Source organism: Betta splendens, chromosome 7 (assembly GCF_900634795.4).
Source record: "Betta splendens chromosome 7, fBetSpl5.4, whole genome shotgun sequence".
Taxonomy (NCBI): domain Eukaryota; kingdom Metazoa; phylum Chordata; class Actinopteri; order Anabantiformes; family Osphronemidae; genus Betta; species Betta splendens.
The window spans coordinates 942,408-1,012,696 of NC_040887.2; the positions used below are offsets into that span (position 1 = coordinate 942,408).

The window sequence follows — 70,289 nt, forward strand, 5'->3', positions numbered from 1 at the left end:
CTCGGGTCCTCTACCAGAGGCCAGGGAGCTTGAGGGTTCTGCGCAGTATCCTTGCTGTTCCTAGGACTACACTTTTCTGGACTGAGATTTCGGATGTTTTTCCAGGGATCTGTCGTAGCCACTCCTCCAGTTTGGGGGTCACGGCCCCTAGTGCTCCGATCACCACAGGCACCACTGTGGCCTTCACCTTCCAAGCCTTCTCCAATTCTTCTCTGAGCCCTTGGTATTTCTCTAGTTTCTCATGTTCCTTTTTCCTGATGTTGCCATCGCTTGGTATTGCCACATCCACCACTACGGCTTTCCTCTGCTCTTTATCCACCACCACAATGTCTGGTTGGTTCGCCATTACCATTCTGTCAGTCTGGATCTGGAAGTCCCACAGGATCTTGGCTCGCTCGTTCTCTACCACCTTGGGAGGTGTTTCCCACTTTGACCTTGGGGTTTCCAGTCCATACTCTGCGCAGATGTTCCTGTATACTATGCCAGCCACTTGGTTATGGCGTTCCATGTATGCTTTGCCTGCCAGCATCTTACACCCTGCAGTTGTGTGCTGGACCGTCTCTGGGGCCTCTTTGCACAGTCTACACCTTGGGTCTTGTCTGGTGTGGTAGATCTGGGCCTCTATGGCTCTGGTGCTCAGGGCCTGCTCCTGTGCAGCCAGGATGAGTGCCTCTGTGCTGTCCTTCAGCCCAGCCCTTTCAAGCCATTGGTAGGATTTGTTGAGATCAGCCACTTCAGTTATGTTCCGGTGGTACATCCCGTGCAAGGGCTTGTCCTCCCATGATGGTCCCTCTTCCAGCATCTTATCCTCTGTTCTCCACTGCCTGAGACATTGTGGTGGAAATTTTCCATAAAGAAGCAGATGAGAGAGAGTTGTCCTTTTGTGCGATTTATTGAAATAATAAAGAAAATAAAAATAATGGGAAAAGCAAATAAAAAGCATGGATGTTGATCGTGCACATCAACAAACCAAAAACCAGCTGGGGAGATCAGTGCACACACCACGGAGGTGTGATGCAAAGAGCCCACGATCCTAAAGTTGCTTCTGCCTTTTAGCTTCTCTGTCCGACTAGGGTGGAATGTCTTTCCAACCCAATCAAATTACATGCACCATCTCCTCCCTGTCGCAGTGTGTGTGAAGATATTTACATTCTCACACCTGCATCGCTGACGTCCAACTATCTGTGAGAAAGGAGCACCAAGTCTCAACAGACAGAGACACAACTCCCCGACCTTGGGTTTGGGAGCTAGAGTTGAGAGTCTATCAGGCAGAGACAACCATTGAACAATCTAGGTGAAATTTAAAATGCATACAGTAAGACAAAACATAAGATATTAATTGCAGAACATAAGTCATAACTCGTATAATAACTGCATAGAAATAAGGAAGAGACATAGAAATAAGGAAGAGACAATTTTTGCCATAACACTCCCCCCTTTTGATTACACATTAATCAACCACTAAGAAGAAAAATTGTCAACATCACATTCTGTAATAATAAAAGATCATTGCAAATGAAACAATAAGGGTATTAACTCATCAAGATTCAAAATACACCTTCACATAAAATGCAAGTAACTTAGGGACAAAAGGTTGCGAGCTGTTTTTGGTGGGTAGTTATACAAGAATAACCTCTGTATCGGCATGTGAAGAAAATGAGCCCATTATCATATTTGTATCATATTATATTTTGTGATCAGATAGCCTAAGACCATCGTCAAAGTCATTAAGTGAATTAGAGTTGGGGTTTTTGAACATAGTGCATTGTGTCTTCTCATACGAGAGTGTTGCTGAGGTCGCACGCATGATGAGACCTCTAACCAGTGGGATAACACAAAAACCAAACAAGAGAATCACAGCCATCTCAATGATAAGGGAAACAGCTGCGGACATGAGAACAGATTTCCTTTTTCCAGACATTTCGTCTAGCCAATTCCAAGAGGAAGAACCTATACCAGAGTTAGCTGAGACTCTGAAGGCAGTGTAGCGCCTTCGCCACAATACCATTAGAATCAGTGTTATTCAGGATGTAAGTACAACATGCGTCTCCAAACATAACACAAACGCCTCTTTTCTATGCTAACAACGTGTCTATGGCCATTCAATTGTAATGAAATAAATACAATTAATGTATGATAGCCATAGGTTTCCGGTGGGGTTCTGTATCATATAATCTTAAGATAGATTTCATACTTTCGGATCTTTAATTGTACATTTGGGTCTAGAGCGAATAGGAGATTCAGGGATTTAACCAGAATGATGATGCATATTTCCGCTCGTGTTGTCTTAATAGATAGATAAAAACTAATTGTAGCAGTGAATAAAGTGATTGTGAGCAAATTAAACACCAAGTCAACTTCAGGATATTTAAACTCAGTGTCGTTGTGAATTACGTGAAATTTTCTCATTCAAAAGTATTGTGTAAAGTTACATAGAAACATCATGTGATAAAGGCAATAATCAGAGTAACAAAATAAGGTCTAACACAACATGGTCACAATTGATGTCTCGTAACAATCTGCTTCTTCCTGTTGAACAGTAGCGTTAGATTGTTTCCAACCTGTGTGTTGAAGTATTGACAGTTCGTTGAGGTTCTTCAGGTTGTGATCAGCTGATCACAGAGACACTTGGGATTCGTTATCACACCGCCAGGTTCCTCCCAATGTCCGTCTGAGTCACTGTCACTCCCGTGATGTGAAGAGTCTACACGTCGTCCAGCGTCGACAACTCAAGGCTGCTCGTGTGTGTGTTTTCTCAGGAGCGTGTGTGTAGATGTATGGTCTGATAGTGTGATTCACCGGCGCAGCTTCAGGCGGCGCTTGGCTCACACCTTTAGCTGAACGGTCAACGCAGCCTCGCCTCAGTGCGTGTGTGAGCACAGCGAGGGTCGTCCTTCTCAGTTCTTTATGTCAGTGGTGGTTTTCTCGTGTGGTGTAGATGGAGGGTCGTCTGTTGGATCCGGGACCTTCCTGGATGGAGTTGGTCCAAGTCGCTCCCTCTGCGATCTTTACAGCCGTGTGGGTCGTCAGAAGGACCTGGAAGGGGCCTCGCCACCGTTTGGAGGTCCAGTGCTTCCTCCTGAACTCCTTAACGATCGCCCAGTCCCCTGGTCCTGTCGCCTGTTTTCACCTGTTAGTAAATCTGAACTGTGCGGAAAAAGTGTTTGGGCGGCACGGCTGCCATCAGGCCCAAACTAGACTCCATGGCTACAGGTGGAACCATTCGTCAGCCAGAGTCTGCGTTCCTGTGAGGTAGAAAATGTTTAAAGCACAGGGAGATGAGGAAGGAAAGGGTAGAGAGAGTTGGAGAGGGAACAAGGATCAGGAGAGGGAGGGGTTGTTGGGCAGCGACCTTCGCAGCAGCGTCTGCAGCTGCATGTCGGCACAAACAAAGTCGTCACTGATGTTGGACAGTTACAAACAGCATTAGCTGTAGGCAGCAGGACAGCGTCCAGCAAAGCAGAACCTTATCATGATGTAAGATAGGTTTGCAATCAGACTTCAAAGCTTCCCATGCTTCTAAGGAGAACCAACGTGTGACAAGCATCTGTGGAGTCTGTAGATGGTAACAGACTCTCCTTCTGCTAGCTTACTAGCTTCAGTCAACGCGGTCAACTCTGCAGCCTGAGCAGAGTAGTGTCTCAGCAAAAAGCCAGACTTCAAGACGACGTCTTGATAGTAACGTTCAGCATGTTGAGCAAGGTGGTGTTGCATCTAAGCCGTCAGGCTGTAGAAAGATGTGATCTATTCCAAAAGAATCAAAGACAGTATGAGGACAAAAGAACAGAAGTCGTACAACCTGATTTCTCATCCACTGTTTGAGTGAAAGGTCGCGTAGGGTCAGATCAGGAAGACCCAAAGTAGGAGCCAAATGAAGAGCAAGCTTGAGGTCAGTGAACGTTGTTCAGCCTCAGACGTCCACGTGAGACAAGAAGTGGACGATGAAGACGTCTGCATCAGAACCCTGAGTGGGGCCTCAAAGACAGTAAAGTTAGGACTGAAGGTCCTACAATAAGAACAAAGACCTAGAAAAGACATCAGCTGTTTATACGTGCACGGTTTATGGCAGGTCTCAAATTGCTTTAACTCTGTTGGGTGAGATGGATTTGCCATCAGCTGTAATTACAATGACCCAGAAAAATAACCTTTTTCTGAACAAACTGTAATTTAGACAGGCTCTCTTTGTGGCCTGTAGCATCCAATGTTTCAGTAGCTTAGTGGTGTCTGCAGTAACGCCATCTATGGCTTCCTTTAACAGGGTGTTGTTGTTTACATGGTCTGTGGTCAGATTCAGGTGTGATGACCACTGGTTCACATCCTCTGATCGAACCTACATCATGTCTGTGTGTGAGCCACAGGGAAGCAGGGCTTCCTGTAAGGCTGAGTGTTGGGTCAGAGCGTCCTCTGAAATGAAAATAAAACAAAAGCGTGTAATGTGTGTCATTAGAATGTGGAGGTTCCCAGTTCACTGTTTGCTGCACATGACAGGCAGAATAAAAAAAAAGTTTTCTAAAGTATGCAAAGTAGGTGAATACGTCACATGGGGTCAGAAGTCGTTCACCAGTCTCCACCCCGTTGACATCTGTTCACGAAAGGACCCACGTCCTGCATCTGTCTCCATCATGTTTTCACAGAGGGACGTGTGGAACTGTAGAATAAACATCAAAAATCTTTTTGTTCGTTAGGAAAAGGAATCGCAAGCGCAGACCTGTGTTCATCCCAAAAGAATGAAGTTGAGGTCAGTTTGAGGGTGTGTGTGTGTGAAATCATAAACAAGCTGTGATGCAGCCTGTGTGAGGGCCTCAGTTACAGCCCCCCCTCAGCAGCCAATGATAAGAGCACAGCTGAGCTGAAGTTAACACCAACAAAAGAGGGATTATTTAGAATGTCTGTAGACGTAACCTGCACTCCGTCTGGAGTGGAAATACATCAAATACCTGAACTACACATGAGATCTCTTCCTAAAAATTAACTGGGCATAAATTTCAAAGCAACAATAAATCTCAAGGTGTCTTGCTGTCAGATGTTGCACAAGACAGTGAAAGAATAAGTTTTTAATAGTTTAATAGTCTGGTACGTACAGTAATTTTTATTACTTCTCTCTAATAGTCATCTTCCCTTCAATAGTCATTAATAGTCTGTTTTAGTCGGTTTCAGTCTGTTTCATTTTCTACAGTCTGGTTTTGTTTTTCTATAGTCTGGCCAGACAAACCTATATTGTGCACAAATCTTTTTAGAAACATGAAGGATTTTATTACTGAATTTGTTGCAAATTGAAATAGTTTAAACCCATCAGACTGTAAAGTCATGCAGCAGTTGTCATTTAGCTGTTTGTCATCATTTGAAAATCACTCTGTGGGATTTTTTGAGCAAAAAGCGATTCCTCATTGCGAGCAGATAAGCATGAACATGAATTTGAGCGTGTATCAGCTGTAAGCGTGTTTCTTCATTGCGTGTATGAATGTGTGTGTGTGTTTGCGGTACCGTCTTGTACGTCACGTGAAAAGGAACCGTCACCTTCCTCCTTCCCCAACCATCATTCTGATGTGAGCGCCAGTGGGTGAAGCCTTTCAATGGGACAGTTGTTCCTCGATGACAGACCTTTCCTGGATCCTCGCATGCAGCTCTATTGGGCCGATCACGTCTGAAGCCTCTCCTGTTGTTTCAACCAGTGTCTGTGTCAGAGCACGTCTTCTCTGCTGTTGCTCTGTCCTTGTTTTCCTTTGCTGATTGTCATAAGCAGGTGTCTGTGTCAGACACACACGCTTGTAGTAGCTGGTTCATCTGATGAGCCCAGAACGTGATGGCTGCAGACGTTGTGGGAGTCTGTGAGGCGTCCATGCTGTGGTCTGTGTCCTCCAGCTGCTGTGGTGTCAGAGCTTCCACCCTGTTCTGGTTGTTGATCAGGCGCTTCTTCTCCTTCGGTTCTTCTGCTGATAGTGGGAAAGGAGTCCAGATCCGGATTTACCCTCATCGCGTTCAGTTCTGCATTAGAATAGAGAGCAGAAAGAATGGGAGCATTTGCTCTTGGCATGACGTGTGTGTGTGGTGTGTGTGTGTGTGTGTGTGTGTGTGTGTGTGTGTGTGTGTGTGTGTGTGTGTGTGTGTGTGTGTGTGTGTGTGTGGTGTGTGTGTGTGGCAGAGTGCAAACAATTCTTCCCCAGAGTTGTTATCTCCCTTTTTTCCTCCACTCTCATCTCTCTTTTGTTTCTTTTAGGGCTTTAGTTTTGATAGTTTTGCTTTTTCAAATTTCATCTTTTTGTATCTAATTTTTCTTTTAAAGGTGCATATGTCTTTTACACTAAGTGATTCTCTTTTTGAACCCATAACCAGTTTCCCACTCATGGAAACATGAAACGCACTAATAACCATATTTACTTTTTACTTTTAATTACTTTTACTTTTGTAATGCTGCAGTCTGGTGGTGGAGACTTAGATCGCCCCGAACCCATCTTTCAGAGTCCCGGCGGTTTCCTGCCTTAGACTTTTTTGTGTGTTCCGGCCGGAAACCTTTTTTTCGAATTTCTCTTCCACGGACGTCTCCGTAGAAAGGGAACCGCTCAGATCAGCGACAGGGTTCTCGGAAGTGGTCCCTCACCGTCAGGCCCCTCTAAGACCCGGGTCCCTCGTATCTCAAAAACATTTCCCCCTGCAAACGCGCTCCGTCTTACAGAAGCCGTCTTTTATTTCCTTGTCCACTCCCTTTGGACTGCGCTCCGATCTGCACACTGGTCTGTATCCTCAGTACAGACAAAAACAAGCTCGGTCCCACGAGCCAACCCTTAGCAACCACCGTCTCGGCCACCAGGGCAGACTTTGACCTAATTCATTTTACCCGAATATTAAATTTTAAAATTATAATTTTTTCCTAATATATTTTGGATGTTTTCAGCCAAATAGTCGTTTCAGAAATATTATCATCTCTAGTCCTAAATATGTTTTCTTTTATATTTTAGTCTAGTAGGGGATGCTTTAGAATTAATTGTTATTTGCCTTACTTTCCCTAAACCAAATGATGAGAGCCAAGTGAACCCGAATACCTGAAACCAATTTCAAACCCGTTTCTTTTCTTTTTTTTTTTCTCTTCAATAAGTCGCGACAAAACGGAATCTCTCTCACCGGGCCGAGTAGAGGTTGAATTTTGTGTTCGTTGGACCTCGTCAGAGGCGATCCAGACGGGTGAGCAGTCCTCCCAGCTCTGAATGTCTGTAGAGGTTTGGAGGCTGAGCGAACCTAGTCCTCAGGACTATCGTCCCTGGTCACACCGTCCAGACGACCTGCAGCGGATCCTGTTCGTAGACGCAAATTTCTGTGGTGGAAATTTTCCATAAAGAAGCAGATGAGAGAGAGTTGTCCTTTTGTGCGATTTATTGAAATAATAAAGAAAATAAAAATAATGGGAAAAGCAAATAAAAGCATGGATGTTGATCGTGCACATCAACAAACCAAAAACCAGCTGGGGAGATCAGTGCACACACCACGGAGGTGTGATGCAAAGAGCCCACGATCCTAAAGTTGCTTCTGCCTTTTAGCTTCTCTGTCTGACTAGGGTGGAATGTCTTTCCAACCCAATCAAATTACATGCACCATCTCCTCCCTGTCGCAGTGTGTGTGAAGATATTTACATTCTCACACCTGCATCGCTGACGTCCAACTATCTGTGAGAAAGGAGCACCAAGTCTCAACAGACAGAGACACAACTCCCCGACCTTGGGTTTGGGAGCTAGAGTTGAGAGTCTATCAGGCAGAGACAACCATTGAACAATCTAGGTGAAATGTCAAATGCATACAGTAAGACAAAACATAAGATATTAATTGCAGAACATAAGTCATAACTCGTATAATAACTGCATAGAAATAAGGAAGAGACATAGAAATAAGGAAGAGACAATTTTTCCCATAACAGACATTCACTCAGCACGTCATCTGTCGGGGCCTTATCCTTGATGTACTTATGGATCTTGGATGTTTCATCCTGGATAGTGGCTCTCACGCTCACTAGTCCTCGGCCTCCTTCCTTGCGGCTAGCGTACAGTCTCAGGGTGCTGGATTTGGGGTGGAACCCTCCATGCATGGTGAGAAGCTTTCGTGTCTTAACATCTGTGGTCTGTATCTCTTCCTTTGGCCACCTTATTAATCCTGCAGGGTATCTGATCACTGGCAGAGCGTAGCTGTTTATTGCCCGGGATTTGTTCTTGCCATTGAGCTGGCTTCTTAGGACTTGCCTTACTCGTTGGAGGTATTTGGCTGTTGCCGCATTCCTTGTTGCCTGTTCAAGGTTGCCGTTTGCCTGTGGTATTCCAAGGTACTTGTAATTGTCCTCAATGTCGGCTATTGTTCCTTCTGGGAGTGAGACCCCTTCTGTGTGGATTACCTTGCCTCTCTTTGTCACCATCCTCCCACATTTCTCGAGCCCGAATGACATCCCGATGTCCGAGCTGTAGATCTTGGTGGTGTGGATCAGCGAGTCGATGTCTCGCTCACTCTTGGCGTACAGCTTGATGTCATCCATGTAGAGGAGGTGACTTATGGTGGCCCCGTTCCGGAGTCGGTATCCATAGCCAGTCTTGTTTATTATTTGGCTGAGGGGGTTCAGACCTATGCAGAACAGCAGTGGGGACAGTGCATTCTCCTTGGTATAATGCCACATTTGATGGATACTTGGGCAAGTGGCTTCCCATTGGCTTCAAGGGTGGTTCTCCACAATCTCATCGAGTTTGCAATGAAGGCCCTTAGAGTTCTGTTGATGTTGTACAGCTCCAAGCATTCAGTGATCCATGTGTGTGGCATTGAGTCATAGGCTTTCTTGTAGTCGATCCAGGCTGTGCACAGGTTGGGTGTGTCGCATTCTGCAGTCTTGGGCGACTGTCTGTCTACCAGGAGTTGGTGTTTGGCTCCTCTGGTATCCTTACCAATGCCTTCTGTGCTTCGCTCATGTATTGACCCATGTGCCAACTTATCTTAGCTGCGATGAATGCCCGACATGAGCTTCCATGTGTGGAGAGACAGGTTATTGGCCGGTAGTTGGATGGGACTGTGCCCTTTGAGGGATCCTTCATTATCAGGATCGTTCGCGCCTTCGGTTAGCCATTCAGGGTGAGTCCCATCCCTTAGCAGCTGGTTCATTTGTGCTGGCCAGGCGCATCATGGATTGCAGTGAGCTTCTTTACCAGTAGGTGTGGATCATGTCAGGGCCAGGTGCTGTCCAGTTTTTCATACCTGAGACTCTATGTTGGATGTCTGCCACTGTGATAGTCACTGGATTCTGTTCAGGGAGGTTGCTGTGGTCTTCCCTCAGATCCACCAGCCACTGTGCATCACTGTTGTGTGATGCCTCCCTTTCCCATATACCCTTCCAGTACTGTTCAGTTTCCAGCCTTGGTGGGTCTGCTCTGCTGTTATTACCCTGCCATTGAGAGTACACTTTCGCAGGTTGTGTTGCGAACAGCCGGTTTATTCATCTGGCTTCGTTATCTCTGGTGTATCTCTTTAGGCGGCTGGCCAAGGCTTGTAGCCTTTGCTTGGCAGTTTCGAGTGCTTCAGGTATGGTCATCTGGCTGTACCTCTTGGGCATTGGTCTTTTCATTGCACCTCTCTGGGCCTCTGTCATTTGGCTCACTTCCCTCCGAGCTGCCTTGATTTTTGCCTCCTGACTAAGTAACCCTAGTCAGAGGGGTTACATGCAAAGAATGTGCGGTGAATGGGAACGGAGAAACCCACATTCAAGGCTGACGGCGAAGCAACTAGTAGCTCAGTGTTCCAACATCCACAAACGGCAACTGCTATCACGACTTGAGATTGACGAGATACAACACAAATGCTACGGCAAGGGGGAGCCAGCACGCCAGGTCAGAGGGGAGGTTTCACCATCTCCCCAACCGGAAATTGGGTACGAAGCCCCAATAAGCACAGATACGCTGAGCGAGGCAGCGACTGACCTGAAAGATAAGATCATGGCGAGAGTGAACAGGCAACCCCGAACCCCACTACAACGGCTAAGTGAAGTACCATCAGAAAGTCTCATGGAAGATGTGAATGCAGCATTGAGAGCGATCCCTACCACAACAATCACAGAAACCAATGAGCTGATATACCGCTTCAGCATCAGTGATCCTAGAGGTGCTTGGCAACCATGGGAGCCATGAGAAACAATACCACCATGGAAACGAAGGTTGGAGGCAAAAATCAAGGCAGCTCGGAGGGAAGTGAGCCAAATGACAGAGGCCCAGAGAGGTGCAATGAAAACACCAATGCCTAAGAGGTACAGCCAGATGACCATACCTGGTCATAATAAACAAGACTGGCTATGGATACCGACTCCGGAACGGGGCCACCATAAGTCACCTCCTCTACATGGATGACATCAAGCTGTACGCCAAGAGTGAGCGAGACATCGACTCGCTGATCCACACCACCAAGATCTACAGCTCGGACATCGGGATGTCATTCGGGCTCGAGAAATGTGGGAGGATGGTGACAAAGAGAGGCAAGGTAATCCACACAGAAGGGGTCTCACTCCCAGAAGGAACAATAGCCGACATTGAGGACAATTACAAGTACCTTGGAATACCACAGGCAAACGGCAACCTTGAACAGGCAACAAGGAATGCGGCAACAGCCAAATACCTCCAACGAGTAAGGCAAGTCCTAAGAAGCCAGCTCAATGGTAAGAACAAATCCCGGGCAATAAACAGCTACGCTCTGCCAGTGATCAGATACCCTGCAGGAATAATAAGGTGGCCAAAGGAAGAGATACAGACCACAGATGTTAAGACACGAAAGCTTCTCACCATGCATGGAGGGTTCCAACCCCAAATCCAGCACCCTGAGACTGTACGCTAGCCGCAAGGAAGGAGGCCGAGGACTAGTGAGCGTGAGAGCCACTATCCAGGATGAAACATCCAAGATCCATAAGTACATCAAGGATAAGGCCCCGACAGATGACGTGCTGAGTGAATGTCTCAGGCATTGGAGAACAGAGGATGAGATTGCTGGAAGAGGGACCATCATGGGAGGACAAGCCCTTGCACGGGATGTACCACCGGAACATAACTGAAGTGGCTGATCTCAACAAATCCTACCAATGGCTTGAAAGGGCTGGGCTGAAGGACAGCACAGAGGCACTCATCCTGGCTGCACAGGAGCAGGCCCTGAGCACCAGAGCCATAGAGGCCCAGATCTACCACACCAGACAAGAACCCAAGGTGTAGACTGTGCAAAAGAGGCCCCAGAGACGGTCCAGCACATAACTGCAGGGTGTAGATGCTGGCAGGCAAAGCATACATGGAACGCCATAACCAAGTGGCTGGCATAGTATAACAGGAACATCTGCGCGGAGTATGGACTGGAAACCCCAAGGTCAAAGTGGGAAACACCTCCCAAGGTGGTAGAGAACGAGCGAGCCAAGATCCTGTGGGACTTCCAGATCCAGACTGACAGAATGGTAATGGCGAACCAACCAGACATTGTGGTGGTGGATAAAGAGCAGAGGAAAGCCGTAGTGGTGGATGTGGCAATACCAAGCGATGGCAACATCAGGAAAAAGGGAACATGAGAAACTAGAGAAATACCAAGGGCTCAGAGAAGAACTGGAGAAGGCTTGGAAGGTGAAGGTCACAGTGGTGCCTGTGGTGATCGGAGCACTGGGGGCAGTGACCCCCAAACTGGAGGAGTGGCTACGACAGATCCCTGTAAAAACATCCGAAATCTCAGTCCAGAAAAGTGCAGTCCTAGGAACAGCACGGATACTGCGCAGAACCCTCAAGCTCCCTGGCCTCTGGTAGAGGACCCGAGCTTGGAAGTGGATGAGACCCACCCGCGGAGGGGTGAGAATTGTGTGTGTGTGGTGTGGTGTGTGGTGTGTGTGTGTGTGGTGTGTGTGTGTGTGTGTGTGTGTGTGTATATATATTATATATATCTCTCTCTCTCTCTCTCTCTCTCTCTCTCTCTCTACTCTCTCTCTCTCTCTCTCACTCTCTCTATTCTCTTCTCTTTCTCTATTTCTCTCTATATATAAAGCATAAAGGTAAGCTGTATAAAGGTACATGATGTTTACTGACTCATGAAAAAGTTTTTTGTGGTTGAACATATTATTACATTCTCCGTAGATGGCCTAGTAGAGTAAAACAGGACAGGGAGATAGATCACAGTTCAAGGAGTGTTGACGTTAGGGTGGCCAGAGTCCAGTATGTTCAAATAGTTTTCAACATTTCTGATCTTCTTTTTTTAATCTTAATTATTTCTTAATCTTTAAGGTAATGTTTCCTGGGATGTATACATGCTTCTAGGGGTTTGGTTTGTTTTGGGTATTAAGCAGGTAAAAGCTGTCCTAAGCAATAAAACAGCAGGTAAGTAAAAATGAATCACTTATGTCTAGTATCGGGAAAGTAGTCGTCGTAAATGCTTAATTTGTAAAAACTTGTCGAACGTAGGTGGATGTTCATACACAGATTCAACACGACACTTAGAAACATGCTCACACCGGCACACTGCAATCACTCCCATTCTAGTTAAAGCCTACACAGCCTCAGGAAGGGCCCTTGGCACTCTCCGCCCTGCCAGGAAGGGCAGGGGACAAGGAAACACCCACACCAGAATCCTGTTCCGGCTGGTTTGAGCCTGTCCCAGATCTGGGTTACAGAGCAAGTGAAAGGCAGGCCTTTAGTCAGCTTTGCACCAGAGTGAGAAGTAGGTGTAGAAGGAAGATGGTTGTCTACATTAGGGCCCAATACAAACTCACTAGTTTGTATGAATTTACAAATTTGCTATTTCTTCCTGATGATTCTATAATAGCATCAGTATGAAAGTTGGCTTCTACATTTTTTTTGCTTAACAGGACAATGATTATATTGTAACTATAATATATATATATAATCTATAATATATATATATATATATATATATATATAATATATATATATATATATATATATATATATATATTATATATATATATATATAATACATTGTAGAGGCAATAAAATGTTGGGAACTGATACATCAATAAAAGAGTCAATCAAAGTTGTCTTTGTGTTTTATTCTTGCAAGAAGAGAAGTACACAGAAACAGCAGTTGCCCTGCGAGAGTGTAGTTCTGAATCTCTCTGCCTCCCTTAATATCGCTATAGTTGCTAGAAAGATGTGACTTCTTATCTGCCTAAAGAGTTTCATAGTCATTCAGCTCAGTGAAAATTGTAACATACAAAGAACGGTTCATACATTTGATCATTTATGTTGAATGCAGTGTTTCATAACACATCGAACAAATAACACTACTCATCGAATTATATAGATATATCAAAGTTCTATCACAATATAAAATACCTTCAAATGAATGAAATTACATTACATACATGTGACAGCTGTGGTGAGGAAATTCTGTAACCTATTGACATTTAAAGACATGTGAATTGGCTGAAGGCAAAACTGTGGCAGTTTTACTTGACATCAGATATGAGCCTTCTTGCCTAAACACGTCTTCAGAAGCTCAAAAGGCTTCTCACTTCGGATGGGAAAACTGTGTTTATTGCCAAAAACTATGGCTGTTGTGTAATTTGTGCTGCTGCTGTGTAATTAAGCAGGTTGGATTTAGTCAGACATTGTAAGGGAAATGTGAGAGTAACGTAATTTCACTACACTGTATGACTGGAACATTGACTTGGACACTGACTTTGAAATAACAAACAGTAATCCTGTCTCAGTAACCTGAGCTAAAAGGTGATGCTTTTACATCTTGCCAAAATATTGAGACATCTAAATTCCATCTGAATTCCTAATAATAAAGGCTTTTTTCTTCCTCTTACACATGCCCAGACCCATATGAAGTTTCATAACAGAGGTTATCTGCTGTTAGAATAATTAAAAATAATTATTGTTTACTTCACAAATCTGTCAAGCCGGAGGCTTTCTCTTAAAATTAGAGTTGCTGGGTATTGTAGATGAAAGACTGAACTTTACATCAAGTAAGGTCTGCAAATAAAGAAGAGACTGCAATATAACATGGTGAATTATCAGACAACTCTGTTGTGGACATACTCACAGTAGAAAGTGCAGTGTGTGTTGAAATGTTATTCAGTGCTTATGCAGGCTTAATTCTATCCTCTAATGACATCATGTTGCCAAATGATGTGGAGCAAAATCTAACAATTTATATGAACAACAAACTTAATTCAGTGAGTCCTGATAATCTAAATCCCCAGGAGGCTATGACAAACACTCTACTCAGATTTACAGTCTAGCTTGTTGACTATTGTGATTATTATTATATTATTATTGATTATTTATTTTTTCCAAAGCATGTAGAAGAAAATAAAGTTACAATAAGTGATGTTGTCAACAAAAGAAATGAACAAGCAAAAAGGTAGTACATTTACAATACAAAAAAGTGGAAAACAACAATGAAAATTCAATTCATAAAATACATATACTGTAAAACTATATTGTTACAAACAAACAAACACTATATTACATGCTTGAAGGGGGTAGGAAGAAGTATATACTTATCTAGTCCTACCCTCTTTCTTCAACCACTACATAGTTAAGCTGGCGTTTTACGCTAAGGCATATACATGTACTGTAGTGGATTCAGTCCCAGTAACCCCCAAACAGCAGCCCAACCTCGTCGACCTACTTACACAACAGTCACTCTAATTACACACTGACACACAAGTAACTCAGTACAAGCCTATATTCTTTGACCTAACACCTCGTAAAGCCACAACAGTTCGCTATGTGTATACATCAAATTTTATTATCTACACCCTACCACCCCATGTACTCCTTTGTAATTTGTACTTATTTCTCTTCACTCTTATAGTTTAAGCTACAGCCCCTATTGTATTTATATTTAAACTATTTAATACTTGTACATTGTTTTAATTCATCTTTTAGTTTGTTCCATAGTTTTACACCACTTAAATACAGAAATCTTTAGTTGTGCATATTGCTTGAGTTTTACATTGAATTATCTTTTAAAAAGTTGTATGTATGCATTGAACTATGTGCTTATTTTGAAAGACTGTTGTTTAATTGAAATTATTTAACCAAAGAAAATGTGGCAGATGATGACCACATAGCATGTGATTTGCTCAGAACCTTCGTTTGTCCTGGCAACTTTAATGGAAAACATGCAAGTCATTTTTAAAATGCTCAACCAGATCAATCTGTCACAACAGCATTACCTGCACAAGGTTTAATACCATATTGCAGAGACTGTATCTTAGCACAGACTAGATTAAAGTGAATTATCTAAGATGATGATTGAGTTAACACACACCGTGGAAAATGTGTTAGTTAGAAACTTGGCAGTGTCACGGCTCAACGTGAGCGAACAGGAGTAGAGGAGGACCCAAATGCACAGCTTGGGAGACAGGACTTAAAAAAAACAGGTTTATATTTGGTATAAACCAAGTGGCGTTTGTCAAGCAGGCAGGAGTCAGAACCAGAATCCAAAATCAGCAGAGGTACAGTACAGGGAGGGGACAAGGCAAAGGCACGGTCAATGTACAGGCACGAGTCAAAAAAAACATGGACTTATTGGATATCACTGGACAGCTGACAAACAGGGTGCTTGAACAAAACTAATCTGGCAGAGAAAGAAAGGACGTGCTGTGGCTATATACTGACCTAATTAGAAATTAATCACAGCTGGGAGACTGACAAAAAGGCATGACAGAACAGAAACCGGAGCCTAACCACCAGGAAACAGCAGGTGTGGTCAGTGCCAGACCACCAGGAACTGAGGTGATGTGGTCGGTACCAGTCACCACGACCCCCGGAAGCAGCGCCTGGTAGAGTACCTTGGATCCGAGGCTCGAGCGGTCATCTCCGGGCCCCTGGAGAAGGAGGCTGGTGTGCCCTCCCTTGGACCACCTGGGGTGAAAGCATATGTGCCCCTGCAGGAACCACTGACACCTCCAAGGACGATACCTGTGCACAGGGTTCACACCGGTCCGGAACCTTAGGGAAGAAGCAGAGCATGGCCTCTTCTGGACCACCAGGCACTCCAGGAGCGGCCTCCATGTTGGGACCGACCGAGCTGGGACGGCCTCTTCACTGGCGACGGGGACTAGAGCAACCCCCTCTTCAGGGCCGAGGGGGGGTAGAACGACCACCTCTTCGGGGACGACAGGGACTCACTGCATCCGGCAGGACAAATAATAAAAACTAGTAGAAAATAAGAGGATATATTCACAGGATAAAGCTCAGAATGGAAAGCTGAACTAAAACTCACTGCTTAGCAGGAAACGAATAATTAAATGCACTACTTTAAACTAAATGCTCCATACACCACGGGCAACTCCCCAAACTCTAAACATGAAATGACAAAACAAAGACAAACTGTCACTGTAGACATAAGCTTAAAACATAAGGTTTGCATCAGAAAACCACAAATATATATTTTACTTTATCATCACAAAAATAGGCTTATGGCATAAGTTACTGTAATTAAAGTAAATATCTAAGAGTTAATATTTATAGGTACATGCAAAAACACAGCTAAAAGGTGAGACTCTGGATAAACTAGAACCATGTGAGTAAATTGCAAAACTAGAAAAGTAAACCGTTCACAACAACACAGGTAATGGAAGTTATGAAAAAAGTTATATTGTCAACATAAATTTAAATCTGTCATGATCCGTGTCTTTGTTTCTAGTTGTTCCCTGTTTTCACGTCATGTCCTGCTTGTCTTATTTTGGTTCCAGTTTCCGTTTCCTGTTTTATTTTGGTAGTCTCCCGGTCTCTGTTTTGTGTTCTAGCTTTACTTCCGGTTTCTTGTCTTGTCACAGCTGTCCCTGCTCATTACCCACACCTGCACTCTGTTAGTCATCAAGTCACTGTGTATTTAACCACCACCTGTGTCCTTAGTTTCCTGCCAGATTGTCGTATTCGAGTTCCCTGAGTGTTCGTTTCTTGGAGTTGAGCGTCCCTAGTCTCCTGAGTTCCCTGCGTGTTCGTGTTTTTCGTGTTTATTCCTTTGGCCATGTATCCTGCCTGACCCTGGAGTATCTACCGTGAGTTTTTGCCTGTTCCCTGTGTACTTTTGTCGAGCCATTTCGTGTATGACCTGGACCGTCTGACCGTGCCTTTAAGAATAAACCTTTTGTTATTATAATATCGCCTCCGTGCTGTGCATGTGGGTTCGCCGTCTGCCTGCCCGAGTCCCTGACAGAACAATCTGGCCACACTTGGACCCAGCCAGCACTTAGCCTCCGGTCAGGTCAGTGACTGTTTTTCCCCTTGTTTTTTACGGCAAATATAACTCCCCCGCGGAAGTATGGTTTCGGTTTCATCCTCTCCGCCTCGTCGGATCGTCGTGCCTGCACCAACCTGCCCAGCTCCATGGTTATTTCCCTGGGAGGATTTCCTGCTCTCACGCGGTCCTCAGCCTCCAGTTCAGCCGCGCGCTGCTCAGTCTCCAGTTCAGCCGCGCGCTGCTCAGTCTCCAGTTCAGCCGCGCGCTGCTCAGTCTCCAGTTCAGCCGCGCGCTGCTCAGCCTCCAAGTCAGCCGCGCGCTGCTCAGTTTCCAGTTAGCCGCGCGCTGCTCAGTTTCCAGTTCAGCCGCGCGCTGCTCAGTCTCCAGATCAGCCGCGCGCTGCTCAGTCTCCAGTTCAGCCGCGCGCTGTTCAATCTCCAGCTCAATCGTGCTTTGCCCAGTCTCCAGCTCAATCGTGTTTTGCCCAGCCTCCTGCTCAATCGTGTTTTCCCCAGTCTCCAGCCCAAGCTCCAGACGCCGCGGCCCCGTTTCACCATGCGGATCCCGGTACAGAGGTCCGGTCCACACCGCGCCCAGCGCCTCAAACGACGGACAGTCGCAGCTGCTCCGGACGGCGACGGCGGCGGCGCGGGTCCAAGATCCCGGGTCCCGCGGTCTCGGTCATGGGGACCGAGCAGCCTTCTTCCCCGACAGTGGAGCCCCTTAATTCTCTGACTGACTGTGTCCCTCTGATAACAGGCATCCCAGACAGCGTCGCCCGACGGGTCCACCTCCTCTGCTCTCCTCCAGTTGCCTTTCTCTTCGCCCACCTCATGAACACCGCCAATTCGGCTACAGACCAGGGCGCGCGAGAGAACAGCTGTTCGAGGAAGCAGCCGCTCTCGTCCGGAGGGAGCCTGTCCTGCGTGAGGCCCTGCAACTCCCGGGCCTGCAGCCAGCGGTCGCTTCATGCCCCACCTCTCAGTCAGGTCAGCCGTGTGTTACTCATGCCCCGGTGCAGCCCTGTCGTCTCCAGGTCCAGCCCAGTCGAACCTAGTCCAGACCCCAGATCAGCCGTGTGTTGCCCAGACCCCAGATCAGCCGTGTGTTGCCCAGACCCCAGATCAGCCGTGTGTTGCCCAGACCCCAGATCAGCCGTGTGTTGCCCAGACCCCAGATCAGTCGTGTGTTGCCCTGACCCCAGCTCCGTCCTTGTCCCCGTCAGAGGGCGCCGTCTGACGACTGTTAACCCCACCCAATCAGGCCCGACGTCTCCCCCGTCGAGCTCGGCATCTGTAAGCTGTCATGCTAGCTCCGGAGGGGACGCCGCTCCAGTCCCTGTCGGCCATGTTGCGGCCGTTCTAGTTCCTGTCGGCTCCTCAGAGGAGGACGCCGTCCCTGTTCCCGTCGGCCATATTGAGGCCGTTCTAGTTCCAGTTCCTGTCGGCTCCTCAGAGGAGGACGCCGTTCTAGTTCCTGTCGGCCAAGTAGAGGTCGTTCCAGTTCCTGTCGATCCGTTAAAGGTCGTTCCTATCCCTGTCGGCCATGTTGAGGTCGTTCCAGTTCCTGTCGGCCATGTTGAGGTCGTTCCAGTTCCTGTCGGCCATGTTGAGGTCGTTCCAATTCCTGTCGGCCATGTTGAGGTCGTTCCAGTTCCTGTCGGCCATGTTGAGGTCGTTCCAGTTCCTGTCGGCCATGTCGAGGTCGTTCCAGTTCCTGTCGGCCATGTCGAGGTCGTTCCAGTTCCTGTCGGCCATGTCGAGGTCGTTCCAGTTCCTGTCCCTGTCGGCCATGTTGAGGTCGTTCCAGTTCCTGTCCCTGCCGACCAAGCTGAGGTCGTTCCAGTTCCTGTCCCTGCCGACCAAGCTGAGGTCGTTCCAGTCCCTGTCCCTGCCGACCAAATTGAGGTCGTTCCAGTTCCTGTTCCTGTAGGCCAAGTAGAGGGCGTTCCCGTAGGCCAAGTAGAGGGCGTTCCCGTAGGCCAAGTAGAGGGCGTTCCCGTAGGCCGAGTAGAGGGCGTTCCCGTAGGCCAAGTAGAGGGCGTTCCCGTAGGCCGAGTAGAGGGCGTTCCCGTAGGCCAGGTAGAGGGCGTTCCCGTAGGCCGAGTAGAGGGCGTTCCCGTAGGCCAGGTAGAGGGCGTTCCCGTAGGCCAAGTAGAGGTCACCCCTGTCTCTGACCCCGTTCCTGTCGACCCTGTAGCGGTCGTTCCAGTCCCCGTTCCTGTCGGCCCTGTAGCGGTCGTTCCAGTCCCCGTTCCTGTCGACCCTGTAGCGGTCGTTCCAGTCCCCGTTCCTGTCGACCCTGTAGCGGTCGTTCCAGTCCCGTTCCTGTCGGCCCTGTAGCGGTCGTTCCAGTCCCCGTCACCCGTGGAGCCGCAGCGCCCGCCGGTCCCCAGGAGGAGGTCGCGCTAGCCGTAGTTCCTGCGCACCTCCAGGAGGAGGTCGCGCCAGTCGCAGTTCCTGCGCACCTCCAGGAGGAGGTCGCGCCAGTCGCAGTTCCTGCGCACCTCCAGGAGGAGGTCGCAGTTCCTGCGCACCTCCAGGAGGAGGTCGCGCCAGCCGCAGTTCCTGCGCACCTCCAGGAGGAGGTCGCGCCAGCCGCAGTTCCTGCGCACCTCCAGGAGGAGGTCGCGCCAGCCGCAGTTCCTGCGCACCTCCAGGAGGAGGTCGCGCCAGCCGCAGTTCCTGCGCACCTCCAGGAGGAGGTCGCGCCAGCCGCAGTTCCTGCGCACCTCCAGGAGGAGGTCGCGCCAGCCGCAGTTCCTGCGCACCTCCAGGAGGAGGTGCGCCAGCCGCAGTTCTGCGCACCTCCAGGAGGAGGTCGCGCCAGCCGCAGTTCCTGCGCACCTCCAGGAGGAGGTCGCGCCAGCCGCAGTTCCTGCGCACCTCCAGGAGGAGGTCGCGCCAGCCGCAGTTCCTGCGCACCTCCAGGAGGAGGTCGCGCCAGCCGCAGTTCCTGCGCACCTCCAGGAGGAGGTCGCGCCAGCCGCAGTTCCTGCGCACCTCCAGGAGGAGGTCGCGCCAGCCGCAGTTCCTGCGCACCTCCAGGAGGAGGTCGCGCCAGCCGCAGTTCCTGCGCACCTCCAGGAGGAGGTCGCGCCAGCCGCAGTTCCTGCGCACCTCCAGGAGGAGGTTGCGCCAGCCGCAGTTCCTGCGCACCTCCAGGAGGAGGTTGCGCCAGCCGCAGTTCCTGCGCACCTCCAGGAGGAGGTTGCGCCAGCCGCAGTTCCTGCGCACCTCCAGGAGGAGGTTGCGCCAGCCGCAGTCCCGGCGCACCTCCAGGAGGAGGTTGCGCCAGCCGCAGTCCCGGCGCACCTCCAGGAGGAGGTTGCGCCAGCCGCAGTCCCGGCGCACCTCCAGGAGGAGGTTGCGCCAGCCGCAGTCCCGGCGCACCTCCAGGAGGGGGTCGCGCCAGCCGCAGTCCCGGCGGACCCCCAGGAGGGGGTCGCGCCCGCCGCAGTCCCGGCGGACCCCCAGGAGGGGGTCGCGCCCGCCGCAGTCCCGGCGGACCCCCAGGAGGGGGTCGCGCCCGCCGCAGCTCCGGCGGACCTCCAGGAGGGGGTCGCGCCCGTCGTAGTTCCTGCCGACCTCCAGGAGGGGGTCGCGCCCGTCGTAGTTCCTGCCGACCTCCAGGAGGGGGTCGCTCTCGCCGTAGTTCCTGCCGACCTCCAGGAGGGGGTCGCTCCCGTCGTAGTTCCTGCCGACCTCCAGGAGGGGGTCGCTCCCGTCGTAGTTCCTGCCGACCTCCAGGAGGGGGTCGCTCCCGCCGTAGCTCCTGCCGACCTCCAGGAGGGGGTCGCTCCCGTCCCGGCTCCGGCCGCATCTGCATCGGTTCCTGGCGGTCCGGCTCCGGCCGCATCTGCTTCGGTTCCTGCCTCTCGTCGCGGTGGTCCAAGGAGGACGCCGCTGGTTCCTGCCTCGTCTCTGCCTTTGCTGCCGGACTGGTGGCCTCGCCCTCGGCGCATCCTGCTGCTGGGATGGCGCTGCCTCCTGCGGCGCCGTCCGCCTCGACTCCTCAACCGCCTGGATCAGCGTCCGCCTGGTGGACGCTGCCATGCGGGGTGGTCCCCGGGGACATCGTCCCAGCTCAAGGGCACTAAGAGTGCCATCCTGGCTCAGCGGCTGCTGAGCAGGATCTCGCCACGCCGTCACCCTCCGTGACGGAATCCCTGGACTTTTTTTATTTTTCTGTTCATGGACTTTGAGGTTTTCGTGTGGACTCTTGTTTTGGCCCTCCTCCGGTCCTCCCTCCACCCACCCTGCTCATGTACCTTGAGGGGTAGGGATCGGTCCCTCCGCCTGGGACCACCCTCCGCCCGCCCTGGTTTGGGGGGGGAGGCTTCCGTAGGCGCCGTGGAAGGCGCCATAGGGGGGGGGTACTGTCATGATCCGTGTCTTTGTTTCTAGTTGTTCCCTGTTTTCACGTCATGTCCTGCTTGTCTTATTTTGGTTCCAGTTTCCGTTTCCTGTTTTATTTTGGTAGTCTCCCGGTCTCTGTTTTGTGTTCTAGCTTTACTTCCGGTTTCTTGTCTTGTCACAGCTGTCCCTGCTCATTACCCACACCTGCACTCTGTTAGTCATCAAGTCACTGTGTATTTAACCACCACCTGTGTCCTTAGTTTCCTGCCAGATTGTCGTATTCGAGTTCCCTGAGTGTTCGTGTTTCTTGGGAGTTGAGCGTCCCTAGTCTCCTGAGTTCCCTGCGTGTTCGTGTTTTTCGTGTTTATTCCTGTTTGCGCCATGTATCCTGCCTGACCCTGGAGTATCTACTGACCGTGAGTTTTTGCCTGTTCCCTGCCTGTACTTTTGTCGAGCCATTTCGTGTATGACCTGGACCGTCTGACCGTGCCTTTAAGAATAAACCTTTTGTTGATTATAATATCGCCTCCGTGCTGTGCATGTGGGTTCGCCGTCTGCCTGCCCGAGCCCTGACAAAATCAAGGATAATCAGTCACTGAATGGTGTTACTGGTTAAAACTTGTAAAAGAGGCCATCAAACCACATTAACATGTTATTTAGAGTTTAATATCTTATTTTGTTTCAATCTTTTATAGCTATTTTAGAGAAACCTCCTGCTTCATCACTGAAAAGCAAGTTGTATTATAAAAATTAGGTGTTTTATTAGCCAAAATGTGCAAAACCGTTTCACATTGATGGTCTGTGTCTAGAGAAAACAGGAAAAAGTGGCAGTATTGTGTGTTGTGGCTGAAAATGTTCAAATCCTACAACACACAGAATGCCTTGCACTCTGATGAATCTCCCAACCTGCAATGATTGGACATACTTTGGACGATTTACACAAATTGTGCCTTTGTGCTTTTCTTATTCAACACAGTCGTCATGTGCTGTCATCAAGTCTAAACATCTGATGTTTCATTTGACTGACTAATAATTTATGATATACGTTGTCTTTTACACCCGGACTCTGGCTCCATCCTATCTGACTCCCCACCAGACCCAAGGCTGTAAAACTCAATGCATCTAGTCTTCGAAGCCTGGTGTTCCTTCCTTTGGATAACAAGACATGACGATGCAGAAGTAAGAATGTTTGCATTCTCACTCACGGCGAGAAAGTGGCACAAACAATACTATTGGTGCAGAGAGACATTCCACCAGAGCCGGAGAAAGGGGTTAAAAGGCAGAAGCAACGTGGCTCTTTGCATCACACCTTCGTGGTGTGTGCACTGATTTCCCCAGCTGGTTTTTGGTTTGTTGATGTGCGCGATCAACATCCATGTTTTAGATTTGCTTTCCCCATTGTTTTTATTTTCCTTTATTTTTTAAATAAATCTCACAAAAGACAACTCTCTCATCTGCCTCTTTATGGGAAATTTCCACCACACATTGCTTTTGCATTTGAATAAAGACATTGTTTGTAAGTCAATTAGCAGCTTTCTTATTTTGAATCAAAGCAAACACTTGTTAGAGAGCCACAGATTACTCTTCTTTTCTTCATCTGTTCTTTATGTTTGGAACCACCTCTCTTGGTGAGCAAGTTTTCTCTGTAATAAGTATAAATAAAAAAAAGCTTGAATCACATCCTGAAGTTGGCTGCATGAAGGATTGGAGGATTGTCAGGAAACGGCAGAGAGCGGACCCAAATGCACAGTGCTGAGACGGCAGACAGGTGGTAACGTTCAAGGGTTTTAATACAGTTTTCGTAGTTACAGACAGTCAAGGTCATGCACGGATAGACACGGGATTGAGGCACAGGAGGGACAGGCGTGATCAATTCCAGTAGCGGTCGTGGGTCAAAACCAGGAGGCTCAGATTTCCAAGTTTGAATTCGCAGGCTAAGACAGTTCCAGTAACAGGCAGAGTTCAGCAACAGAGACAAAGGCTTTACAGTACCGGTCAGGATCAGACGAGAAGCAGTGGTCAGGAACACAGAACTAGGTCGGCAACGGGATGAGCTGAACGAGCGAATACTGGAAAGTGAAGTCATGGATTCAACGATCTGGCTACTGGCTATGGTAAGTACTGGGGTTTATACTGTATATTGGCGGTGATTGCTAGCTTATTGACAGGTGTGCATGGTGAACCGGGAGTGACAGGAAACAGCTGTGACATGAAAAAAAAAACGGAAGTCCTTCAACATAAAACAGGAAATGGAAACTGGAACCAAAACATGACAACTAAGTCCTTTCAAACTAAACCAAAACCAAAATCTGACAAGGATATGGAGAAATAAATGATAATTTCTCTGCATAGCATTTATGGAATCCCAAGTGTCCCTGGGGTTGACCAAAATGACCTTGGGTAGTGTGTACTGTAAGAATAAAGGGGCACTCAGATTCCTCCATATTATCTATGCAAAGAAATTATCATTTATTCCTCTGCAAAACACCCCTGAAACGTCTCAGGGGACTTTTTGCCTCGGGTTCACAGACTACAACTAGTCATTCCTGGTTTTAACCAGTTAGTTTTGCACTCTGGGTATGTTGAGGAACCTGCATTCCAGTCACAGAATACAACAGAAAAAAGTAAATGAGCATTAGGAACATCAGAAACCCATTGTATTATGAACTTATGACTAAAACATTGAATTTAATAAGTTTGGACTTAATATAGCCTGTAAATTAGCAAAATATTCTTTTCAAACACAACTCAACTCTTCAGACATCTCTGAAGCTAATCGTAACCAGAAAAAGCATTTCCAGAAGAAAATGCACAGTGAACGCTTCCATGCTAAATTTATTCCTGACGAATTGCTGAAAATAGCATGAAGCAGGTAATGGTCTGTGCCAGTAAAGATGTGGTAATTCTACATTTGCAGTTTACACATGCTTTGTAAGTTCAACCAAGGCCCTTAAGTCTTTATCTGTGTTACTCCTAGTCAACAGACTTGTGGGAATGCTTTCAGATTTAGGAATTTTTATTTTCTACATAAAAAAACACACCCTAACTTCTACAGACATGTACACTATTCTCTAATAGGTGTTATTAAACGAGCTGTGTTTCAGTTTGGGGAGAGTATGCAAGAAAACCTGTATTTCCACTTTACAAAAAAGTAGAAGCTTCAAGAGGTGTGTGGCAACACTTGCCTGTTTTTTTATCGTGTTCTTTGTAGTAAAATCTATGGTTTACATAGCTATAGTGATACCCAGAAGTAGGTATGTAAAGTTTTTTTTAATATATATTCTTATAACTTTGTTTAATATGAGCATTCATTTGCACTACATTATTACCATTCATCCATCCATCCATCCAGCTATCCATACACCCACCCACCCACATAGTGTCAGGTTTTGGCCTTGTTTTCTGTTTTATTTTGTAACACCTCCGGTTTCTGTTCATCATGTTAGTTTCCGCTTTTGTTTTGGACCTCCGGTTTTTGTTCATGTCACAGCTGTTTCCTGTCACTTCCGGTTCACCATGCACACCTGTCTCAGCTCAGTAATCAGCCACCCGGATTTAAGCACCAGTAGTCACCACAGTTATCCGCCAGATCGTTGCACGCATGTCGTCACCTTCCAGCAGTACTCGTTCAGCTCAACTTGTCTTCGACCCTGTTTCTGTTTTCCCGACTGCTGTTTCTCGCCTGATCCCGACCGGTATTGTAGACTTGCTTATCTTGTTGCTGAACCTTGCTTGCTACTGGACCTGACAAAGCCTACTGATTTGGACACGTAAATCTGAGCCTTCTGTTATTGACCCACGCCTGTTACTGAACCTGATTTCGCCTGCTCCCTTTGTGCCTCTATCCCGTGCATCAGTGTATGACCTGGACTGCTTGTGACTTCGATTGCTGGAATAAACCTCATTTTTTCACCACCTACCTCGTGTCCTGGCGCTGTGCATTTGGGTCCTCTCTCTGCCGTTCCGTGACACATAGTACATACTGTGCATGTATACACTATTTGTATGCTTGTTTTAAATTAAAAAAGAAAAAATATCCTTTTAGTTCACATTAATGCACATATATACTAAAATTTACCAAACTAAAGTTTATTTAAGTATCCTTTTTGATCATTTGTAATCAGTCAAGTGTATACTTGACTTAAACTGATAAGTATACAGAAAAGTCTAAATATGTTATGTGAATGAGTTAGGAATACTATCATAGAAAATGCATACAGTAGCATGTTACAGTACAGTACTATACATGCGCAGTGTTCAGTGTTTCAAAGATATTTGATGTGACATTTCAGTTTAAAGCTAAACAAAAATCTTGATGAACCCAATAAACCCAATGAACCATCATTTAAGTTCACAACACAGCTGTTGTATCTTTTCTTTTCATATTTATCATATTTCCATTGTAATACACAGCTCCATCATCTTAAAATTGTTTGTAATACCAGAAGCAGTTATATTAAAAACAATAAACTGCAGGTGTACTAATAGCCTGTATGTACTGTAGTACCAATACCAATAGTTTAGTTGTTCAGTTTACAATCATTATCTATGATTAAAAAAAAGTTAGTACAACATTCAATTCTGAAATGAAGTCAACTTTTCGAGTTTTCTCAACTTTTTAGTTGACTGTTTAGACAGACTATTGTCTGTCTGTCTGTTTTTCTGTCTGCCCTAGCAAACAGTGTAGAATTGACATTATCAGATCTATGTCCTGTTCTCAGAATTGTGCCTATATTTGCTGTTTGACCCTAACTCTACGGGTCAGATACTAAAGCTCCACCTTTTGGTTTTACCCTGGAATTGCATCTTTGGTGTTAAAATGGGGGTGGCCTCATTAACATTTTTAACACCTTCCCCAGACAGACCAAGGAGGGGGGCTGCTGACAGTCGGCTGATAAGGGTGTGATAAGTGTGTGATCAGCGTCAGAAAGGTGACTGACAGTCGACTGAAATCAGCGAAAATGAACCGCTCCATCTGTACTTGTTTGCCTTTCACGAACCAATGCAGGAACAAGGAGAGGTAGGACCCACACCCAGTCCAGCTTTGTCCAGCCACTGGTAGGATTTGTCGATATCAGCCACTTCTTCTTTCTGCCAGTGGTACAGTACATACCGTGCAGGGGTTTGTCCTTCCATGAGGGTTCCTCTTTTTCCTTCCCCTCCTCCTCTGGTTTCTGCTCCCTGAAGTATTCACTAAGCATGTCATCAGTTGGGGCCATCTTCCTTATGTATTCATGGAGCTTAGTTGTTTCATCCTGGATAGTGGCTTTGATGCTCACTAATCCTGGGCCTCCTTCCTTTCGCTTAGCGTACAGTCTCAGGGTGCTGGATTTGCCTTCTGGTAGTTCTATCCCCTCAGTCCTGACTACCTTTCCTCTCCTTGCTACCATCCGACCACACTTATCCAGTCCAAATACACTTAGGTACTTGAAGCTTGGCACCCTCTTCACACATTCCCCATTATTAAGGATGGACTGCAGATTTTATTCTTCCTCCTGAAGTCCACAATCACCACCCTACAAGCCTCTGGATCTTATCCCTGTATGCTGTCTCATCACCACCAGAGATAGACCCCACCATTATTAAGTTTGCTGATGACCTGTGTCATCAGCAAACTTAATAATGACGTTGTCTGGGTGTGTACTGACACAGTCATACATGTACAGGGTGTACAGCAGACGACTTAGCACACAGCTTTGTGGGGAACTGGTGTTTAGTCTCAGGGCTGTGGAGCGATGAGGACCCAATTTGACTCTCTGTGCTTTGTTAGAGAGAAAGTATCTGATCCAACAACAGGTGGAGGGAGGAAGTCCAATGTCCAACAGTTTAGTTGAAAGTCTGTCCGGTAATATTGTAATAAATGCAGAGCTAAAGTTGAAAAAGAGCAGCCTAGCATAACACCCTTGTGTTTCCAGGTGGGAAATGGTGGTGTGGAGAGCTGTGATGATGGCATCCTCTGTTGATCTGTTAGGTCTAAATCCAAACTGCAGTGGATCGAGTGTGGGTGGGAGGTAGGACATAATGCGGCATTGGACCAGTTTCTCAAAACACTTTATTATTATGCCCTCAGCATACACCTCACTTCTTGCTCCTGAACTGTGAGACTAGAGCTTCTGCAGTCCTATGTTTGAGCTTTGGCTGCGTCAAGTCTTTTGTAATGGAAAAATTTTGCCTTAGTGCTATTTCTTATCTTATGATTCTTATCTTAGGTGCAATACGGAACATTCTTACACAAACAAATAATCTCTTGCGCCCTGTCGTACATCAAGTCTAAACATCTGATGTTCCATTTGACTGACTAATAATTTATGATATATGTTTGTCTTTTACACCCGGACTCTGGCTCCATCCTATCTGACTCCCCACCAGACCCAAGGCTGTTAAAGTGAATGCATCTTGTCTTGGAAGCTCGGTGTTCCTTCCTTTGGATAACAAGACACGACGATGCAGAGGTGAGAAAGAAAACATTCTCACTCACAGCGAGATAAAGTTGCACAAACAATTCCATTGCTGCAGAGAGACATTCCACCAGAGCCAGAGAAAGGGATCGTGGGCTCTTTGCATCACACCTTCGTGGTGTGTGCACTGATCTCCCCAGCTGGTTTTTGGTTTGTTGATGTGCACGATCAACATCCATGCTTTTTATTTGCTTTCCCCATTATTTTTATTTTCTTTATTATTTCAATAAATCGCACAAAAGGACAACTCTCTCATCTGCTTCTTTATGGGAAATTTCCACCACACTTTCCACCTTGAAGTGTGTAAAGAAGTTGTTTAATTATGTTAAGTATCTGTGATTAATACAACACAACAATGTGAGGGTGAAAGTCCGAAGTAATAAGCCTTTCACAGCGTAAACCGAAGTTTAGAAGATCCTGACCACCGTATCTGTCATGATCCCCCACGCAAGATGGCGGATCATGGGAGTCGGTCTGGGTCAAGTCAGAGAGCCGTGACGACCAGGAATACATTTTAAACAATAGTTTATTTACTTAAACACCCAAAACGCAGAAACACAAAACACTCCTTTAGAAAAACAAAATATAACAGGAGGCTAAACCAATACACAAGGCAAACTTCACGGAACTAGCAACAAGCAAACAAAGCAAGCTAGCCACTTGGCAACCTTAATGAGCTAGCAACATGGCAAACTTAGTGGGCTAGCAACATGATAAACTTAACAAGCTAGCAAAACACACACAGCAAGAACGAGGAACTAATACCTGGCATGAACACGACTGAGCTAAAACATGGCAAAGCAACAAGGCTAAGTAAGACATGGCAACAAGGCTAACTAAGACATGGCAACAAAAATGAACTAACACATGGACCAACCTGACATGAACGACATGGTGCAATGGTCAAACAAGGACAGAGTGGCGTATGACAATGACATATGACAATGACCCAGCACAGAGTGCTGTGCTGCAGGGTCTTTGAAGGGATCCAGAGGGCAAGTGAAGGTGTGGCAAGTTGAACTGATTACTGTGTCTCCAGAGGGAAGGAGAGGGAGTGGGAATGGTCCAGAGCTGAGGCGTGGCATAGTGAGGGAGAAGGCGTGGTCCAGGGTGAAAAAAGAAAACAAACAGAATGGCTGCCAGCCCAGGATCCTGACACAGCCCCCCCCTTAAGGGCCAGATTCCAGATGGCCCAACACGAGTCCCCCCCCCCCGCCAAGGCCGAGCAGGGCGGGTGGAGGGAGGACGGCAGGAGGGCCAGGGCCGAGACCCGAGCCGGGCGGGCGATGGGCGGATGGTCAAACAAGAGACCGGTCACCTCCGCGTACGTGAATGTGGCTCGGCCCCCTCTCCCGGGGAGCCTCTTGGCTATACCGGGGCGGCCGTCGTCGTCGGAGGCGGACCCACCGGGGCGGCCGTCGTCGTCGGAGGCGGACCCACCGAGGCGGCCGTCGTCGGAGGAGGCGGACCCACCGAGGCGATTGGAGACCCATCCGTCCATCCATCTATCTATCAATAGATAGAGATAGATTGATTGAATCACAAATTAGGGTAGTGATAGTTACCTGCAACACAATTCAGAGCTTTTAAAAATTTTAGAGTTTACTCTTATGGAATTAAAGGCAGGGAAAGGTAGCAGGGAAACAAGAGGGAGACCCCAAGTGCACGACCCAAACACAGAATTAACAGTTTACGTAAATCAGTTTATTAAACACAAAGCCACTGCAAAGCAGGACTCAGCTCCAACAAAAAATGCAAGAACTAAAAATCACTGCAATGCAGGAAAACACTCACATAAAACCAAAACGCTCTGTAACTCTACGGGCAAAACCTAAACATGAACACAAGACACTGATAAACCTTGACGGGGAAACAAGACATCCAAAAAACCCAGAACTCCACCACATTGAAAACTCTCCTTAACCGTAACCGTGATTGTAACACTTTTTAAACAAAAGACCCCTATTGTATTGTACTGCATTTTCAGCATAGTTTTGGCTCGTAACATCCATCCATCCATTTTCTTAACCGCTTACTCCCTAGTGCGGGGTCACGGGGTGCTGGAGCCTATCCCAGCTGGCTACGGGCGAGAGGCAGGGTACACCCTGGACAGGTAGCCAGTCCATCGCAGGGCAACACATAGACACACAACCATTCACACCTACGGGCAATGGAGAGAAGCCAATCAACCTAATGCACGTCTTTGGACCGTGGGAGGAAGCCAGAGAACCCGGAGAGAACCCACGCAAACACGGGGAGAACGTGCAAACTCCACACCAGGTCCGCCTCCGGGAATCGAACACAGAACCTTCTTGCTGTGAGGCGACAGTGCTACCCACCGCACCACCGTGCCGCCCTGGCTCGTAACACATTACTCTAAATCTAGAGTGTCTCTTTGATCTCAATGTGTGCAACACTAATAACCAAAGTGCATAGTATTTTTGTGCAAACACTACTTCTGCCACCTTTGACTTCATACTGTAAACATCCTATCAGAGAGACAAAGTTAAAGTGCTAGACTCAAGTATTTATAAAATAAATATGCCTGAAACAGTTTTCTTAAAAAAACAACTTTAAGCACATTTGGACTCTAATTTAAGAAATTACTATAAGAAAACTAGCAAAAAAATCTGTAAAGAAAGTACAAGTAGTAGTGTTATCTACAGTATGACATTGACAGTATACACAATGTTAACTTCACACAAATATAGAAAGGTTTTCGCAGAGTTATATTTTTTGCTTTAAAAAAAACTTGTTACACAACCCCTTAGTTGCAGGTTTCATGAATAATATATATGAAGAGTAACCGATAATACTGGTTTGCCTGACTTTGTTTTTTGCCAGAGGCTTTCTTGAGAAATTCTTGTTTAAGACACAATGAAAGCTTTTCATTGTGTCCTAACACTCAGTAGTGTCAGTACTCATTCCAGTGAGATATAAATCAGCAGTGCTTGAATAATAGACAATAAAAGTTTATCTGTTGTTGATCAGGAGGTAACAGGGGATGTTTTAATGTCATGTCATGACTCAGGCTGTTTTCATAATTTGTAATTTCATTTAACATTTGCTTTTGCTAAATGCTTTTATTCATAACTTTTGTCTTTTAAAATGTAAAATCTTTGGATGGATGGGGAAATGTTATTAACTTGAACATTTTATTAATTAATTGATTAATCTTTTTTTCTTTTAAGTGTTTGCTTAATCATTTTTAGTCACATCCCATATTTGCATTTTATGGTTATTTTATCCTAATTCTTTGTTGGTTTATTACATTTAGTGTGATTTAGCATTTTTATTTGAACAATTTTATTTTGTTGTATTGCTGAAATGGAAATTGGAATATAATGGAAATGGAGATCACGCACTTGAATAATTATAGATTGTAACTGTTTGTACCCTGGTATTACATATATGTGTGATCAAGGTTACAAGGACTGGTACTGTACACAATACTGATGTTATAGAAACACAATAAATGACAGGCTTAATAAAACTGATTTATTAACGGATGAAACAATTTTTAGATTGATTAATATAAATTAATATTATATGTAGCCCTTGGTAGGCATACGAAAGACACACTTACACAGATAAGCATAATTTTGGATCATAACACATTATTCTAGATCAAGGGTGTCAATAAAGGTTAGTCTTGTTTCTACATTACTCATGCAGACACTTACATTTTTACAGGTTCTATTTGTTCAATGCTACATGCAACAAAGACTGTATTCTTTTTTGTAGGGTGATTGTTGAAACTTTAGGTGACGAAATACTTGACACACCAAAACCCCTGAAAGAAGATTGTTGTGGGAGGGGCGTTTAGGTTTAAGGTTGAACTGGGCTGTATTTAAGAGAGACCAGAGTACCGGAGAATCATTGGAAGCCACGTTTCCTGCTAGAAATCTCAACCTACTCGCAGCTTTCCTGTAAGTATTACAATAATATTCAACTTTTTGTTTGTAAGGATCTTTTTAGGAATATGTTTGGCCCAGGTCTTTCCAGGCACCTGTATTTAATTAAATGTATGTAATGTACTTAATTTGTGAAAAAAATATAAAGGATTGACTTAAGAAGCAAACAACGTGTACCTTTTTGTAAAGGTTACGTTAACACTTGTATTTTTAACTATACCTTGCATATACAGTAGGTATTTTTGTAAGGTTTTGGCTGAAGTTTGAAAAAATAAAAACCTGGAAATCTGACATACTGTAACCCAACTGAACGAACTTTTCAAATTGATATTTATCTTTGGTGTAGTCCACATATATTAATTAAATATCCTTTATAGAAACACGTTTTCACTGGGATTTCTTGGGTTTTCCACTTTAACATTTTGTAAAGTCTTAAACAAACTATAAAGTGACTTGAGGTGATTCTAGTGGTGAATAGGGGCTAAAAAATAAACTGAATATAACGGAACTTTGAATTCTTTTTTACTTTTGTTTCTTTTTCTATTGCAGATTAAGTTTGCATCAAGAGAAACATGTCATACCTGACACCACTGCACATCATTGGAGGCCAAGGAGGCAATTACTTTAACTTCACTGGTGAAAGCACTGGAGCCACGCTGAAAAAGATATGGGTGTGGGTTGGAGGGTGGCAGGTGAAGGCCATCAAGATCTGGCTGACTGATGGTCAGTGTCAGCAGTTTGGAAATTCTGATGGAAAATTCTATGAATTTCAGTTTGAGGATGGAGAACAAATTTCATCCTCTCACTGTGGGGCAATGGCGCTGGAACCCGTCTAGGTGCCATCAAATTCAAGACCACTCGCTCACGAGAATTCTTTCCATACATGACCGACTGGGGCCTGAAAACAGAATACCCCATAGATGTGGGCTCTGGGATCTGTTTAGGAGTTGCAGGGAGGGCAGGTGCTGACATTGACTGTTTAGGGTTCGTGTTCATTAACACTGTCAAATCTACTGTGCTGACCAACGTTAACTATCCCACCCTTCATCAAGTCATCCCACACATTGCTACAGAAGAAATCAAATCTCTCACTTACACCAACAAGTCTGAAGTCACTCAGTCGTACACAGTTGAAACGTCTAAAACCATAACAAAAAAATCCTCCTGGTCTGTGTCTAACAAACTGGAAGCCACCCTAAGTATAGAGGTGTCAGCAGGAATTCCAGAGATTGCTGAGGTTTCTACCGGGTTTAGCTTCACAGTGGGAGTAGAAAGTAGCTATGGCTTAGAGAATACAGAAGAAAAGAAGGAGACCTTCACGTTTCCAGTTCAAGTCCCTCCAAAGAAAACAGTGGTTGTTGACGTCACCATTGGCAGAGCCACAGTGGATCTCCCCTACACTGGCACAGTGGAGATCACCTGCTACAATGAAAGCGTTCTCAGGTTTAACACCAAAGGAACCTACAAGGGCGTCACTTACACCGACGCTAAAACAACTGTGACTGAAAAATGAATCCTTCAACAGCTGCCACAGACGTGACCCTGTTGATCAGGAGGTGATGGGATGTCATAATGTCATGACTCAGGCTGTTTTCATAATTTGTAATTTCAGTTAACACCAACTGCTAAATGCTTTCATTCTCAAACATTTAAATGTTGTCTTTTGAAATGTAAAATCTTTGGATGAAATTTCATTAACTTGAACATTTTATTAATGAATTGATAAATCTTCTTTCTTTTCTTTGGGGTGTTTGCTTGAATGTTTTAATCACATCCCATATTTGCATTTTATGGTGGTTGATCCTAATTCTTTGCTGGTTTATTACACTTAGTGTGATTTTGCCTTTTTATTTTAACAATCTTACTTTGTTGTATTGCTGAAATGGATATCAAGCCAAAGATCACCCACGCGAATGATTATTAATTGTACCTGCTGTACCTCGGTATTACATGTATGTGTGGTCAAGGTTCCAATGACTGGTACTGTACACAATACTGATGTTATAGAAACACAATAAATGACAGACTTAATACAACTGAATGAAAAGTGGTTTATTAAAGGATAAAACAACTTTTAGATTGATTAATATTAATTATTTATTATTAAATGTAGCCCTGGTAGGCATACAGTATGAAAGACACACTTACACAGATAAGCATAGTTTTGGCCCGTAACACATTACTCTAAATCTAGGGTGTCACAGTCAAATAGCACAGAGGGACAAAAAAACTAATTTACCACAAGCCGAGGGCCGAACTGGTTCAACATTTATTAAAACATATTAAAATGATTGCACGTAACCCATTGAACCAAAGTTAACACTGTGCATATTATTTAACAGTCAAACAAATAAAACAATATTATAATATATTCTCATGGCTCTGTCAGTAATATCTACTGAAAAGATTTTCACCAGGCAAATGGGCAAAATGTAAATGTCCCTCAAGAATGCACAAATTAAAAACCGTGCATTATTAACTTAAGTAGAAACAAATGCAAAAATTGAACTGAATTACTGAGAATATCTATGTTACTGCTTTGTCATGCTCACTTGTGTGAGGCTGAGCCTGATACTTGGTGGTGTCCCATCTTTTTGTTCCTCAGTGTTTGGAGTCAGGCTCTGTGCTCAGGAAATCCTCAGGATCGAGTGAAGGTGTTCATCAGTGCTTGTTCAGCCTGCAATGGTAGCAATTAAAAGTTCCCACTGGTGTTTTAACTGGCGAGTCCTTGTCAGTTATATCCTCAAAGAGAAACTGTTGCCGAGTTCTGGACCCGTGGTTGCTGGTGGCCGTATTATTTAAACTTAGATATTTTGTGTTGTAGTGTTCAAAATGTGCTGAACTGTCATTTTTATCTCTAGTAGTTTCCAGTGTAACCACCAGGTGGCAGCAGAGAAGAGAGTGTGTGAGAAAGTGAGATCCAAAAAGCAAATGAATGATTGTGCAGACATGTGTGAAGAGTGTGTGTGTGTGTGTGTGGCGACAAAGGCTCCATCCAGCCATACTGCAGTAGGCTGCTTGTTCCCAGGGACCCTCTGAGCTCCAGGACATCCAGTCTCTCTGCTGCCTTCAGCCCAGACGCAGCTGCCACAACACAGACCGCCGCCTCCATCCTTCAAAGATGCACCACAGCTGTTAGGATTCCTAATGGAAAGAAGAATTGGAAATCTGGAATAAAGGGAAGAGAATAAGAGAAGAAGAGAAGCTCCTAATTCTGGCTGGACTCTTGTGTTTGGAAACTTTTTAATACTTTTAATACTAGGTCAGATATTCTAAACATTTCCTTGAATTCCCAATTTATTCTGGGGGAGTCTTTCCTTGGATTTAAATGAACATCTAATTCTGATGTTTAGGAACTTTGGCAGCACTGAGCTGTGTTGTTCCTGAGTACATTTGGGACATACAGCTGGTATTGTAGTGGGGCACCGGGCCTAATTTTGTTCACGGCTGCTTTAGAACCTTTCTAATCTGAGAAAGGTCCTTTACATCTTTGTCTTCACCATCATGGCTCCTTCTGTCAGTTTGTGGCTGTTTCTGTGTCTGCAGCTGCTGTTTACAAGTGCAGACATCATTGGTCAACCCGATGGAGAGCATGATACCATGGGTCAAAGGTCCTCCCACACCAAACTGGCACCTGTTTGGACCACCCTGAACCAGAGCCTCCCCCTCACTGAGATGCTGGATCTAGATGTGGACCAGCACCGCCGCCGGGCTAGAGGAGCTGATGAGGAGGAGCAACAGTCCACTTTCAGCCAGTCCTATGAGAACGACTCTGTGACGACGCCCCAGGCCACTGAGCTCAACAACCTGACAAAGGTAGCAGCAGGGGCTGGTGGCGGTGCTGAGAATCGTGATCCCCATGGAAACGCCTCCAACCCTGACCGCGGCACCTCAGAATTCTTTAACCCCTTTTACCCGCTGACTGAGAGCTCGTATGCAGCCTACGCCGTCCTGTTCCTGGCGGGTCTGGTGCTGGCGGTGGGTGTGGTGGGAAACATGGCGGTGATGTGCATCGTCTGGAACAACTACTACATGAGGTCCGCTTGGAACTACTTGTTGGCCACTATGGCATTCTGGGACTTCTTGGTCCTGGTGCTCTGCCTTCCAGTGGTGGTCCTCAACCAGCTTTCCCACAGGAGGATCCTGGGTGACATCACCTGCCGCATAGTGCCTTATATGGAGGTGGGTGGGGCTTAAAGTGGGTCCATCCTCTGAGGAGCATGAAGGCATCAAGTAAATGTAGATGTATAATTTATATATATATATATATAGATGTTCTATATAATATAATATAATATAATATAATATAATATAATATAATATAATATAATATAATATAATATAATATAATATAATATAATATAATATAATATAATATAATATAATATAATATAATATAATATTATATTATAGGCTGATTGCTTGGGCTTCCAGCTCAGGTCCCAGGTTTACAGGTTTTCTAATGGGGCTGGGAAGTGTGAACCTGCTGCCTGCTCAGAGCTGTGTGTGAGTGTTTGGTTGTCAGCTCTGTGTGCAGCCTGGAGACAGGCGCAGCGCTGCGGTCGTTACAGTTGCTGTCAGTCACGACCAGATTTCAGCTGGAACGTGCTGCTGCTCCTTTCATTGTTTGACAGAAACACATTTGGGGTGAAAATAGTTTGATATGATTTGTAATCAGCTGAGAACAACATAAACCCTCATTTGTGTACAGTTGAACTGAGGTTACCATAATCAGATCTAGAAAGGATCGAGCTTCTAATTCAAACGGAAGCGTGAGCTGGAGGCAGAAACGATGAACGGGTCATGTTTACAGGACAAGTGAGTGGTGTGTGTTAACATCACAGGCTCTTAGCATCTGTGTCTTCTTACCGCTAGAGGCCTAAACTAGAGGCTTATCCAGGAATAGTTTCTGTTTGATCCAGTGGCTCATGCTTCAGACGACCGTCGCACGTCCTCCTCGTTCGTGTCCGAGCCTCATCAGCTCCAGTCACAGCTACTGTACGTACAGTGTGGTGCTTTAGCTCAGGTCTGAATGTGGATGTGGCCTCCGCAGGTCGTGTCTCTGGGCGTCACCTCCTTCACCTTGTGCGCTCTGGGCATCGACCGGTTCCACGCCGCCACCTCCTCGTCGCAGCCCAAGGCCCGGCAGGTGGAGCGCTGCCGCTCGGTGCTGCTGAAGCTGCTGCTGGTGTGGCTCGCGTCGCTGCTGCTGTCCAGCCCTGAAATCTTCCTGTGGCAGCTGAGCCGGTCGGTGAACCCGTCCACGGGCCGGCTGGTGGACTCCTGCACCATCACCTCCTCCTCTCCTCTGTCCCTCTACCTGCCCGACTCCCTCCACTCTCTGCTGCTCAGGTATCACCAGGTGAGAGCACGCACATTGGCTCATAGGCTCATTATTTGGACGCCTCATCAAGCTGCTACTTCTGCCTCCTTACTCCTTAATGTGTGACCATAGTCCAGATACATGAGGCAGGTGACAATAAAGTGACTCCAACAACAGATAAAGATGATCCCTCTCCTCTCAGGGTCGCATGTGGTGGTGCTTTGGCTGCTATTTCTGCCTCCCCATCCTCTTCACCGTCCTCTGCCAGATGGCCACGCGCAACGTCAACAGTGACTCCAGCTCTGCCCAGAAGCAGCGTAGCCATGACGACCACTCCTCCAGTCAGAAGCGGCAGCAGCATCAGGCGGTGGAGCGGCAGCTCAACGGCACGCTGTTAGCGTTAGCGGTGGTGTACGGCGTGTGCGCGCTGCCCGAACACGTCTGCAACATCACGCTGGCCTACACACACGTCGCCATCGCTGACGACACAGCCTCCATGTTGGCGCTGCTGCATCACTTCCTGCTGTTCTTCAAGTCATCGGTTACACCAGTGTTGCTGCTGTGCCTCTGTAAGGTAAGGTAGGAGCGACATGCGTCGGCCTCTGTGGACTTCAGGCTTTTTGTGGAACCAGAGCTCCAAAGGTTTTATTTAGTTTTAACATGATCTGAATTGCAGTTCGGCCTATACACAATCAAAGTATTCAAAGAATACTGAGACTAATAATAGCGAGAGAAGCCAAGCGGATTCAGCCGTAACTAAAAGAAGAAATGTGCTAAGTTAAGTTATTGTGGTTCGCTCACCTAAAGCCTGAAGTGGTTGTTAGGACTTTCATACAGTATACGGTTGTGAGGTATTGGTCTGCAGCCTGTGACGTGTGTATCGTCCTGTCCTAGGCTCTGGGTCAGGCCTTCATGGACTGCTGCTGCTGCTGCTGTCAGGAGTGTCAGCCAAAGGCTCAAGGCTCACCCAGCTCCACCCAGGCCAAAATGAAGGCAGCCAATGAGACCTCCATCTTTTTCGACAAGGCTAAGGACACATCGGCCATATTGTCTATCTCCAGCTAGAGCTCTGGGTCCTACTTTATCCCTAATCATCATTTCTCCTCCATAATCGATCTTGCCCATTGATTTACTTTGCTTTTCATTAACTCGTCATTTTCGTTTCTTCTTCCTCCAACTGAACCTATTTCCTATTTTCTCCGACTATTCCTCCAGAACACACACCAAGATAGATCCTTCACTCGTCTGCTGTTTGTATTTGATTCATGAATGGACTTGTTATTTCCCAGATATCCCCTGTGTGAAGGAAGCGTTTAATCTGTAGTTTAACCTGTGTCAGGACTCTCCTGAACACGGATGCTGTGACATGAGCAAAGGTTTGCTGCTGCTATCGGAGGCTGATACAGGTGCATTCAGCCTGACACATCTATGGTTGTGTCAGTATGTCAGAACTTCAGGCCTATAGTGATTAGATATTTCTAGAGATCAAGGGAGGAAACCTTAAAGGACTTTAACCTCAGTACTGAGGTGTGTGTTTGTACAGGACATTTAGTTGTCTAGAGGTTACGTATTAATATGTCTTCCCTAGAACCTAATGCTAGACATTTGACTAACCTCTGCATGAACGCGAGCAGGATGTCTTTGCGTTTGTAATGTGAAGCCACTGTTTAAAATGTCAGAGCCAACTGTGCCTTAGAGCGTCCCAGCCCTCAGCCCCAGACTGCTCGTCCAGTCCCACATAGAAAATAGGCCGACTAACTAAGCGCTCGTTCCAACCGCTGCTCGGTCCGAGGCACGGTAGACGTAGATGGTTTCCCATCAGCCAAACAGCAAGAGGCTACGAAACGTTCTGCCGCGGTCATTTTCACTCTGCTGAAATAAAGAAGCTGCTGAAACCTGTCAATGTGGAGCGGCTCACGCATTCTAAAGCCTAAGTCTGATACAACATAGCACCTGGCAGCAGCTGAGACCCATGTCACGTTCACACCAGCCAACAACAGGCGGGCGGTGCGAGTCTATTCACCCTCAGAAACAAGCACACAACTGGCAGCGCTTGCGTTTTCTTTCATTTTCATATCAACTTCTAATAAAATAATGTTTAAAAAGAATAATGAAAGTTAAACTGAGAGTTTCTCCAATTAAACCAACAGCTGGACAAAACCCCTAAGTTTCATATTTAGACAGATGATTGTACTGATTCCAAACCACTGTTGACCTACATTCTGTACTGTCCCTGAATGCCTCACTAACACCATTGCAGTGCCTCAGTAGCTGTGTAAATGTCTGGACATCCCATTGAGTCACATTGAGTTAAATCAATAAATCACAAACAACAAATGATTTGATCTAAGACAGAAAAAATCGAATATATGTTCAGCAAAGATTTAATGAAACTCATGGCTTCCTCATATGTTAGAGAAGTGAAGAGGGTTTGTCCCCAGCGGGGCTGCTCCTCTGCATATCAATGGCCTCACTACTGTCCTGTCACCATGGGATACCAGCCCAAGTTCACGTGTGGGAAAGAACACGCTACTGCACGCACACACACGCACGCACACACGCACACACACACACACACACACACACACACACACACACACACACACACACGTACGCGCACGCACGGACGCACACATGCACACACACACACCACACACACACACACACCACACACACACACACACACACGCACGTACGCGCACGCACACACACACGCACACACACACACACACACACACACACACACACACACACACACACACACACACACACACACACACACACACACACACACACACACACACACACACACACACACACACACACACAGCTCTGCTAGTATAGAAACCCAAATGCAGTGAGTTGTTCCTCCCAGCTTTGTCTGGTTCCCTCTGACAACCCATCGAGGGGATTTACAAATTTAAACGCAGACTGGGAAATGATGCTTGTTTAGTTCTTATAGGAAAAGATTTTATGAAGGAGATGTATAGACAACATTGTGTCTCATCCACAAGATCCAGTTTTCTTCTCTGCCTCATTTTGACATAATAAGTTCCTTAGATTCCAGTCAAACACATGAAGCTATGGAATCTTAAATGAGGAGTGAGTGACATCATCAGCACTGGGGCACGAAACAAAGCCATCCACTCAAATATGCAGAAAGTTACAGATCGTGTTAAGATTAGCTCTAATAAAAATTCATTTGCAGGTTGAAAATGGTGTAAAATCTAAATTAGTGACATATGAGCCACAAACTAACGTAGAATAATAATGAGCTTATCTAACATTTATCAGCAGGCCGACACTTTAGGGCTGATTGTAGCAAACAATGATGACAAGACGAAGAGAGAGGGGAGAGGTTGATGCTGAGTTGGGGAACAGAGGTTGAGGAGGTTGTGATGTTGTTCTCATTAGTAGTGATGAGAGCTCGCCCCTCGGATACAGACTAGTGAACAGACCGCCTCTGTTCACTAATGAAGCCACACACACACAGACTGGACGGGAACCAGCTGCAGTTACACAACCACGGGGAGGTCACAGGTCGGAGCCCCACAAAGCTCAAGGCTCAGCCTGATCCACTGCTCCGCTGCCGTCCTGCCTGGAGCATCATCTTCAACAGTGAGTCAGCACAGCCCAAACACCTGATGAGGAAGCGGCTGCTGCACGTTGGTCTCAGTAGTGAAGCTCTTGCTCACTGATGTGAAGTATCGGCCGTCTCATCAGCAGCATGAGGCCAGAGAAGGAAGAGACCCAAGTTTTTGTAAGTTTGAATGCGAGCTCAATGGACACAAACTAATCTGACCTGAATGTCTCTCTCTCTCTCTCTCTCTCTCTCTCTCTCTCTCTCTCTCTCTCTCTCTCTATCTATCTATCTCTCTCTCACAAACACAGAAAACCAGGAGCACAATGTTGGTTTTGTTCTGTGGGAAAACTGATGAGGGTCGGACGGAGGAAGGGGGGTGCGGTTGTCATGACAATGAGCATGGGGTCCCGATGGAGAGCTGGGTTGAAGCTCACACACACGATGGTGGGACCACCTTGTGCCGCAGACAGGAAACACTGAGCCCTGCTCCTTTGTCGATCGCTATAAAAGTAGCTCCACACAGTGAAAAAAGGTTCAGCCACTTGTTGACAAGTAGCACAGAGTGGAAAAAACAAAGGAGGGTCTGAGGGATGGACAGACGGAGGGATGGGAACACAACAGAGCTCCAGGCTTTTACCAGGGAGATCACGTCGCAGCCAAGTGACCAGACGAGCAGCTTTTCCTGCTGCTTTTGTTCTTCTGCTTTTGAGGCGCTGAGAAAGTCCAGATCCACATTCTTTCTGCTCTAAACTCAATAAAGCAGCCGAGTGACCTGAGAGCTGAACGAGGCTCAGGCCTGTCAACAGCTGTAGGCACCTGTACAACACACCAGTCATAAACTGGACCCGACCCGGACCAGAACCTAAAGACCAGAACCTAAAAGACTCCAACTGAATCACTGAGCAGCTGAACTGCTAAAGTGACAAATTGGGTCTGACCCTAGACCTGACACAACAGAACGCACAGCTGAGCCTGGACCGGACCATGGCCCAGCTTCCCAGACACCACGACGGGACGGGCTCCAGCTCCGGATGAGAGAGCGACAGGTTCTGCTGTTTGTGCTGCCACCTGCTGGTGGCACCAGTTGAACTGTCTGTCATCAGGCAGGTGAGTCTACTGTGCCATTAACCGGGCTCCATTTTTATTCTATACTTTTTATGTAATATAAACATCATATTCTTTATTAGGAAACGTTTGTGCTGCACATCTTGTCTTGTTCCATCAATCTCTGGGGTCTGGACCCGTCTCATCAATCATCGTACATCACTGTAGTTTCTCCGTAGTTTAATTTAATTAGTATCATACACAGGCATGTTTCTATTAAAACACATTAAAGCAACAGAATCAAAGCATAATGTACAAACAGGTTCAGAGTGACAGGCTGGTGTCACCGTGCTCATCCTGCACGTTCAAAGGTGGACGTGCACTTCAATCCAGCGTCAGTCAGTGGAAGACCAGCAACAGGACGGGGAAAGGTCCACACACTCCATCTACGCTGTGGTACCATGGAAGGTCCAGGTATCGGCTGCATGAAGCCAAAAACCAAAGCAGCCGCTCAGAGAACAGCTTGTGACCTCTGTTCTTCGCTCTGTTCACTGTGACTTGAGCTCTGGCTGAATTTTGAAACATTTTGTTGCTGATCAAACTGCTGTTAGTGACGTTTTAAAGTCGATAAACAGTCCAGGTTTGTAGGTTATTAAAAAGATCAAACTCTTATTACAATGACCATATTCCAGTTTAGTGATGTCATGTCTAAAGGTTCATACTCAGATCACACAATCCCTGCCCTCAGTATGTGACCCGAACGGCCCAGAGCCGACCAGAACCGAGCTGCAGGAGGACTTCATGGTTCACACACGGGACTCTGATTGGATACAAACCTGTGAGCGTGGTCAACTAGTCACAGTGGCTGACGAACCAACACGTCGATCCTCGGGGACTGTACTGAGTGAGCTGAGCTGTTTTGGGTCGTCGTGGTTCAGATCGACACCCGACTGCCGATACCTCTGTGCTGCATGTTATCAAATGAAGAAGAGCTCTGGTAGCTGATGTGATTGAAATTCCCTCAACAATCTGATAATACTGCGCATGATAAAGTTCTGTTTATTTTTCTGAACAAGAACCTGTTTCCTGGAGCAGCTGCTCTGCGCGAAACAGCCAGTAAGGTCTTCCAGTTAGTGAGCAGCTCATCTACGTGGTTCTGGGCTGGAACCTCCGAGCTCTGACACCGTCTGCAGCTTTCCACTGTTTCCACAGGACTGAAGACTTTGCTGAAACTTTGACCCGAATTCTGACATTAACATGTTAAACCCAATCTGCCTTTTCTGGAGGATCAGCATTTTAACACTAAACATGGCCACAGACTAACATTGTGGATACGGACAGAGACAACACACACTGTATGCGTCCTGTCTAAATCCTGCTTCCCACAATATCACAAAATTTCCAATCGTTTGTGTGCTGAGCAACAGGCAACTTGAATTGTCTGATGGTCTTTAGTTGCAACTCAGTGGAAAACTGACGGTCGATCCTCATCTACGCTGCTGAGAGCTCAACTTTGTTACAATAATGGAAAACCTTTCAACCTTTAGTTTGTTCTACAGTCTAAATGGCTGTTGTCAGAACCAGGACAAGTCCAAATTTAACCCAAAAGAAAACAAATAAATAGACGTAGTGTGACAATAAAGTGAGAATTTAATGCTAATGGTTATTGCACAGAGACAGTGGACGCCTCATCGTATGTTCCCGATAATTTAAATTTGACTGAAATCATGTGTGATTTTGCTTTTAGGACCTGTTCTGGTTTGAACTATGGCCTTACAGTATTTCAGCAGAATCATCATGAAAATAGCTACAGCCAGTTTAAGGTTTCAATTTTGTCAAATGAACAGTTTCTGTCAATCTAGCATTTTAATACAGAGGGGGAATTTTACATTTGTGCTGCCACTGATCATAAACTCTGAATGATTTGGCATCTAGAGACATTTGAGCCATATCAGAACTGAGTCGCGCTTGACAGGATGTCTTTGTCTGATTTGATGTTATGAATCATGAAGCTGTGTCACGACCAACTTAAAATGACAAAGGTCTCATTAAAACCAAGATATGCAGCTGGTACGTGGGAGCGTCTATGAATCGTATTTACGCCGATCCGCTCTCTCTGACTTGATTACATGTTGATGATGTGACACTTCTGGCACATGAGCTGACCTCGGCACAAAACACTGAACTCTGGCTAAACATCCAGAGAACCTACAAAATAAAACAATCATAAAAATAAAAATATATAACAAGTAAGAAATAAAAAGCTTATTACACACATATAAACAGAAACGTCTTCAGTTTAAGTACCACTTCATTAAATGCCAACAGACCAGGTTATGTCACAATAAGATTATTAACATTACTCTCATTAATATCTTACAAAACCAAACAAACAGTGCAATAAAAAGGTCTTCAATCCCTCGCTTGAGCCAGGGCGAGGGACGGGAATAGGCGGCGATGAAAGGTTAACACCCAAAAAGAAGAAAAGGAAACAAGCTGTTTACAACAGACATGGAGACGCTCATGTGACGATGGATGAAGGCTGTGAGGAGACGGAGGAAGGGGGAACGTAAAACGAGGGCAAATACGTGATGGTGAGGAGGGAGCACCGAGCCACACAGCAGCCTCTGCTGACCAGCGACCCACTCTGGGGAAAGACCACAGGGAACCTTACCGATTCTGACGGAGGCCGTTGTGTGGAGCGCTTCAGATGCACTGATACCACTTTTCTTTGCCTGTTTCATTTGAAAGCTGCAGACACGCATACAGTGTTTAGTTAGTAGTGTAGAGCTTACTGCCATATGACTGAACTCATCTGTGCCACTACTGACACAAACTGCTGCATGTGATCACAGTATCCATCGAGAGACAGCACCAACATGGCTCCACATCACACTGTGAAGAGGATGTAGACCAACATAGACTCAGATACAGTGGAACACTGGATTTTACATTTCTGCTGGCAGTTCCTTTCTGGATCAGATTCCAATAAATTAGTGAGAACTTTGAGCTAATTTGTGGACATAATGCTGCTGCTGCTGCTGGGTGAGTGACAGGCTTCTGTTCAGTCATGAGACACAATGAACTGATGAAAGCTGAACTTATTTGTCTGCATAAAAAAACATGCAAAAGAAGATGATGTTCTGCTTTGGTTTCAAACCAGTTCCCTTCACGTCTCACAGCTCAGTACAATACTCAGAGGAATCAGTGCATCCTGGGGGGGAGGCTGAGGGTCACTGGAGTCAGGTCTCAATTTGAGGATAGGGTGAGATGAGTGGACAGGATAACTGGGCTGGGGGGGGTTCTGAGGGTTTGGTCAGAGACAGGTTAACTGGACATGGCCTGCTCTGTTTTCAGGAACTCCTCTTAGTCCTGGAGTGTTGGATCAACCACTGGAGAGTGATGTCTGCAGAGAGAAAGGTGAGTGAGTGAGAAAGAGCGACAGAGTGAATGGATGAGGTTCACAGACACAGAGTTTTAATTATTATTAATTGCAGGCTGCTCATGTTAATTAGCCTGATTGGCCACTTCTAGGTAACAACCCTGGTGACCATGTTCACATACGCTCAGCCGAGCTGGCACAGACACACGTCAATTGAACACAGCCTATGAACACATTTTTAAACAATCACACACTAAAGAGCTACAGAAGTTCTGTCCCCTGTAAATAATAAATTAGGGGAGTCCTGCATTAATTGATCGCCTTCCTGCTCTTGACTAGGCTTGAACTCATTACAGTTTTGAGTTTTGCTTCGGTTGTTGAAAACAGACGCTTTCTCGAGCGACTGCAGGACGTGTGTGTGGTCAGTAAACTCAGAATGAAGCTAATCATCACTTTGTTACAGATTGGCCACTGCCCAATTTTTACTTGTAGTCATGGGTGACTGCAGACTGTCCCTGTTAAATAAATGATGACTAAAGTCCAGAAAAGCACCTGGTTAAAATGAGTGTGTGTGGTTTATGGTACAGACAAACAAGGCTGTTGTCTGGAACCACGAAACGGGAACACAGCAGTGAGACTGAACTCCAAACCATAGACACTCGGCAAACTGTTAGACAAGAACGTTAAACTCTATTAATCACTGACCTGATATCTAGAAGTGTTTCATTCTTTACTGATCAGATCATAGGAGAATAACTTTGTTGTTGAATAAAACCTCTCACTCAGGTGTGTCATACCAATGTTGTCTTTCTCTTTGCAGGAGATGGAGTAGCAGCAGATCTCTCTGTCCTGAATTGCTGACAGGTTCCTGATTTAGACACAAAATGAGCACATGAAAACAAATGGATGCATTCAACCAGCTGATGTCATGTTACTGCTGTACTGTCTATAGTGTGACGTTTCAAATGATGGCAAACAATCGTAATGTTCATAAGTGATGAGCAAGAAGCTCTGAACGCAGCATCTCTGAAGCTGATGTGCTACTCGCTGTGCACCAGTCTGAAATCACACTTCAGTGCCAACATAGCTAGTGTTTCCTGATTGCATATGCATTTCAGAACACATAAGCATTGAGCTGCAGAAGCCAACTACAAAAAGTGCTGTCAGAAGCTGAAACATTCAAGGTCAAAAATGAAACAGTTTTTGCAGAAGCTTAGTCTCATACATTTTAAGTTGACGCTCTTTTAGTTGGGGAACAGTCAAACACATCAATTCTACTGACACTCACTCAACCTTTAAGAACCAAGAGCCCGTGTGCTGGGTGGACTTACATCCTCTCTATGAGCTCCTTCTCATCCAGAGCTCCAGGTAGGTCCCGCTTATTGCCCAGAACCAAAACCTGAAGACAAACAGATTAAAAACGCTTTTAGTAGTAATGCTACCTGTCACATCATTTCAGAAGAGTCTGCTGCAGCAGTGCTCTTACAGGAATTCCTTGCAGCTGCGGTTTATCTAGCAGATTGTGGAGCTCGTTCTTGGAGGCTTCAATCTTTTCTGGGTCTGCGGCGTCCACCATGTAACTGGAACAGAAAACACTTAGTTCATGTGTGTACGTTCACTTGAAGTTTAATCCACAACATTTCAATGTTTTTTTAGCTGTCCAAATGTTCACGGCTGCCTCAGCTGGGCATTTACTCTGTAATGATGCTGAGTCCTGCTAAAACTCAAAAAGAGGCAACAAAAGACTGTCACAGCCCCTCAGTATCCCTTTTACTCCATCCCACGTGCACGCTACCAACTTTGATGCTCACTGTTACATAAATCTGACCCATTTGTTACTCTGAGTTAATATGACACAGGTCGTGAGGATAATTCAACACTGCTGAATAATCCTCGTGTCCCCCCAGCAAAACAAATGTTTGAAAATGTGAAAGTTAGGCCAAACCACAGACTAGGACTTCAGAGCGAAACGGTTCATTTCAGTGGCTACAGACACAAACATCCATAGACACAGTTTATGTGACGGGGGCAGCAGCAGAGATCAGGTCTTACACTATAGCACTGACTCCTCGACAGTAGCGCTCCCACATGCTCCTGAAGCGAGGCTGACCGCCGATATCCCACAGCTACACACATAAAACACAGAATAAAACTTTAGAGCATGTATACAGAAAATCCATTAAGAATAACTGACAGAAAATATTGAAGGAATCAAAACTGAGGCCACAGAACAGTGACGGCACATGAAGACCCTGCTACAACCAATACCTACTGTTTGGTTGGCATTTGCCCAAAACGTCTTGATATGTAACTGTTCCCTCAGATTGTTGTTGTTCAGTGGTTTACATGCTTTAGTGTTTCTACCTTTGGGTTTAATGTGCGTTATGAAATCAGAACCTCACACTTTGTTGATAAACACTTTAAATAAATATGTCTTGTTTATTCTGAGAATAATGACAAGCAAAGAGAAATAACGGGGAAGTGAACTACCAACCTTGATGGTGACGTTGCCTTTAGTTATCTTCCTCATGTTGAAGCCAACTGTAGGAATCATGTCTTCACTGAACTGTCCAGACTGAAACACACACACTCTCAAATATATTACAATACTGCACAAAACTTGTGTCACATAAACAGAGGACAAACTGTCAAGTGCAGGACACTTGCGTGCGCGTGCGCGTGCGCTCTCTCTCTCTCTCTCTCTCTCTCAAACCCAATGTTAAAAGCAGTGTGCTTTTCCCACATTCTCACACACACAGAGGAGATGCTGCCATGTGTCAAAGAGTCTGTGCATTCTCACAGTCCCATGACTGAACATCAAAGTTGGTGGAGAAGCCTAAACAGGAGAGCTTCGCAGTCTGCAACACAACCTGACATATTCAGACTTGTTGCAGGTGCGTGAATCAAAAAAAGTAAGACACAAACTGAACTTATTAGGTTGCAGGTTGCAGTGATTTTATTAATGAAAAGCTAATCATCAGTTGCTGCCCACTGCCCTCAAACATCCCTAATACTTGAAAACGTTTGTCACGCTCTAGAAAGGAAAACCTGGCACCAAACGTTACACATACATGTCTTTCGGTAAAGTCCCACATTGTCAGGTCACCCCAGAGTTTAAAGGTAAAGCTGACGTCACAGCACTTTTCTGCTGGTGGAGCACGAGAGCCGCTTGGGTGTGACCACGGCGGGAGGATCCGTCTTAAAGGTGGGGTGGGGTGGGGTGAGGTGGGGGTCTACCCTGACACCGGACCACAAACCCTACCTGCGGTGCTGACAACAGCACCGGGCTGCGAGTCCAGCCCCTAATGGCTCTTCTGTTACATTTACAGTATAATAGAAACATCCGCTGGTGCAGATGTGCTGGTTTTAGCGACCCTGAGCTACTGCGGGGGGTTAACAACAAAAAGCTTCACGCTCAGAAACGCTCGGGTTTTAACCAGCTAACTGTACATACTGCGGCTCATAATAAAAATCACGCCGACTCTCTCGCCTTCCAGCTAGGTGGAACCGACGGCTAGCTGACCTCACCACCGCAGGGTAACAATAGATGTAGCCAGATGCTAATTGACAGCTGACATTAGCACATCTGTGAGTGGCTACATTCGCCTCAAACGTACCGCTATCACGTTGACAAAGGTCGTTTTCCCGGAGTATTGCAGTCCCACCAGAGTGAGCTCCATCTCCTCCTTCCAGAAGAGCGCCTTGAACCAGTCCAGCAGTTTGTTGATCAGCGCTATCATTTTTGTCGTTTGATGCTAATGCTAGTTACGGCTAGGTGGCTATGCTAGCAAGCTAGGGGGCTAACACAGCGACAGCCTTTTTGTAGACGCTGACAGCCGCGGCTACAAGCAGTAGTGGCAACGGAAAGACGAGCGACACCGACTGACTTTATACGACCGGTAATGAACACTTAGGTCGGCGTTTTCAGGCTCTAATATCGGCAGTGTGTTTTCAGCTTCCTCTAGTGTTTACCAGCTACGCCTTCTACCACCAGCGCCGTCAAGACGGAAATGACAGCTCGCATCCTTTCAAAACAAACTTCAAATATAATGCAATTGCTTTATAAAGAAAACCTCAAATATTAAGTAGCTGCTATATATACATATATGTATACGTGGGTATATATATGTATGTGTGTGTGTGTACATTAAATACAGTTAATTATAGTAATCGTCACATCATATTGAACATTAGACGATACGATTTTATTTCTGTATTTTACTTTATTTTGGAGACAAGGCAGCGCTGTTTGTACATTTCATAGGTAATTCCAGAGGCTTTGCATCAGCTGAGTTTATACAAAATACAAAAAATCTAATCATAACACATTCAGAACACTAGACATAACAAGTAGAAAACAATATTTTAATAAACGAAAATAAATACACTAATCAGTATTTCTATAAGAGTGTCCATGTTGCTGTTTGGCTCATTAGTACCTGGACTAGGCCTTAATTTATGCAGCAAAGGCTGTAAACGGCGACCAGTGCGGAAGGTAACAGACATCACTCGCTGATGAGAACTTTACAGTCTTAAGCACCAATCAGTTAATTATCCTTTTCTCAATCTAGAAAAGCTGCAACTCATAATAAACACATGCACGTATTAATTTATAGGCAATTATCACAGATTCGCAGGTTGTGCTGGACCTGCAGGGTTAAGCCACTAGATGGCGCCATGCTGCGCACAGAGTGGCGCTGTAAACCTGGGCGACCAGACATCGAACACAAGACCTTCCTGGCCGAGACCATCTGCATCTAATTCTGTAGAAACTAAAAATTCTAAATTTCCTGCTATACAAATTTCTAATTTTGCAGTATCGTAAAAACATTGACATACTTTAGAATTAATGCATTACTCTGCTTCATGCAGTAATAATTTGAGTGTTTTCCAGCTCAATTAGTTAATTAAAGGCTTAAACTGTGGGAATTGACATGATGCAGTGAAGCAGGAGGTTGTACGCCTGCTTTAAGGTTTCCCAAAACATTGGATCAAATGATGTAAATATTAAATACTTAAAGGCACAGAATTAAGAAATTTAAATCTGGTTTAATGGTAGCGTGTGGTTATTACCCTGGAGAACAAAATGTGAGGGAAACACATACAACCACACCGATAGCAGCTGTCAGCAGAACGCATAGAAGGAAGCTCACAATAAATAAGAACACACAAAACAAATAGGAACAAAAAGGAGACAAAATCATCACAAAATGGTGAATAACAAGAAGTTGAATGAGTAACAAGCTTTGTTAATGACTTAAACAGGAATATTAATGTCTATTCTATATAAAATGTTAGTAAGTTTCTATTCTTATTTCCAGAGCTGAATTTAATTGTTTTAGTTCAAATTGGTAAGAAAACATATGCCACATGACTGTGGCAGAGAATGTTTCTTTTTTATTTGACTTAGACTTTTGTTAATATTTATGGGACATTTTCCACAAGCTTTTTTTCTCTGTTGATTAGTTCTGTTCTGGGATGTTAGGTTTGTGTGATGGCTGCAGATTCCCAAAGTCTTACTTTTTAACGGCATCAGTTCTTTGGGTTTTGCTGCTGGTGATGTCTGCTCATTATAATCAATGCATTCACTGTGTGAGTGGTTCTGAGGCCTCCCTGGTCTTGCTTTGTGTACTGTCCAGCTGCAGGTTCTGGAGCTGTATGCTGACTTGCTGGTCTGAGTTCTGCTGTGCACCGAGCAGGTTCTGCTCCTGGCAAAAAGAAAACACCCATTTCAATTTGTGCAAAAAAGAATAATGAGCACAAACAGCATGTTGAAGACTTAACATGACAACACAAAGTAAAAATGGTGTAGGATCCATTCGAAGCATTTTCATACTACAAAGCACATTTTAACCTCATTACCTCTGTGAATGATGTGAACTGTGACACACTAGCGACTGACACCATTTACATTAGTCTTCATTTCTGAAAGGCTAAAACTCATTGCTGCTGCCAGTCGCTGTCAGAGCACACGTGCTGCATTGGGTCGTGTACCTGCTTGCGCTGTAGCTGGGAGCTGTGCTGGGCCAGTGTGGCGTACAGAAACTGGTACTGCTCTGTGGTTTGGATCATGCCTCCCCTGTAATGGACAGGTAGGCCCAGGTTAAACAGGCTCCGGTTGAAGGCGGACATTCCATGAGCTCACTGACCTGTCCAGGCGCAGCTGACACACTGTCTCCAGGATGTCCACCTGGCCCGTGTCTCTGAGCTGCTCACAACAGATGCTGCTGGCTATGAAGCAGCCGGTGCGGCCTATCCCAGCACTGCGAGCAGGACAACCGTAATTCACTTCATGCTTGTTTGTGTAGGTCTGAGTCAGACGACGTGGACCTTGTTGAGCAGCTGTTGTTGGCTGCTCTGACAGGGAACAAGCTGTTTCACTGTTTAACGATGGAACCAATGAGGAAGAATTTCACACAGTTTGGTCTTTTACAAATCGCCCATAATTAACAAAATCTTTTGATTATTAACGTGGATATTAATAATCTGTGGCACACACATACGTGTTCGTCTTAAAGACAAGATTTGTTTATATGCTGTAGTGAAAAGAGACTCTCCTGCTCCCTACGCTGCAGGAAGACCAGGGTGAACATCAGCACAACTGATCAGACACCGTGAGAATTGGGTGGTTCTGACATGTGCTGACTGGTCTGTGTCACTCGGAGCCTCACATATAAAACAGGCGGAGTCCACCTGCAGCTTGGTTCTGTCAAAGCCTGGAATCCTCGTCTAACTCTCACACTCTGAATTAGTGACATGTGACGTTGGTTTTCTGGATCAACTGTTACCAACCTACTTCCAGCCACAGGAAACGGAACCAACCTGCAGTGGACGACAATTGGTCCTGCACCTGCGCCAGGGGCCGTGATTGGCCGATCACTGGGCGGTGGGCGGGACCTGCTGTACGTCTCCACCTCCTCCACCAGCCTGAGCAGAGGAGCGGTGCATTGTGGGATGTGGTGGTCGGGCCAGGAGGTGAACCAATAGTGTCTGAGAGGACGACACTCCGAACACAACTGCACACACAGAGAAGCTGCTCAGAGGTTTGCTACATATTTTATCTCCTGATCTGAACACTGCTCATGGTCGCAATCACCACTGATGATGGGATCGTTCCTGTGGTCGACTCATCTCAGATCAGAATCTGTCAATGACGCAATTCAAATATCTTCATAGCAAAGTGCTGCAGCGTGTGCTGAGTCTGGACCGGCAGAGCCCGACCCGGGTCCCGCGCCACGACATTGGTTCAGGTTAAACAGTGATCAGTCGCAGACAGTGAACGTAGAAGCGTCTGCCTGCACTTGAGCACTGAAGATGAGAGCCAGGCTTCCATGGGAGTTACAGTATAGGATCAACTGTACCTGGATCTCCATGTCGGTGACAGAGAACCCCCGCCTCTATCCTGGCTGTCCGTCACATCTGAGGAGAACCTGCCGAACTGGCCCGTCTCTCCGTCCTCCCTCCCTTCTGTCCTCTTCCTTTATCGTCTTTGTCCTTCTCTTGGGCTGTGGGCCAGTATAGCTCACATTTCTGGAGCAAATACAGCACCAGGCATTGGAGGAGGTCAAAGGTCAAACTCAGAATGTAAACAAAGGTCTCTTCTGTATTCATGTGGACCCATGGTTAAAGGAACACATTACTAAGTTACTTTTAGTACAATTTATGACTCATACATTTTATAGTAACTAAAATCAGGGGGGAAACTAGACCAGAACCAACCAAGACCTGTTAGACTGAGCGTAAGAAACGCCCAAAGAAGTAGACAACTTGAGGTGAGAGGAGGAATCTGCTCACCTCGTTGTTCTCCTTGAGTCTGGTCACCATGACGATGATGCTACTCCTTTCCTGCCACACCATGTCCCAGAAGTCCGCCACAGTGTGTAGCATGGGGCCCTGGGTGGCGATGTAGGCCCTGGGAGCCCCCCGGTAGCCCTGCACAGACACAGGAACATCAGGCAGCTCAGCAGCATCCAGCTGCCAGCACCTCAAGCTACAGCAGCCTCACTGAGAGCAGAGCGGCTCTGAGCACCAGCTCCATCAACGTCTGACCCGGTCTCGGCAGCTAAAGCTCGGCCTCGATTCTACATAGAGAAACGTAACATTGGTTGTGTTACGTTGTGTAATTAGCTTCTATTCATTTGCAAACAGCTGGATGTTCAGGTGGTGGAGCACCATTCATTCTGATCTGAGCGATTTAAGAAACCACTTCATCACGTCTGAAACCACCCACGTCCTCGTGAAACAGGAAGTGAGCGATGAAGACCTCGTATCAGTAACAAAAGGAATTCACGTGTGGCTTCCAGGGACACGAGAGCAGGCAGCTGCCGGGGAGGGAGCGGGGAGAGGCCTGGGGTGAGTCTGGGACATGTCACTTCCTCCCTCACTTCCTGTGGTTTTCCTGGTTGTCAGACTCCCACGCTGACAAACCGACGGCTCATATCTGAGCATCTGTTTGTTTGGCTGTCGCACACACGAGAAGACGCCCACGCTGCAGCGCTGTCACACTCTGTCGGCTCCATTTCATTTTAATGAAACACGGAAGGAAACATTTTCTCTCTGACCTCACAGTCATAAACTAGAGGAATTCAAAGGTTACATTTGCAGATTGTTGTGGAACATCAGAACCAAGAACAAGCAGCTGATCATTTCTAATTGTTTGCTGTTGGTCCATTCAGTGGTCGTTGACGGCGCTGACATAAATGTAAAGGCCTCTGCTGTTCCTGGTCACCTCTTTTTTTCCATCTCACATCAGAATATCTATGTGCATTATCCTTTAGCCTGTCGCTCAAATGCTGCAACAGCTGTTTTTTCTTATAAAATGGGACATTTACTCCCTACTTTTTAACTCTAAGGTTGTAAAAGGTTTTTAGGTCAAGATGAGAATGACAAATGACTACATTTTCTTACCGTTTGACATCTAAAGTATCTATATTAAATTATGTAAGTGGTACATGAGAGATTTTTAAAATTTTATTTTTCAGGAGGATATGATGAGACTCTAACCCTGATGTAGTTGGCGTTGATGTAGCGGTTGGGCCCCGCCTCCTCCTCCGGGCTCCTAAGGATCACGCGGCTCTCAGGGTCTACACACAACAGCAAACGGCAGTAAGACCCCGGGCAGATCGGGACGCGGGAGCAGGTGCGTCACTCACTTGGCAGGATGCTTTTGTATCTGTCTTTCATCATGTGTCCTGGGACGTCCAGCTCCGCAGCGCTCACAAAGTTTGGAGGGATTTTCTGCGAGCAGAGCAGATCAGGGTTAAAATGTGTGTAACCCGAACCCTAACCCGCCTGATTCACCCCCTGTGAAGGGCAACTAACTACCACCAGCGCCGACCAACCGCGACGCCTCCATTCAAAGGCCTGAACAGACAGGGCCGGTTGTGACCCTGTGGAGCCGCTCGCTCCTCTACCTGATACTCCTCATTGAGCGCGTTGACGTCAGCAGCCGCCTGCTGCAGCGCCGCATGCGTGAGCGGGCGGCTGGAGGTGTGGAGCAGCTGGAGCCACACCTCCTTCGGGGTGGTGACGGCGCAGACGGGCTCCAGCGCCAGGCTGCTGACGTCCAGCAGCAGCGACAGGTTGGAGCCTCGCCTGAAAAGAGAGGAACACAAGTCAAAGACAGCGTCTGCTCAAGTTCCTGCAGCCACAAAAATGGTCATTCGTGGATCATCCTGTGGCCTGAATATGAAAGTGATGAAGAAATGTTTTCTAGCAACACTAGTGTAAGTGAACACCCACCGCTCCTGCAGGCGGACTGAAGCCTTGCGTGGAGGTGTGGTGACGGGTGGGGGCGTGACCGGGTCCTCAGCAGGTGGAGAGGACGGCTGCACCGCTGGGAGGCTCATGTTCAGCACGGCGCCGCTCTGCGGGACACAGGTGAGCATCAGCATCAGTTACGGCGTTGACCCCCTGCTGAGCCACAGGCCGGACCTCCGCCTCCGCCTCCGCCTGCTGGAGTCACCTCCACAGATCTGGGCTCCTCCTGACAGGACGAGCTGCACATCGCGTCTGCCAGAGCGCTCGATACGTGTGGGCCAGTCAGAACCTATTACATTTGGACTGGACCACATGATGTGAGCCTCCTAAGCATCGGATGGAAACATGGAAATCACGCAGCCAACCTCAACCAATGGGAAGATGTGGTTAGAGGCTGCGATGTTAAAACGTGAGTCCGGATCCAGACTGTCTCTGACGTGGGAGTTCATCACAAACCAATATGCTCCAGCAGGAAGCGGTGGCCTTGGAAGCAGATAACGCGTCTGAGCTGTGCTCACAGGACACCGTCTCCTCTGCAGACACTCAGGGCCCCATGCTACAGCAAGCGGAGCGGTCCAGCCCTCTGGGTTCTGGACCCGAAGGTCCTGTGTGGCTGAATGTGACCTGGTGAGTCCTCTAGGAACAAACGTGCTCACACTCACCATGTCTCCTCTCAGGTCTCGGCTCGGGGTCGGTCATTTACGAGCGTCAGGCTCCACGTGTTGTTTCCACCGCCGCCTTAATTAAGGAAGTCTGAATTACTGCTGCGATGACAAAGCCAAGCTGCTGCTCAGTTCTGTGGCACAACTGTCGCCAGCAGCATCAGACAAACAGGATGCAGGTTCCCCTGAAACAGTCAAATGTGTCTGTGTGTGATTCAGTGTGTTTCCACATCACTTCTGAAATGTTTCAGTGTCTCCATCGAAAGAGTTTCCTCACATCAGGAAGTCAGCACGCCCCCACATGACTCAAGACGCCACAGACACTCAGCAACTGAAACACACACTTCCTGGCTTTACTCCTGTTTCATCACGTTCACAGCAGTGAAGCCAGAACAAGGCGTTTGGGTCGCAACCAACCATTGTGGAGGGTTAGTTCAGTCAGTAGAGGCTCCACAGTCCTTCAGTTGACCTTCATTAAACAACGTTATGATTTAGTTCATGGCTTCGGCTGGAAGCTGCAGGACACTAACTAACCAACTAAACCAGTGAGAATCTGGTCCAAACGTGATCTGGACCTGCTTCGTCCCAGTAGCAGAGCCAGCCTCAGTCCCACCTACTGGAAATGCTCCTTACACATTCAGGATGTATCTTCCACTAGGCCTTGGTCCTCATCTGGGCTCTGAGGGCTGCTGCAGCCCGTCACAACTCACAACAACCCGTCACAACCCGTCACAACTCACGACGACCCGTCACAACCCGTCACAACCCGTTACAACTCACGACAACCTGTCACAACCCGTTACAACTCACAACAACCCATCACAACCCGTTACAACTCACGACAACCCGTCACAACCCGTCACAACTCACAACGACCCGTCACAACCCGTCACAACCCGTCACAACCCGTTACAACTCACGACAACCCGTCACAACCCGTCACAACCCATTACAACTCACGACAACACTTCACAACCTGTCACAACCCGTCACAACCCGTTACAACTCTCGACAACCCGTCACAACCCGTTACAACTCACGACGACCTGTCACAACCCGTCACAACCCGTTACAACTCACGACAACCCGTCACAACCCGTCACAACCCGTTACAACTCTCGACAACCCGTCACAACCCGTTACAACTCTCGACGACCCGTCACAACCCGTTACAACTCACGACAACCCGTCACAACACGTCACAACACGTCACAACTCACAACAACCCGTCACAACCCGTCACAACTCACGACGACCCGTCACAACCCGTCACAACTCACAACAACCCGTCACAACCCGTCACAACCGTTACAACTCACGACAACCCGTCACAACTCACGACGACCCGTCACAACCCGTTACAACTCACGACGACCCGTCACAACCCGTCACAACCCGTTACAACTCACGACGACCCGTCACAACCCGTCACAACCCGTTACAACTCTCGACAACCCGTCACAACCCGTTACAACTCACGACGACCCGTCACAACCCGTCACAACCGGTTACAACTCACAACAACCCGTCACAACCCGTTACAACTCACAACAACCCGTCACAACCCGTTACAACTCAGGACAACCCGTCACAACCCGTCACAACCCGTCACAACCCATTACAACTCACAACAACACTTCACAACCCGTCACAACCCGTCATAACCTGTTACAACTCTCGACAACCCGTCACAACCCGTTACAACTCACAACAACCCGTCACAACCCGTTACAACTCTCGACAACCCGTCACAACCCGTTACAACTCACGACAACCCGTCACAACCCGTCACAACTCACAACAACCCGTCACAACTCACAACAACCCGTCACAACCCGTCACAACCCGTTACAACTCACGACAACCCGTCACAACCCGTCACAACTCACAACAACCCGTCACAACCCGTTACAACTCACGACGACCCGTCACAACCCGTTACAACTCACGACAACCTGTCACAACCTGTCACAACCCGTCACAACCCGTTACAACTCTCGACAACCCGTCACAACCCGTTACAACTCACGACGACCCGTCACAACCCGTCACAACCGGTTACAACTCACAACAACCCGTCACAACCGGTTACAACTCACAACAACCCGTCACAACCCGTTACAACTCAGGACAACCCGTCACAACCAGTCACAACCCATTACAACTCACAACAACACTTCACAACCCGTTACAACTCTCGACAACCCGTCACAACCCGTTACAACTCACGACAACCCGTCACAACCCGTCACAACTCACAACAACCCGTCACAACTCACAACAACCCGTCACAACCCGTCACAACCCGTTACAACTCACGACAACCCGTCACAACCCGTCACAACTCACAACAACCCGTCACAACCCGTTACAACTCACGACGACCCGTCACAACCCGTTACAACTCACGACAACCTGTCACAACCTGTCACAACCCGTCACAACCCGTTACAACTCTCGACAACCCGTCACAACCCGTTACAACTCACGACGACCCGTCACAACCCGTCACAACCGGTTACAACTCACAACAACCCGTCACAACCGGTTACAACTCACAACAACCCGTCACAACCCGTTACAACTCAGGACAACCCGTCACAACCAGTCACAACCCATTACAACTCACAACAACACTTCACAACCCGTCACAACCTGTTACAACTCTCGACAACCCGTCACAACCCGTTACAACTCACGACAACCCGTCACAACCCGTTACAACTCTCGACAACCCGTCACAACCCGTTACAAATCACGACAACCCGTCACAACCCGTCACAACCAGTCACAAACCACCACAACCCGTCACAGCCCGTCACAACCCATCACAACACGTCACAACTCACGACAACCCGTCACAACCCGTCACAACTCACGACAACCCTTCACAACCCGTCATAACCCGTCACAACCCGTCACAACCAGTCACAAACCACCACAACCCGCCACAGCCCGTCACAACCCATCACAACACGTCACAACTCACGACAACCCGTCACAACCCGTCACAACTCACGACAACCCTTCACAACCCGTCATAACCTGTCACAACCTGTTACAACTCTCGACAACCCGTCACAACCGGTCACAACCCGTCACAACTCACGACAACCCGTCACAACCCGTCACAACCCATTACAACTCACGACAACACTTCACAACCCGTCACAACCCGTCACAACCCATCACAACTCACGACAACCCGTCACAACCCGTCACAACTCACGACAACCCTTCACAACCAGTCACAACCCACCACAACCCGTCACAACCCACCACAACCCGTCACAGCCCGTCACAATCCGTCACAACTCACGACAACCCACCACAACCAGTCACAACCCACCACAACCCGTCACAACCCACCACAACCCGTCACAGCCTGTCACAATCCGTCACAACTCACGACAACCCACCACAAACCCGTCACAACCCGTCACAACCCATCACAAAACTCACGACAACCCGTCACAACCGTCACAACTCACGACAACCCTTCACAACCCGTCACAACCCGTCACAACCAGTCACAACCCACCACAACTCACCACAACCTACCACAACCCGTCGCAACCAGTCATAGCCAACCGCAACCTGTCACAACCCACGACAACCCACCACAACCCGTCACAACCCGTCACAACTCACCACAACCCGTCACAACTCACCACAACCCGTCACAACCCGTCACAACCAGTCACAACCCGTCACAACCTGTCACAACCCGTCACAACCCACCACAACCCGTCACAACCCGTCACAACCCACCACAACCCGTCACAGCCCGCCACAACCAGTCACAACCCGTCACAACCTGTCACAACCCGTCACAACCCACCACAACCCGTCACAGCCCGTCACAACCCGTCACAGCCCGTCACAACCCACCACAACTCGTCGCAACCTGTCACAACTCAAGACAACCCGCCACAACCCGTCACAACCCATCACAACTCACGACAACCTGTCACAACCCGTCACAACCCGTCACAACCCATCACAACTCACGACAACCCGTCACAACCGTCACAACTCACGACAACCCTTCACAACCCGTCACAACCCGTCACAACCAGTCACAACCCACCACAACTCACCACAACTCACCACAACCCGTCACAACCAGTCATAGCCAACCGCAACCTGTCACAACCCACGACAACCCACCACAACCCGTCACAACTCACCACAACCCGTCACAACTCACCACAACCCGTCACAACCCGTCACAACCAGTCACAACCCGTCACAACCTGTCACAACCCGTCACAACCCACCACAACCCGTCACAACCCGTCACAACCCACCACAACCCGTCACAGCCCGTCACAAGCCGTCACAAGCCGTCACAACCAGTCACAACCCATCACAAGCCGTCACAACCAGTCACAACCCGTCACAACCTGTCACAACCCGTCACAACCCACCACAACCCGTCACAGCCCGTCACAACCCGTCACAGCCCGTCACAACCAACCACAACTCGTGGCAACCTGTCACAACTCAAGACAACCCGCCACAACCCATCACAACTCACGACAAACTGTCACAACCCGTCACAACCCGTCACAACCCACCACAACTCGTCGCAACCTGTCACAACTCAAGACAACCCGCCACAACCCGTCACAACCCATCACAACTCACGACAACCCACCACAACCTACCACAACCCGTCACAACCAGTCACAACTCACCACAACCCGTCACAACTCACCACAACCCATCACAACCCACCACAACCCCTCACAACCCGTCACAACTCACGACAACCCGTCACCAGCCACAGCTGGCATCAGGGGTGGCGGCAGGTGGCTGTTGTGGCTGTTGGGCGAGTTTTATTGTCACCTTCAAACCAGGTGTGCAGTGATGTGTCTCTTTGTCTTTACAACTGACCAAGCTTTATGTAACAAGACTCTACTCCGTTCTTGTTCCATCAAGGGTTATTTATTACACATGTTCTGTTTCTCTGCAGCATCAAGGCATCGTCGACGTCCCACCTACAGCCTGACCTGTGGCAGGTAGACAGGGAACTTCTGAGTTTTACCGATCCAATGGTTTCCCCTCCATTGTGATGCATGTCCTAATTACTTCTATACAGTGGGTTTAAAATATGACTGTGATCAAAACAGGGAATGAAATCATAAGTTTCCTCCATTTACCGCCTGCACAACGTTTCCAGCTTGAATAGAGTCAAAACAACTAGTTGCCTGTAGGTAAGAAACGCGTTGAGCAGCCTTACCGGTTAAGAGCCATGACAGACGGGCAAGGTGTAAGTCCTCCTCCTACACTGCTGCTCCTCCAACTCTCCTATGATACAACAACAGCCCTGATCCCAGCGTGAAGCAGCTGACCAAGCTACTGAGCAGGTAAAACTAAGGAACGGCCCAAGAGCAGAGAGGCCGCTGAGTCTCCTGCCTTTGAAAGTAACGACATACTGACAAACCAGGGGCAAGAAGAAACAAGTGAACAAAGAAAAGGGGGCGAAAGAGCGATCGTGAAGCAGAGAACGACAGAACGCGAAGTAAAGGAAGAATCAGCAGGAACAGACACGTCCTGTTTTTCTGGCCGTTATTACCCTGATCCAAGGTTTTCAGGTAGAGCGATAGAGACCTGAGGGGAGAGAGAGAAAATGAGTCACACCGACGAAAAGATAGAGAGATAATGAAAGAGAGGAGAGAGAGATGCTCCAGGCCGTGATTATTAACACACCAACAGCAGCTGCTCATGAATCATTCATATCAATTCATGGCGCGAACTCCAGCTTCACCAAAACGCACACATACATAGAACATGACACAACAACCCAGCGCCTCCTGACAGTTATGCTAATTTAACAAAGTCAAGCTATTTTATGGGCAGTGACTCAAACCTCCACATTTGTTTTTACACAATGGAAAAGCTGTGAACTTTGAACCACAAACTTCATTGGAGCCGGCAGCGGCCCCTGAAAGCAGACACGGCTGAAGCTGAGGCTTTGGACCCGTCCAATCCAATCATCCCAAACCTCCAACTGGTCAGAACTGACCAGATACACACAGAACCACTGAACCAGGTGTCAGCACATGCAGCGGCCCGTTCGGAGCCCTTGTTCTGGTTTGAAACACCTTCAGGCTGCGGCCTGAACAAAACGACTTGGCTTTAGACTAAAGCCAAAAACTTATCAACAAAACTAGCAACAGACGGAGGGAACGTGTCTGTCACAAGCTGGTGGTAGCAATGAGCAGTGATGCTGATGTGAAGTACAGCATCCTCTCTGCAGCCAAGTCAAGTACTCAGTGCACTCAGAGAACTCTTTATTAGGAACCTGTTCAGTTTAAGCCAACACAGCTGCTCTGACGTTCTCATCCTAACACGTTGTGACCTTTGTTTAAGTACCGTGGTCTCAGTAATAAACACAGCTTTAATTCAAACACTGAGAAACCTGGCAAAAGCAGAGCTGTTGCTTAGACTGCGCAGGTGATCCCAATGTTGTTAAAGGTCCAGTAAACGCAGCAGACAGGGTTCTCTGACTTATGACTAGTCTTAGCCCCATGCACCCACAGTCCAGCTGTCATGACTCCACTTCCTGTGAGTAAAACAAGTACAGGTACGAGTATCTTCAAGTCAGACTTGAGCGGATTCTCAGTAACCTCATGTGTGATGTTAGAAAAGCTCCTTAATGGGGTAATGACATAAAACTGACCTGTTAGTCAGATTCACATGCAACATATTAAGCTGACGGAAATCACAAAGCCTGTCATTCGCTTCGCTGCTTCGTCCTCCTCTTCCTCACCTTTTCCACGTGTCTGTGTTTTCCTCCTCCTTCCTTCTTCTATGTTTCGCTCCTCGTCTCTCTTTTTCCTCTCCTCTCATCTGTTGCTGTTGCTTTCTGTTGTTCTGTCTTTACTTCTACCTTCTCCGCCACTTCCTTTTCTGCACCCACCCACTCTCTCATTACCACACACACTCGTTTTCGCACACACATACACTTTCTATTCCCCTCATCCAAGGTTATGTGTCCCCTTCAGACTGCACGCCAGGGGCTTCGCATTGTGTATCTGTGTATTAACCTGTGTGTGTGTGTGTGTGTGTGTGTGTGTGTGTGTGTGTGTGTGTGTGTGTGTGTGTGTGTGTGTGTGTGTGTGTGTGTGTGTGTGTGTGTTAACCCATCAGTGTTTCACAGTGGGGCTTTATAAACTGATTTTCCGCCTTTTCTTACCCGCTGTCACAATATAAACAGCAGGATCCAATCCTACTGGGGCCAAGTCAGAAACAGTAAGCTGCTAGCACTATTAGCTGTCACCATAGAAATCAAATTAATAGAATAAACAGCGCTGCTCACCGCAGCACTCTTCCTCCGACTCAGATAAGATAATCACACCGTGGGGGAGCTTTAGATGACTGTTCCAGGCTGCAAGCTACCAGCGTGTGTACTGCAAAAATCTGATTAAATCTGCGTTTACTGCTCAGTGTTTTCTCCCAATTCTTTGCAAACAGAAACAAAGTAAAACATTCATAACATCCATGGCTTTGCATGAGGAAACTCTGTCTTTTTTTTATTAGGTTTACGAATGACATGAAGACGTTGCTGATATGTTGAGGCCAACTGAAGGAAAGACACAAAAACAGGCCTGGCGACGTTATGAACACAGGAACAAGACGAGGTTAGAAAACTGGAGTCTGGGACTCTGGAACCTGATTCAGCTGATTCATACGAGACACAGAGCTTCACTCACAAGCTTGTAAAATGTAATGCACATGCTCATGCACATGATGCTCAGGACTCTATGTTGCGTGATAAGCTGCTGTGGTCTAGCCATAAAGTCTGTCTGCCAGCCAGATTTCCCTTATGAACATTAAAGGCAGAATGACTGAATGAATGCCACCACGGCATTGGTCTGGGCTGAACGAACTCCGCCCGATGAAGCACTGTTGACTTCAGTGGCTCCCTGCGAAGTAGCTTTATTAGACTCTATGTCAAGTCAGAGCAGGGATGGAAAATAATTCATAGTAGACCTAATGCTGCCATTTTTTACCATGCACTGACGACCGGGAGCCTTTACAATGTCATCTGTGTGATAATGAAAGAATAGAGGGGCAGACAGACAAGAGTTTGACCTTTAATCTGTGATCGCATAAGTTGTGGACCTGCTTCACATGTACATTTACTACTGATGTTGTGCTTTGATCCATCTGCAGTGAGAGAATCGGGTGTTTGTATATAAGTGTGTAGTATCTGTGAGCTTGTGCTCGCTGGGAAAGCCCTTCTCTCTCCATGGACGTAGGCGCAGCACAGACCACTGGGGCCTCACCTGCACAGAGCACTTTAAATCGTCATCACCATCATATTATCATATTATCATATTATGCTCCTGGTGTTATTTGTAGTTTTATTGTTTGTTTCATCGTCCTTACCTTGTTTTTAAACTCTTGAGCAGGGTTCTCCAACCAGAGTGAACTAGGCTAAATTCTGAGAAGCTGGGTTGAAACCTTAGCAGCGGTGACCTCCACTGACCTCTGTACTTCATGTATCCGTCAGTCTCGCAGAGGACACTGTTTTTTTTGAGAGTAGAAATAGTTTTGCAGACTTATAACAGACACATGGTCACATCGCCTCTATTGCGCCCTCTGGTGGAGATAAATAAACAGGGTGCCTAGGCCACGTCCGGAAGTCGTCATCGCCCGCGTCAGAGCCACTTCCTACTTCCGCAAACACAGCTCTGTGGAGCTTCCCTGTTTATCGGTTGATCAATGCGGCGGTTGGCTTCTGCCTTTCGTTTTCTGGCTTCTTTGAATAAATTGAACAGTTCCGACATTTATGAGTGATTGATTGGCGTCATGACGGCCAACAGCCGCTGTTCCGCCGCGGAGCCTCCGGGCCTGGAGACCCAGCGGCGGGAGATCGAGTCACTGCTGCGGGAGTGTGAACTCCGAGCTGGGGACAGTTGGTGAGAATCCGCCCGCACACAGTGACAGGCTAGCTGTTAGCATCACACGGCTAACGCTACCTAAGGGTTGTCAGTGGGCTCAGTGGCGGAGGCTAGCCGTTTGTGTGTCGGTGTGACTTTGATGCTCCTGTTTACGTATAAGGTTTTGGTTATTGGTCGCGTTAGCATTGTTAGCATAATCTGCTAATGCTAGCCTGACTGACAACCAACTGTAATGTGGCGTTCATGTTCGACTCGTAATAATATAGTATTCATTTTTACTACTTCTAGGCACGTAGATCGAAATTCGTGTAGACCCCGTCCATTGATCTCATGTAATTACTCAGTCATGACGGTAAATCCTGATTCAGTGCCTGGAACTTTTATTTTCACATTCACTTACTACAAGTCTGTGGTTGCTTTGTTGTCTGCAAAAAGTCACCAGTCTGCTAATCTGTTCACCTACTAATCATTTTAGCTGAGTACTACTATCCAAAATCAATCAATTGTAAAAACATGAATGTGCAAGATGTCAAATGTAACTTAATGTTTATTTTATTCAACAGCAACAGATTTATCTAAATGACACACAGTTTAACCAAGCTGAATTAGATTTCACTAACGCTCAAGTAAAGACATCTGTGAAAATACAAAGGTGGTTTCGAGACTTTCAGGAGGTTCAAGGCTTAAACTCACAGCTGCATTCTTTTATCATCATGTGTTGTCAGACCTTTCTCTTTTTCATCTCTTTAGTGATGTTTTTAATGTGATAGCTGTCAGTAAAAACTGACAGTCATGTCATAAATGTTTTGTTCGAGCCCTGCTTTCAATCTGACTAAACCAGCAGCAGTGTCTGCTCTGAAGTCAGTTTAAAGAGACGCCTGTGCCTCCTTGAGATGCTGTTGATGTCATGGACTGCCCTGGTTTCTACATCACTGGGGTTAGATTCTGTTTGCTGACACTCATCATTCACTAGAATCACTTTTGTTTTCTAGTGTGGTAAAACTGAACTACTGCTTTTTTATGGCTTGGGGCACTTATGTTGAGGTGTCCTGTTTTATAAAATCAGTCCAGCATTTCTAAAAAAATGTTTGTCTGGTTTTCCTTTTATGTTTTTCACTTTCTTCTCTGTTTATTACTGGTTATTATTTTATATCCAGAATATGTATCTGATGCAGAGGCAGTTATTAGAGTATCAGTATCTTTTACTACGGTACTAATAACAGGCCTGTGTGTTACAGGTATGTGATAGAGCATCGCTGGTTCGAACAGTGGAAGGAGTTTGTGCAGACCGGAGACCAGAACTCATCATCTTTCCCAGGGCAGATCGACAACACTGATTTGTTCGAGGGTCAGTTCCAACTTTGCTAAGTGTTAGCAATTGGCTTTGTTCCCACAAATTCATGTATTTTCTAGTTTTCGGTCTTTGTAGAGGTTTTAGTATTTATAAATTGGAAACTTTTTCATAGTTGACCCAGTATGTCAGACATCCTGTTTTGGCTGCCTCCTAATCAGTGTATTCCTGCTTTAGTCATGATTAGATACGCACAAGAATTGTATTAGATGCACAGATTTGTAAATCACATTAATCATTAATCAAGAGTCTCCTGTTTGCAGATCTGGACTCATATCACCTAAAGGAACGTTTGGTGGAGAACGAGGAGTTTGTGTTGGTCCCTGCTGAAGCCTGGCACAAACTTTTCTCCTGGTATGGCATGGTGGATGGTCAGCCGCCACTGGAACGCAAGGTAATGCCAGTGTGAGCCGTGTCCTGGCTGTGTGCGCTGCTGTTTGTGCTGTGAGTAGCTGATGGCCTGTGTTTATATCTCTGTGTCAGGTGGTGGACCTACCCAGCACGCTAAAGGTGGAGGTTTACCCTGTTGAGATCTTCCTCTGTCTCCATAGCAACATGGAGAATGTCATCACTTCACAGTTTAGCCGCGCGGATACCATACGTGAGTGTAAACAAGTGTTTACAAGCTTTTTTTAATCTAGATCCCTGATATGGAAGTCAATTTGGAAATGTTATAAATTGTCAGTTCAATATTCGCTGCTGCATCTATTCAGGATCTTCTTCAAACTCAACCTGGGGCTGGGCTGATGGCTCACAAACTTATGAGTTATTATTTTTCGTTATCACAGTATTAATATTATTAGTTGCTGCCGCTTATCTGGCAGTAATGTTACTGAGATTTAATGGGTTGAAAATTCCTTAATAATGTCCAATAATTTTATGGCAAATCAGCTGCCAGCAGTGTCATCCTGACAGTGTTCTCTCCTGACAGAGTCCATTCAGAGGGCCGTGTGTCAGGCCTTCTCTGTGCCGTCGGGCTCAGAGTGCCGACTGTGGATGAAGAGTTCAGACAGCAGCTGCGAGCGTCTCAGGAACGTCCATGTGAGCGTGCTGGATGCCTGTTTGAGCTCAGGGATGGTGAGGACATGTCCAGTGTGGCATTAGTAGCTGATAGCAGGTGGATGTGTTCTCTGTAATATCAATTTCGTACTACAAGATAAGCTACAACATGCCTCTGTGTGTGTGTGTCAGACGGTGATTATGGAGACGAGGAATGCTGACGGCACCTGGCCCAGTTCCAGACCACAAGTAATGTAAGAGAACGACCTTGTGTTGGTCTTTGAGCCTGTATCTGTACCTCATCTTTGCCTGTTTTCATTCTTCTTTGATCCTCTTCACATCAGATGGACTTGGTTCTACCTTTCTCACTCAACTTCATTGTCCTCTGGTGCTTTCTGTTTTGTTTTCTCAAAGCCTCTCCCCTGTCACTTTTTCTTTCGGTTTTAAAAAGGACAAAGCAAAGGCCAGTAAAACAACAATAGGACATAAAACAATAAAAAGTCCCATTTTTTCTGGGCGAGCTTTGTATAATGGCCTGTTTAGGTTCCGTTTACATACATGGGGCTAAAAAACAGCAGCAGTGCTTTGTGTGAACCAGGACAGATGAACATCCTGAAAGCGGTCACCCAGCTGCTCAGTGGTAGCCTTTTCAGAGGGGAAGTCCAGTGTCTGGTACCACAATGTTCAGATTTGTTGTAGTCAGTGGCTGTCGTCGGTCCTGTCTGAATTAACTGCCGACGCTTGTCTTGCTTTTTCAGGAGGAACTCGGTGGAGGAGCAGGACTCATACAGAGGACAGCCGGGAGTGTGCGGCCTCACTAACCTGGGAAACACCTGCTTCATGAACTCTGCTCTACAGGTCTAAAGTTACAGCACCACCACTACATATTAGCTAAGCCTGTGGAGAGGAGATGGCTTTGTGCTGTCGGTCTTGGACTCTTAATGCCGGCAGCCATGAATCAACTAAACAGCAGAAATGCTAATCCTGCTGTTGATGTATACAGAACATGTAGACTAATTGTCCTGGTGTTTATAGCCTGCTTAGTGCTTAATTAACACATGGGTGTCAATGTCCTACGTGCTGCTCACATTTCTACAGAGGCTGAAGCAGCAGAGCCGAGCGTCTGAGCGATTTTAGCGTTTAACCTCTACCGTCTTTGTCCCTGCAGTGTCTGAGTAACACTCCTCCCCTGACCGAGTACTTCCTGCACAGCTCCTATGTGGAGGAGCTGAACTTCACCAACCCTCTGGGCATGAAGGGAGAGATCGCCGAGGCCTATGCTGACGTCATCAAACAAATGTGGTCTGGGAGACACTACTCTGTGGTGCCTCGCGTGTTTAAGGTAAGAAAATGCTTTTTGGCTGCAATTTTCTAGCGATATCACTGGTTGAGTTTGTGACTTTACAGGATTTTAGCACAAAGTTCAGATGCGATAGCCAGGTGCATGTTTTGGAGGTCGCTGCAGTACGTCCATGCTAATAAAGCCTGGTGACTCTGCTAGCTCTGTATGCATGTCCACTACTCTCAGTTGTGGAAACGTAAGACCAATGGTCCACAATCAGTGAATTACAGAAATCCCTCAACTAAGAAATGCTTCAAAGCTGCTGTTCTCTCACACGTCACATTTTGTGTGCATGCAGACCAAGGTGGGTCACTTTGCGTCTCAGTTTCTGGGTTACCAGCAGCACGACAGTCAGGAGCTGCTGTCCTTCCTGCTGGACGGGCTGCACGAGGACCTGAACAGAGTCAAAAACAAAGAGTACATTGAGCTACGAGACGCCGATGGACGCCTGGACCAGGTGGGCCGCTCAGCCACACGCTCATGTCAGTCCACAGAGAGAACAGATGTAGGAATGTATTAATGTTCTAGGAACGTATTAATGTTCTTCTTTACAGGAAGTTGCAGAGGAAGCGTGGCGCAACCATCGCCGGCGGAACGACTCTGTGATAGTGGACACGTTTCACGGCCTTTTCAAGTCAACTCTTGTCTGTCCAGAGTGCCACAAGGTGTCCGTGACCTTTGACCCTTTCTGCTACCTGAGTGTCCCGCTTCCAGTCAGTAAAGAGCGCGTCATGGAGGTCTTCTTCGTCTCTCTGGATCCCTACGCCAAACCCGTACAGGTAGCTGTTCATACCTGCCATTAAAAAAAAAAAGATTGTTTGCCAATGTTTTTTCCACACATCAGCTTTAAAGTCAAAGAAATTAACATTGTGTGTCCGGTGTGTGTCTGCAGCATCGTCTTGTGGTTCCTAAAGCAGGGAAAGTGTCCGACCTTTGCTCTGCGCTGTCAGATATGACCAGCATATCTCCCACCCAGGTCAGTGTGTTCCAACACTAAATACTAGTCCAAAGCCTGAATGATGCCCGTCCATGAGATGGATATGGATATACATATCAGCAACACAGACTATTCTTAGAGAGTCGCCACATCTGTGTTTCAGATGGTCGTAGCTGATGTGTTCAACCATCGTTTCTATAAGATCTACAACACTGATGAATCTCTGAGCTGCATTCTGGACCGAGATGACATCTTTGTGTAAGAAAGCAACTTTTTAGCGGCTGATCTTCCTTTAAGCTTCTCAAAGTGTTGGTATAAGCAGATGGTGGGGTTAGAATAGATCCATACCAAGCGTTGCTGCTGTGTGAGCAGATATGAGCTGAGCGAGCAGGACGAGCAGCAGGAGGAGCAGGTGCTGCTGGCGCTCTACCTGAGGGAGCGCTCCCACTACAGAGACTATGGTTCGGGCAGCAGCTCGTACGGCACGTCGCTGTTTGGACACCCGCTGCTGCTCAGTGTGCCACGCAGCAGCTGCAGCCAGGAGGCGCTCTACAGGCTGTTCCTGCAAAGATTGGCGTGAGCAGCACGATCAACAAATAACATTTAAACAATCAAAAATCCAAGTGCCAGTTGTGTTCCACTACATGTTTCTTTCTTTATGTGTGAGAACAGGCGCTACGTTCAACCCCCCGACCCGTCTGAGGAGCTGGAGGAGGAGGAGGAGGAGGAGAATGATGATGATGAAGAGGAGCTGAAGAAAACACAGACCAACGGCATCAGTGACGGTACTGTTAGGTTTACACAGAATGTCTTTGATTGAAGTGTACATTTGATTTGTGCTCAGTGTTTTTGATGGTTTCCAGTAGACTCATGTTAAACAGTCCAATAGGAGAAGAACAGAACTGCAAATTCAGCTCGATTCAGTGGACTGAAACCTTGTGGCATTCAGGCTCATTGTGAATCAGGTTCTGTAGTTCATTGATTTGGTTCCTTGTGTTTTGATAGATGATGACCAGCAGGACGCAGAGAAGGCCGGAACCTCTCAGGACCAGGCAGATGCGCTGCAGTC

At 46.6% G+C, this 70,289-nt stretch overlaps 6 protein-coding genes across 8 annotated transcripts in view; 4 read left to right on the forward strand and 2 right to left on the reverse strand.

Moving 5' to 3' along the window:
- The first annotated feature begins 31,784 nt into the window (after positions 1–31,784).
- LOC114858328 (aerolysin-like protein) lies at positions 31,785–33,959 on the forward strand. Its single transcript, XM_029155477.3, is given in 3 exon segments — positions 31,785–31,938; positions 32,473–32,718; positions 32,721–33,959. Coding segments are annotated over 2 exon segments (939 nt in total). The 5' UTR covers positions 31,785–31,938; positions 32,473–32,495; the 3' UTR covers positions 33,437–33,959.
- A 967-nt stretch (positions 33,960–34,926) lies between these two features.
- gpr37l1b (G protein-coupled receptor 37 like 1b) lies at positions 34,927–39,586 on the forward strand. Its single transcript, XM_029155411.3, has 4 exons — positions 34,927–36,105; positions 36,977–37,285; positions 37,449–37,820; positions 38,141–39,586. Exons 1-4 carry the CDS (start codon positions 35,428–35,430, stop codon positions 38,309–38,311), a joined length of 1,530 nt encoding a protein of 509 aa, XP_029011244.1. The 5' UTR covers positions 34,927–35,427; the 3' UTR covers positions 38,312–39,586.
- Positions 39,587–42,096: 2,510 nt separating this feature from the next.
- LOC114858347 (ADP-ribosylation factor-like protein 8A) lies at positions 42,097–49,279 on the reverse strand. Of its 2 annotated transcripts, none has more exons than XM_029155502.3 (7): positions 48,873–49,279; positions 47,750–47,830; positions 47,308–47,381; positions 46,742–46,835; positions 46,587–46,654; positions 45,961–46,123; positions 42,097–45,279 (listed from the first exon to the last, which is right to left on the reverse strand). In XM_029155502.3, the coding sequence occupies exons 1-6, from the start codon at positions 48,993–48,995 to the stop codon at positions 45,979–45,981; spliced, it is 585 nt and encodes a 194-aa protein (XP_029011335.1). In that variant the 5' UTR covers positions 48,996–49,279; the 3' UTR covers positions 42,097–45,279; positions 45,961–45,978. The 2 variants fall into 2 exon arrangements, with proteins under 2 accessions (XP_029011335.1, XP_029011336.1); XM_029155503.2 differs by having other exon boundaries at positions 43,506–45,279; positions 46,053–46,123; positions 48,873–49,277.
- Positions 49,280–49,458: 179 nt separating this feature from the next.
- Positions 49,459–55,670, reverse strand: LOC114858306 (tyrosine-protein phosphatase non-receptor type 7-like). The gene is given in 13 exon segments (XM_055510488.1): positions 49,459–50,963; positions 51,250–51,334; positions 51,405–51,518; positions 52,078–52,271; positions 52,617–52,652; positions 52,655–52,737; positions 52,740–52,785; positions 53,050–53,187; positions 54,259–54,338; positions 54,408–54,492; positions 54,669–54,849; positions 54,997–55,121; positions 55,220–55,670. Coding segments are annotated over 13 exon segments (1,332 nt in total). The 5' UTR covers positions 55,262–55,670; the 3' UTR covers positions 49,459–50,840.
- On the forward strand, positions 55,475–60,704 carry LOC129604326 (mucin-2-like). Its single transcript, XM_055510261.1, has 3 exons — positions 55,475–55,641; positions 58,925–60,585; positions 60,655–60,704. Exons 1-3 carry the CDS (start codon positions 55,475–55,477, stop codon positions 60,702–60,704), a joined length of 1,878 nt encoding a protein of 625 aa, XP_055366236.1.
- Positions 60,705–64,356: 3,652 nt separating this feature from the next.
- usp11 (ubiquitin specific peptidase 11) overlaps positions 64,357–70,289 on the forward strand; it is an 8,793-nt gene continuing 2,860 nt past the window's right edge. Inside the window, exons 1-15 of one of the 2 annotated variants that reach the window (XM_055510442.1) lie at positions 64,357–64,609; positions 65,830–65,939; positions 66,206–66,336; positions 66,426–66,543; positions 66,874–67,019; positions 67,134–67,195; positions 67,700–67,799; positions 68,110–68,283; positions 68,582–68,740; positions 68,838–69,062; positions 69,176–69,259; positions 69,384–69,478; positions 69,593–69,796; positions 69,893–70,005; positions 70,226–70,289. The exon at positions 70,226–70,289 is cut by the window's right edge and continues 383 nt beyond it. In XM_055510442.1, coding sequence (XP_055366417.1) covers positions 64,500–64,609; positions 65,830–65,939; positions 66,206–66,336; positions 66,426–66,543; positions 66,874–67,019; positions 67,134–67,195; positions 67,700–67,799; positions 68,110–68,283; positions 68,582–68,740; positions 68,838–69,062; positions 69,176–69,259; positions 69,384–69,478; positions 69,593–69,796; positions 69,893–70,005; positions 70,226–70,289 — 1,895 coding nt within the window. In that variant the 5' untranslated portion in view covers positions 64,357–64,499. Of the gene's footprint in view, positions 64,610–64,696; positions 65,529–65,829; positions 65,940–66,205; positions 66,337–66,425; positions 66,544–66,873; positions 67,020–67,133; positions 67,196–67,699; positions 67,800–68,109; positions 68,284–68,581; positions 68,741–68,837; positions 69,063–69,175; positions 69,260–69,383; positions 69,479–69,592; positions 69,797–69,892; positions 70,006–70,225 lie in introns of those variants that run through there. The other variant, XM_055510443.1, reaches the window with a different exon arrangement.

Bases quoted from the DNA above. Each gene is read 5' to 3' on its own strand.
- gpr37l1b (XM_029155411.3), top strand. From the start codon at position 35,428: ATGGCTCCTTCTGTCAGTTTGTGGCTGTTTCTGTGTCTGCAGCTGCTG. The intron at 37,286-37,448 runs GTGAGAGCACGC...CTCTCCTCTCAG, and splicing joins TGCTGCTCAGGTATCACCAG to GGTCGCATGTGGTGGTGCTT. The intron at 37,821-38,140 runs GTAAGGTAGGAG...GTCCTGTCCTAG, and splicing joins TGCTGCTGTGCCTCTGTAAG to GCTCTGGGTCAGGCCTTCAT.
- LOC114858347 (XM_029155502.3), bottom strand. From the start codon at position 48,995: ATGATAGCGCTGATCAACAAACTGCTGGACTGGTTCAAGGCGCTCTTC. The intron at 47,382-47,749 runs GTTGGTAGTTCA...TTATGTGTGTAG, and splicing joins AAGGCAACGTCACCATCAAG to CTGTGGGATATCGGCGGTCA. The intron at 46,655-46,741 runs GTAAGAGCACTG...GTTTGTCTTCAG, and splicing joins CGCAGCTGCAAGGAATTCCT to GTTTTGGTTCTGGGCAATAA.
- LOC129604326 (XM_055510261.1), top strand. From the start codon at position 55,475: ATGCTCCAGCAGGAAGCGGTGGCCTTGGAAGCAGATAACGCGTCTGAG. The intron at 55,642-58,924 runs GTGAGTCCTCTA...CTTCACAACCAG, and splicing joins GTGTGGCTGAATGTGACCTG to TCACAACCCACCACAACCCG. The intron at 60,586-60,654 runs GTAACAAGACTC...GTTTCTCTGCAG, and splicing joins TACAACTGACCAAGCTTTAT to CATCAAGGCATCGTCGACGT.